Source organism: Papaver somniferum, chromosome 11 (genome assembly GCF_003573695.1).
Source record: "Papaver somniferum cultivar HN1 chromosome 11, ASM357369v1, whole genome shotgun sequence".
Classification (NCBI taxonomy): Eukaryota; Viridiplantae; Streptophyta; class Magnoliopsida; order Ranunculales; family Papaveraceae; genus Papaver; species Papaver somniferum.
The window spans coordinates 68,986,587-69,058,675 of NC_039368.1; the positions used below are offsets into that span (position 1 = coordinate 68,986,587).

Genomic DNA, 72,089 nt, shown 5'->3' on the forward strand with positions numbered 1-72,089 from the left:
GCATTCCTTAGTCTTTATAAGTTTAAGTTCAGATTTTACAAACTCCGGTAGAAAATCTCGGGTTTGAGAACTTCGGCAGTTCGCGGACTGAGTTCGCGGACTTGGCTCACGCCATTCTTCCGGTTCTCTTGATCAACAAAGTTCACAAACTTTGGTTCAAGGAATATGACTTATACATAAATGTGTTTCCACAACAATGCTTATGTCCACCATTGGTTATGTAATCTAAACTCTCATTTCAATCATTGAAACATTCTTAGAGGACGTTATATAGTTGTTACACCATTTCTCGTCAAAGCAATTTTCAAGATGATTGAAACATATCATGACTTTCGTTACATGGTAAAGATAAACTTGGTTAAAGCGAAAATCTTACCAACTTATATTTCGAGATATAGATAGGCGAGGTATACTCGGATCGAAATACCAAATGTGTATAGTCCAAGTCTATATATAGCATACGACTTCTTGTCTCAAAGAGTAGGAGATAGAATATATAGACTTTTGAGTGATAGATAAGTTCAAGTCTTCACATACCTTTTTGTCGAGAAGTTCCACCTGTTCCTTTAGTAGTTTTTATACGTGTATGATGAATCACCATGAAGTCTTTGAGCTCAACTACACTTTCTATCCTAGTCTGAGACTTAGCTGTAATAGACTAGAAATCAAGACTTATAGTTTTTATCACTAACATTGACAAACATGCTTGAGATAGCAACGCATGCGAGTTCGACTGAGAAATGCTCTAACAATCTCCCCCTTTGTCAATTTTAGTGACAAAACTATCAATAAATATGGAATACAAAAAAGATAAAGAAACTTTAGTAGATCTTATTCCACATGTCTAATCTTCAACATTCCTCGAAATATTCGTCACTTCCAAGTACTCCAATGATCCCAAAGGTTCTAAGTTTAGCATCACCGTTGTTGAAGATCCGTAGGTATAACAATGAGAAAGCATCGGTCTCGATCATTGTTATATAGTGTCATAGTATTATTACACAGTGTCAAAGTCCAATTGTATCACAACTTCAACAATAATACTATGGTGATATGTATCACTCCCTCTTAGTCAATACTCCATCTCACATGGAAACCACTCCCCCTTACACAATGATCCGAAAACCATATGTATTTGTAGTGTGAACTACATATTAATTCTCCTCCTTTTTGTCAATAAAATTGGCAAAGGTACAAGAACGGGATCATAATGGTATTTCCGAAAGAGACATTTCATGACTAAGAGAAAAAAATACATACCAACTAATTTAGATGCAATCATAAAGCCGAAGCTAAATTCATTCATCAAGGAGTTTAAAGATACAAGATAACCCCTCTAAAATTCCACAGCTGCACACCCCTTAAGATATGACCATTAAGCACAAGTTCAAAAGAACTCTCCCCCATTTGATGTCATTCCCGAAAGAACAACAAGAGCGAACTTAATTTCAAAAGAAAAGAAGGATTTTATTGGACACTAAAAACCATGAGAATTATTTTCTATATCCAAAAACTCAATCAAATTAATCACAAATAAACCCATTATTAATTTAATCGGAATACACAATCAAATTAAACACAAAAAGTGATCAACTTAATTGATTATGCTCGACATAAGAGAACTTACGGAGCATACGACTAACATAACCATTAGAAAATGAATAGGATAGTCGTTCATATACTCAACATATGGAAATCTTACGGAGTATGAAAATACTCAACTAGATTAATTACAAGAGAACCCATAATTAATCTAATTGGAATACACAACCAAACTAATTACAAAAGTAATCAATTTAATTTTCATTTATTTTGCTCGATATAAAAAGACTTATGGAGCAATAACTAAATAACCAAACAAGATGATTAATTTAGTTCAAAAATGCTCAACATAAAGTACCTTACGGAACAACCAACAAAGCTAATCAAAAGTTCATCAAATTGGTTGTATCGTGCTCAACATAAAACACATTACGGAGCCTCACAGTATTACATAAAATATGGATCAGTAAGAACAATACTGTGGAATACACAAGGATTCATTATATCTTCCATCACTATTTGCATAACGATATTTAATAGACATAATCCTTGAACACAAAATATTTTGAACTATCTTCCATCAAAGAATTGACAATATAGGCTTAACTTTTGTAAATGTCAAAAGTCTATTCATCCTTAAATCAATACATGAATACCGATCATGAACGACTTTACTTTTGACAAACTATGGGACAAACATAGTTCACGGACGTAAACACCAATCCCATAACCCATTGCAATATAACAAATCATAAAGATTAAATACTGCAAAACATCATCCTCCAAATAATTTTATAATTTAAACCAATAAACCTAAAAAAGAACAAGAAGATGAACAATAATAGCTATGTGTAATCACAATCATTGGTATTCCAAGCACTAGTTATTCTTCCAACTAAACCAAAAAGAAGACATACTAGGCAACAAAAGTAAAACCCAGTTTTTAATAACCAAAGAAACTAAGCCTTGTCAGCAACTAGAGATCGAAGATGGACGAGTTCATCAGTTTCCTTCTTTAGTTCATCTTTCATAAAAACAAGATTTCTTGTTGCAATCCCGAGATGTTCTCGTACTACTTCAAAGTCTTGAAGAAGATTTCCTACCAGTTGTGAAGACATCTGAACCGGTAGGTTGTTTTCGTGATCAACTACAGGAAAGCATGTTATGGAGACATCAATCAACTCACTGGTTTTTCCCTGCTCGACTTCAACAATTTTGTTGCTTCCATCCATTGTGCACAAAAAATTCAATAGAATCTTCAGACCTTATGAAACCCAATATTTATAAGGTATTCCAAAAAACCTAGGAACCATGGAGTTCATGTGGATCCGGTACGTGTGCTTGCGGTCAAAACACATGTGACACCAAGGACAAAAAAAGAAGCAAAGAAGTACAAGAGAGTGTTGTCAAGCGGCAGACACTTAGTGAAGGGATGAAGAAAAATCTAGAGAAAAAAAAACTTTAAGCAACAACTTGATACACTCCTGCTACCTTTCTTAAGATGAGCATCTTGAGAACAAAGAGCATCCTTCTTTGTTAAAAGAAGGATGCAACCTTTATGCAGTCATGGTGTACTAAGATGAGCATCTTGCTCATCAATATTCACTTCTTCTTTTCCTTTATCAAGGATATTTAGAGAGACATTACTTGTCATAGCTGAAGAAGTTTTATCAAGAAAAGGGTTAGAAGTACCTGAGTCAACTGTTTTCCATGTTTTCTTGATGCTCCGTTTGAGTCTGTTTGCACTGATTTTTGATCTGAAACTCGATTGTTGATATGTAAGAAGTCTGGAGCGGAAGTCTTGGATTTGCAGCTTTCTTCAGAGAGAGATGAGGAAATCAAATTTTCTTTCTTTCTCCTATGTATTTTTCTTCTTGCAGGGTCAATCACCCTTTCACCACTCTTCCTTCTTCCATTGTAGGCATTTTTTGTTTTGAACATACAATTAAGAAAGGACTTATCACAGTACATTCCTTGAGTGTTTGAAATGCCTTTTCCAATAATGTGTGAAACCGGTTTAATGATTTATTTAGACATCTAAGTAAGAATGTTATGAAGCTTTTCATTCCTCAACCGATAACGACGTCTTCGCTCATAATGTCCTTTATTCCCGCAGTAATAGCAGTTCAAGGAATTATTTTTAACCGTTCTCTTTTGAGAAAATTTAGAAGGAGCATTGTTTTTGGGACCATTGCAAGCTTCCAAAGTTTTTTCACATGGAGAATTATCACTAGCTTTAACAAAGTTGATCTTACTAGTTTTTGGAGCGTCTATTCCTTTATAGCCTAGACCACGTGTATCACGGTGTTCTTTACATGCTCCAAGCATAAAAGATAATTTTGTAGAGATAGAATTGAATCTACTCAGACTCTCTTCCAGTGATTTTACTTTGTTAAGAACAGTTGCAAGCTCAGTCTCCAAACGTTTTTCTTTGGCGAGAAGACTGCGCTCTTTGTCGCTAAAACGATTTTGTTGAGAGTCATATCTTGCTTCAGTTTCTGCAAGTCTTTCTTCAACACGAAGAGATTTCGAAAAAGATTATCACATTCAGATTTTTTTGTGCGTACATCTTCTTCACGATCTTTAACGATAGATTGTAAGAGTTCATATCCACCATCATATCCTTTGAAGAGTTTTCTCAACTTTCTGTTTTCTTGACGAAGAGGACTCATGTATTTACTCAAGCAGGTTGTTGACTTCTTTTCTTTCAAGGCACGATCAACTAACTTGATATATTGAGAAACTTCCTCATCAATACTTTGTCCTTCTTCTGAATCACTATCATCTGAAAGATCGTCCAACTGTTCCTCAAGAGATTTTTTCCAGTCGAAAGTAGATTCAGTCAGTGGACAAGTCTTTGAGTTTTTCTCAGAAGTTTCAACCCTTTATGACTCACGTGAGTAGCTCTGAACTGGTGTTGCGTTATAAGAGATGTACTTATCATCCATAGAGTCAGATCGCTACAAACATAGACTTGTAAGATCTTAAACATGTTTTCCTGCTCTATACCAATTGAAAAAGAGGGGGTCTAACAACACCACCCAATATTTATCTTAGCAATATGTATGGACAAACTCCAATATACTTTCTAGAGAATCAACTAGACAGTCAGACTCAATCTAGAGAAAAGTATATCAAAGAGTTTATATCTCTATCTCTCGATTTGATCTTTACTCAAGCAAATAGAAATCTGTGAGTATTTATCAAAGAGAGATAACTTGGATGGTACCAAAGACCAATATCCAACTGTCAATCAAAATCAATCAACAAACGTTAGGTTGGATTCTCCAATTGATTGATCTAACGCACAACCAGTATTATTTCAATTATATAAACAAATATAATGCGGAATAAAAATAACACAGACACCAGGTTTTTGTTAACGAGGAAACCGCAAATGCAGAAAAACCCCGCGACCTAGTCCAGATTGAATACACATTGTATTAAGCCGCTACAGACACTAGCCTACTCCAAGCTAACTTCGGACTGGACTGTACTTGAACCCCAATCAGTCTCCCACTGATCCAAGGTACAATTGTACTATATACGCCTCTGATCCCAGCAGGATACTGCGCACTTGATTCCCTTAGTTGATCTCACCCACAACTAAGAGTTGCTACGACCCAAAATCGCAGGCTTTGACAATGAACAAATCTGTCTCACACATACAAGTATATCAAAGGATCAATCTGTCTCCCACAGAAAAACCCTAAATTTTTTGTTCCATCTTTTGATAATAATCAAGGTGAACATGAACCAATTGATAATCCAGTCTTATATTCCCGAAGAACAGCCTAGATAAATCAATCACCTCACAACAATTTTAATCGTATGGTAGCGAAACAAGATGTTGCGGAATCACAAACAATGAGACGAAGATGTTTGTGATTACTTTTTATATATTGCCTATCAGAGATATCAACCTCTAGCCAATCAATATGATTGTACTCGTACGATAGAAGATGCAAGATCAGATCACACAACTACGATAAAAGTGGTATCGGTGTAGCTTCACAATCCCAATTAAGTCTTTAAGTCGTTAATCTGGTTTTAGAAGAAGAAAACCAAAGGTTAAAGGAGAACCGACTCTAGCACACAAATTAGTATCACACGTAAGGTTTGGGGATTAGTTTTGTAGAGTTGCTAGATGTCCCTATATATAGTCTTTCAAATCAGGGTTTCGCCTTGGTCACAAAGCAAACAATATCCACCGTTAGATGAAAACCTGATTTAGATTCAAGCTAATATTTCTCAACCGTTAGGTCGAAAACTTAGCTTGTTATACATAAATGAAATGCACGCTTTTAGGTTTGTTAACCGTACCCAAACATGTACATTGTTGGTTCAACAATAGTTAACCAAAAGGTTAGCCATATGAGCATTTCATACCAACCATATTATTCTTCACCATTACTATTTTAAATGACTCAAATGAACTAGTTAGAGAGTTGTTCAATTGAAAGGAAATCTTATGTACTACACAAGACAAAATTGAAGTAAAGATGATTTAATTCACTTGAATCGGTTCATGAACTTTTATAGCCACGGTTTGCAAACTGCATTCCTTAGTCTTTATAAGTTTAAGTTCAGAAATCATCTTCAGATATATAACCTTCTTAAGTTCGCAAACTAGGTTCGCGGACTTAAGCAACCGGACAGAGTTTACAAACTCCACCAGAAAATCTCGGCAAAGACTTTACGCCGGTTCGCATACTGGGTTCGCGGACTGGTACTCACGCAACTAGTTTGTCAACTCCAGCAGAATTTCTCGGGATGAGAAGTTTCACAGTTCGCGGACTTGGAAACAAGCCATTCTTCCGGTTTCTCTTGATCAACAAAGTTTGCAAACTTTGATTCAAGGGATAATACTTATGCACATATGTGTTTTCACAACAATACTTATGTCCATCATTGGTTATGTAATCTAAACTCTCATTCCAATCATTGAAACATTCTTAGAGCACGTTACGTAGTTGTTACACCATTTCTCGTCAAAGCAATTTTCAAAGTGATTGAAACATATCATGACTTTCGTCACTAGGTAAAGATAAACATGGTCGAAGCGAAACACTTACCAACACATATTTCGAGACATAGATAGTTGAGGTATACTCGGCTCGAAATACCAAATGTGTATAATCCAAGTATATATATATAGTATACGACTTCTTGTCTCAAAGAGTAGGAGATAGAGTAGATAGACTTTTGAGTGATAGATAAGTTCAAGTCTTCACATACCTTTTTGTCGAAAAGTTCCACCGATTCCTTGAGTAGTTCTTCTTCTTGTATGATGAATCGCCATGAAGTCCTTGAGCTCAACTACACTTTCTATCCTAGTCCGAGACTTAGCTATAATAGACTAGAAATCAAGACTTATAGTTTTGATCACTAACATTGACAAACATGCTTGAGATAGAAACACATGCGAGTTTGACCGAGCAATGCTCTAACACCAATGATTGGTAGAACCAATTAACCCATGATTGTGATTTGATAATTGATCAATCACATAGTTGTCTTGGAATACAGATGAACCAATTCTAAACTTGTTTGGAAGTGTGGTATAATCGATTCCAAGATTGTAAATATGAAAGAGGATTTACAAAGAAAAGATGTCAACATACTTTGAACACGAACTGTAACTCTTATCTTTTACTGTTCAAACATATTCCTAATTACTCAAGGAGATCCCGGTCCGAAATAAATTAAGAATCTTTTAATTAAGGTTGTTAGTTTTATATGCTTTAATTACCAGCAATTAAATGCATATCTCTAGAAAATAAAAATTAGTAATGTGCATTTACTGATTGGAGATTTTCTATTGAGAGATTTCGGAAAATATTGGATAGAGTATTTCCAGGAATTATGAAAAACCAATCTGGTAATTTGTTTTATATCTTGAGAATAATTCGGTTTTGGAAATTCCTTGGTGTCCAAACATCCTTGGTCTATAAATACCTAAGTTTACATTTGTATCAAACTATACTAAAATCCAGGCAAACTTCATCTTTTTGTTGTTTCCGGCGGAGTCGTCTATCCGGAGAGGAAAGTACCTTAATTAGGCGAAATCTCTTACGACCGCTCGTTTAAAGAATCTGTGGGATCAAGAAGCTCTACGAGTACCGTTGGTGGGAAACTAGATAATTGCAGTTTATTAGTTTTCGATTGATTTGATTGACTAACGGTTGTTGAACCTTGATTGCACCTAGTTTGTTTATTCTTGAGAATCTTTTCTTCTGATATAAGTGTTCTATACTGAACAAATTGAAACAACAGATGAATCGAAAATGGTAACTCTTTCGAAAATCAGCCTAAGAACTAAGTTCTTAATGAATTCAATAATTGATCATCCTTATAGCCGCCTCTTTTACACCATTAATAGGGAAAAACTAAACAAAAAAGTATTCAATCCTCACACAACACGTGTGTGAATCCTAGCGGCTAAAAACATAAAAGGTAAATAAAAGATAAGAATGGATGAAGGCGTCCCAGGTTCAGATAAGTATAACCCTTCTATTAGGTAACCACATGACATTGCATATCCTTCAGATTGTCCTTGTCCTCAAGGACAAAAGCTGGAAAATGAGATGTAATGTTTGGAAGGTCCTTCCATGTGGCTTCTTCTGCTGTGTGACCGGTTGTCAGCCGTGCAAATATAATTCACTTCCTCACTCAACTAGAAATAAATATAGTATGCGATAAGAAAGAGTTTGTTCCCACATAGAGGCTTTTGTTGTTATCAATTTTCAGTTTCTTAGTAACCAAGGGGGGGGGTTTGTTTTATCTAAATAAACAAAGCAATAAAAGTAAATTAAAAGCAATAAAATAATTGAATAATCAATAAGGAGAAGATATTGGTCACGGGATAGTATCATTCACAAACATGTATTTTCATCAATGATTAGAATTGAAATTTAATCTCTCATCTATTAGAAGTCCTAGGATATCTTGATCGCAAGAGTATCCCGTTTATTTCCCGATTTTATCACAAATAACATTAAAAGATGCTAATGTGAAATCTACCTAGAAAGCAACCTAAAGTGTAAAAGCACAATTAAGTTTAACTCCCTAAGAGCAATAAGTTCTATGAAATAAGACTAATCAATGCAAACAAAATGTGTAAAAACACTAATTCGTTTTAACAAAGGTTATGATTCATATGTGACTAGTAGGATGTATCACTACAAGCACTACCCACAATTATGCTACTTAAAATCAGGGACAAACAACTTTTTCGTATTGAAAACCCTAATCTAGCAATAAAGATGAAGACTAATCTAATTGATTCCGGACTCAAACAAACTAGCATTCAAATCATATGACAATATTAATAATGAAACATAAACAATAAAGTATTGAGACAAAACTAATTCATTGAATCAAATAACATGTTGGAAATCAACTTTTATCCCATAACCAATAATTGAGTTTAGTTACTCATAATAATGGAGTTCATCATAATCATAATCAATAAAATAAATAAAGAAGATGAAAGCAAAGCAAACCCTAGAAGTAGTTTCCTCCAAAGCTCCAAGAAGAATACGTGATATCAAAAGTTGTAGAAAACTTTTCTTTTTGTAGCTTTTCTCCCTTCCAAAATTAGGTCAAGTCTTCAAAAGCCCAAAGTCCAATAGCAAGATGTCCACCAAGCCCATATGTGAGAAAAACCCATGTAGAAAATATGTCCAAAATCGTCACTGGAAATTGGCCGGAAAAGTCGCCGGAAAATAGCTCAGGTGACCGGCAAAGTCTGCCCGGTCACCGGTCAACGGGTCAAATCGGTCGGGTCAACTGAGTCGTACTGGGGTCAACTCGGTCAAAGTCAGACCGAGTCAGCATCTTACTCAGCTGGATGGGCTGAGTGGCTTTGTCTAGGCCATTGCACTGGCCTGAACTGCTGATGCACAATGATTGTGCATCACTGCCAGCTTCAGTTTTCTTCTCAGTTCAACCACCACTTCTTTGCTGCTCAAACACCCATTGTAGTCCTTTCATTATCAGCACCACCTGAAACACCATGTTTTCTACCAACTTCAGATACAACTTCAGCTAAGCAGCATATCCATTGTTACACAACCCATCCATCCTAAATTTCATGTTCATCCTTGCAATCTTCCTTGGATTCCCTGTAATAATAACACAACTACCACCTGCAGTCTTGCATACATAACCAGCATCATCCCAAAGCCATTTCAGCTGCTCATCTGCCCAGCTCATACCCATTCTGCACTTACCAGAACAGCAATGCTCAGCTGCAACCTGAACGGACTGCCACAGCTGCAACCACCACCAACAATTGAGCTTCAATCTCCATTTTCAGCCTTGCAGTCTCCCTGACTTCATTGTAACCAACATGGCACCATTGAACCAAAAACAACACCAACACTTCAGTCCTGTAACCTGCAGTGCCTCAACCAATTCCCTCCATCAACTTTAGTTCATCCAGCACATTCATCTAATTCAGCTCAATTCCTGCCACAGAAATTCCATCCCTGACTGACAGCAACATCATAAACTTCATCCCCTTTGCCTGCAATTCAAATCCTTGAACCCATGAAGCAGTAACAGCACCACCTTGTCTTCGATTCTCCATCTCAGTTAGCCCTTGAAAATCATCTCTTCCACCTGCAATCTCCCAACACAATTGCATCCTTCACCATTCTCATTTTCACATGAACAACATCAATCCATTGAGCCATTTGCCTATTCATTTCAACTCCTGGCACATTTAAGCTTCAACTGCTTCACTTCATCATCTTTCAGTCACCGCCATCAATGGCAGAAACCATCTTAATCACTGCCAATCCCATCACCTGCAGCTCATGGCAACACAAAACTCTTCACTTCCATGCAACACACTTGAGCCATTCTCCATCTCGTTCTGCATTTACTCAGCACAACCTGCACTTCTGCAACACAGCCAAGCTACCAGCCCTGCCTTCTGCTCATACATTCAACACACAACCTGTAATACCAGTCCACCAAACCCACTGTACAACAATCATTCCCATCTCATTAATTTGAGCATAGATGCTTGAATTCCTTATCCAATTTGCAGATTCTTCCACTTTCAGATCCCTAATTTCACATCTACTAGCACCATCTGAATCTCTTCACAATCACAAACAACCCATGTCTTCTCGCAACTCAGATTCAAACCCATTCAAGAGCAACACACAACTTCACCACCATGAGAAATTGTATCTCACTGCCAAGTTCACTTCTCAACTAACCTGAACATAGCATACAAACCCATCTCTGATTCTTGACAATTTCTTCAAAATATCACCAGATTCATCAATTCGTAAACATCTTTGTTCTAGCCATCACCCTGTAACACAATCGACCAAACCCTAATTTCTTCTCAGTTCAGCCTCGAATTCTTCCACCAACATCACCAGATTCAATTTCTAAATCACTCCAGGATTCATCCTCGATCTGAATTCTTCTGGTTCTTCTCTTCAAGTCGAACCCCTAACTGTAAATAAGAACCTAGATACCATCACAGACCCATTCCCGAATCTCTAATTTCTTCATATGAACCTTCACAAATTCTTCCATTGATCCTAGTCGATCCCCACTGATTTTATTATCACCACCAACAGCAACCACTCCTCTCTCGATTTTCAGGTGGAAAAAGAAGAAATAATGAGAAATTGATTTCTCACTGAATTCTAGGGCTTGTGTAATGGCCAAAACTTCTATATGCACCCAACAAGTTAACATGGCCACCAAACTCATATATGACTTGTCAGTTTCGCAGAACTGGCAAGCTAATTCCTTTCTCTGCTCAACTGTCACCTTCGAAGAATTGACAGTTTATTCTTCACATCCTACTCGTGCACCTTAGCCCGCTCCAAATATCGCGTGTGAATTGACCTTTTTGCCTTTCTCACTCTAAATGGACGCTTTTCTCCTTCTTTTGCTCCCAAGGACTCCATTGCACCTAATAACTCAAAACTAAACATAAGAGATGCAATTCACAAGGATAATCGCAAAGAAAGCATAAATACTAGATATAAAATTAGGTGTTTTATAACACCTATCACTGTGGCATTAGACCAATGAATAAGAACTTGTGAGAAAGTTTGATCACCTTTGGTAGCTGTTCTGTAAGCAAGAGCTGAGATAGGAGTGACAATAATCTGGCCCTCATGATACACTAAGGGCAGAGTTGGGGAAGGTACATAAGTAGATCCAATCTTCTTCTTAAGCTGAGGAACATGTACTCTTGCCTCTGGAGGAAGTTGCAGCTTGTAAGCTAAGGAACCCACTTTGGCAATAATAGGGAAAAGGCCATAATACTTATCTAAAAGTTTAAAATTCTTTCTGAGAGAGACAAAGGCCTGTCTGTAAGGTTTCAACTTGAGGTAGACTAAATCACCCACTTCAAAAGATCTTTCAGTCCTATTTTGATCAGCAAAAAACTTCATTATGGCCTGAGAAACTGACAAAGAGTCCTTAAGAATATCCATCATGGAAGCTCTTTGTTGAAGATAGTCCTCAACTGTAGCTACAGAAGTAGTTAGAGTGGTTGGGAAAGCTAAATGAGGAGCATCATAACCATACAAAGCCTTAAAAGGAGTCATCTTGATACTAGTATGGTAGATAGTATTGTACCACCACTCTGCAAGTGCTATCCAGTTGAATCATTTCTTGGGTTGAAATCCTGTCATACATCTTAAGTAATTCTCGAAACATGCATTAACCCTCTCTGTTTGACCATCTGTCTGAGGGTGATAGGCAGTGCTGAGCTTGAGAGTAGTACCCAAATGATGAAAGAGGTCTTTCCAGAAATTACTGGTGAATATCTTGTCTCTGTCAGAGATGATGGAAGCAGACAATCCATGTAATATGAAGATGTGATGGAGGAATGCTTTAGCTACTGTGATTGCAGTGTAAGGATGCTTGAGTCCAGTGAAATGGATGTACTTGGTGAGTCTGTCAACCATTACTAGGATAACATCCTTGTGCTCACTCTGGGGAAGACCCTCAATGAAATCCATTGATATATGCTGCCATGCGTTCTCAGGAACGGGCTGTGGTTGTAACAGTCCAGCAGGAAGAGTGTGCTCATGCTTATTCCTTTGACAAACATCACAAGAAGTTACCATAGGAAAATATCTTGTTGCATTTTTGGCCAAAAAAAATGAAGTTTGGCTCTATTATAGGTGGCTTGAATACCAGAATGGCCACCAATGGATGATGAGTGTAAGGAAGATAGAATAGAAGATTTAATATTGTTGCCAGTACCTATTTACAATCTTGATTTATAGTTGAGAACCTCGTCATGATAGGTGTAGTTAGGGGTTGCAGAAGGTGAGAGCAGCAGTTGAGAAATCAATTTTTGGGCCTTTGGGTCATTGACATAGCTATTAATGACTTCCTGCATCCAAATAGGTTTGGACAGTGTGATGGCTCGGAGTGTAATTTATGGATGAGTTCTCCTGGACAAAGCATCAACAACTTTGTTTTCGGTCCCCTTCTTGTATTGGATGTCATAATCAAACCCTAATAGCTTCATAAGCCATTTTTGTTGTAGCCCAGTGGTGATATTCTATTCTAGAAAGAATCTAATTCTCTCATGATCAGTCTTGATGGTGAAGTGATGTCCTTGGAGATAATGCCTCCATTTAGTAACTGTTGACCCCACTGCCATAAGCTCCTTCTCATATGTTGATAATTCCATAGCTTTGGGACCCAATGGTTTACTATGAAAAGCTATGGGTCTGCCATCTTGCATCAATACAGCTCCAGTGCCAGTATCAAAAGCATCTGTTTCTAGGATAAACTTCTTTGAAAAATCTGAAAGTGCCAAAACAGGAGTAGTTGTCATTGCCACTTTAAGTTTGTTGAATGCCTCCTCAGCAGTTGGTAACCAATGAAAATCATTTTTCTTCAAAAGTTCAGTTAATGGTTTACTAATAGTGCCATACCCTCTGACAAAGTTTATGTAGTAGCCAGTTAGGCCCAAAAACCCTCTTAATGCCTTGATAGTGGTGGGAGTTGGCCAAGAAGTCATGTAGCTGATAATTGCCTGGTCAGCTACAACACCCTAAGCTGTGATGATGTGGCCCAAATACTCCAGTTCAGTTTGTGCAAAACAACATTTGGATAACTTGGCATGTAGTTGATGTTGTCTCAAAACAGAGAGTACTTGTTGGAGGTGAAGTAAATTGATTCCATATCTGGACTATAAACAAGGATATCATCAAAGAAAACCAAAACAATTTTTCTCAAGAAAGGTTTGAAGATGTCATTTATGAGTGCCTGAAATATGGCAGGAGCATCGGTGAGGCCAAAAGGAATGACAAGGAACTCATAGTGACCTTGATGAGATCTGAATGCTGTTTTGGGTATGTCAGGTGGGAACAATCTGATTTGGTGATACCCTGATCTGAGATCAATGTTGGCGAAAACTGCAGAACCATGTAACTCATCCAAAAGCTCATCAGTTATAGGAATTGGAAATTTATCCTTAATGGTGAGATCATTTAACCTCCTATAGTCAACACAAAACCTCCGGCTATTATCCTTCTTCTTGACCAATAAAATTGGAGAGGCAAATGGACTATGGCTTGGTTGTATGATGCATTGATGTAACATATCTTGAATCAAATCTTCAATGACACTATTATGGACATAAGGGCACTTGTAAGGTCTTTGATTGACTGGTGCGGAATTGGGCTTTAGAGGAATAGTGTGATCAAGATTTCTGTGAGGTGGTAAAGATGTAGGTTCTACAAAAACATCTTGAAAATCTTGCAATAAAGAAGAAAATTTTGGAGGATGTGATGTAGGGGTGGGTGTTTCTGAGAATGAAATTTATTTGAGCACAAATACCATGAATGTTGGTTTGAAAGAATTTATGGACACTCCTATTGCTTATTGGTCTCAAACTAGGTGTTGTAGAAGTACCAGTGAGAGTAATATGTACACCCTGATGCAGGAAAGAAACACTCAAGGTTTTGAAGTTAAAGTGTACATTACCAAACTGTCTTATACAGTCAGCACCCAGCACTATATCACAGCCACCTAAGGGAAGCAGCCTAAGATCACCAGAGAATGTATGATCTTGCATTGTCCATTGTAATGCCTTGCAGATGCCTGAACTGAAAGTTTTGGCACCATCTTCCACAGTGACAGCCAACTGAGTAGTAGGAGTAATAATGCAGTGTAGTTTCTCAGCTAAAGCTGAATCTATAAAAATGTTGGTACTGCCAGTATCAATAAGAATATAGATATTATGTTTCTGCAGAAGACCAAGAACTCTAGTAGTGTCCCCTATACTAGTACCAGTTAAATCATGAAGAGAAATTTCCATGTAAATGTCAATTGGAGAATCATTCTCTTCTTCATGTGGTATGTCCTCTTCAGTAATGGTATCAGCACTCTCCTCTTCTGCAACTATCCAAAATAGTTGTTGTGTTTTGCAAACATAACCTTGTCTATACACCTCATCACAATTGTAGCACAATCCTTGTGCCTTTCTGAGTTTGATTTGCTCAGAAGTGAATCTTTTAATGGGAGGGTGGGTAGGGTTTGACTTAGGAAGAAGTGGTGCTGGTGGTGGTTTAGGATTTGTTGGTGGAAAGGCTGGTGGGTGGGGTGACAAACTAGACTGGTAGGTTGGTTTTCCCATAGAAAAAGAATTGGAAAAAAAATTTGTGGTGGGTTTTGAAGGTTTTTGTTGATGAAGTAAGGATTGTTCCTGCAACCTTGCTAGAGTAAAATCTTTCATGAGGGTGGTGGGGTGAAACATTAGAACATTATGTTGGATTTCTTCCTTAAGAGCTCCAATGAAAATCATTACATAATAGCTCTATGGAAACTCAGGATGAATGCTCATCATTAAGGACCTAACAACCTCAAATTCATCAAAAAATTCATCTATTGTAGTTGTGTGAGCTAGCTTATTAAACATACCCACAATATTATCGTTTGATGGGTTTTCAAAACGAAAACAAGCTTGTTCAGCTAATTCAAACCATCATAAGATAGATCTATAAGTTTGTAATTTATAAATCCACATTTCTGCTTTTCCATCCATGTGTATCGCTGCCATCTGCACCTTTTGAGTTTCCTCTCTGATATTGTGAAGAAGAAAAAACGGTCACACTTCTGAATCCACCCTTTTGGATTAGTTCCATCGAATCTAGGAAAGTCTAGCTTGGGGAATCGATTGTAGCTATTGAAACTTCGATTCTCAGTGAGTTGATTAATAGCTGGCACAATACTTCCCACTCTTGGTATAGCATTTGATTCCACATGATCACCTTTTCTGTTGTTTAGATTCTGTAATTGTAGAAGCACTTGATTAAGTTGTTCTTTCATTTCCGACACATCTTGATTCACCTTATCCAACTGAGTTTGTTGTTTTCTCTGTGTATCATGTAAATCCTTAGTAGCTAGAACTCCCTGCCCTCCCATGGTGACATGATCGATCGACTCTGATGCCAATTGTTCTATACTGAACAAATTGAAACAACAAATGAATCGGAAATGGTAACTCTGATTCGAAAATCAGCCTGAGAACTAAGTTCTTAATAAATACAATAATTGATAATCCTTACAGCCGCCTCTCTTACACCATTAATAGGGCAATACTAAACAAAACAGTATTCAATCCTCACACGACACGTGTGTGAATCCTAGCGGATAAAAACATAAAAGGTAAATAAAAGATAAGAATGGATGAAGGCATCCCGAGTTCAGATAAGTACAACCCTTCTATTAGGTAACCACATGACAATAAGATTCACTCAAACTAGAAAGAACTGTCGACGGGATCTTTAGAATTGTTTGCAGATCTAAAGACATCTTGTGATAATCCATTGTTAACAGACTCCGTTCTGTGCGAGATTGATCACAAGAGATTCAAGTGATGTTGTGCAGGTTTAATTGAAAATTAAAGAAGATTTGAAGAAGAAGAAGATTTCTTATTGGTTTCTCATATCTTTGTATAGAACAAACCTTGATCAGCTGGGATATAAAGAATCGGATTTATTCGATTCATTAGTTGCATGAGATCGGCATCGCTTTATAGTTTCTTGTTAGATTCTATATTGATTGATTGCAAATCTAAACTCTGTTACTTCGGTAGTTGTTGGATAAATTGATCTAACCAGGCAAATGAGTTTATTAGTTTAAACGGAAGAGCCTTTGCATATGACTTGAGATATTTTTATATGGAAAGAATCAATAGAGTTGTTACCAAACATATTCGTTGTTCCTTTAATGTTCGGAATACGATCCAAAAGAATTGTTCCAATGCGTGCACTTATTGAATGTCGGAAACACATGGATACTGAAGAAACTAAGTGATCTAGGTTTAGTTGCTTTGTCTCAACTATATGAAGTTCGTTTAGATTTTGTGTAACGGCTTAATTCTGAGAGTATCCAATACTGGACTTGGTCCCGGGGTTTTTCTGCATTTGCGGTTTCCTCGTTAACAAAGTCTTATTGTGTATTTTACTTTTCTATTTCATCAATTATAATTGTTTATTATAATTAAAAGTAAAATACACAAATGTTAACTCTGTGTTACTTGATAGTGATCCAATGGAGTTTGGTTAAATCTGAACCTATTATCAAGTAACCACACTTTGATTGTTGTATTGTCTCGATCTCGTATCCATAGACGATCACACAAAGTGTGAATGCCGATTTGTTGTATTGTATCGACTTAGTTCATAAACAATCACTTTCGGTAAAAGGACTTATAGGTGGATAAATTAGAAATTGTGGTGTATTTGGGTATCCTCGTCTTTTCAGTTGTCTTTGTGTTTAATTTTATATCTCTACATTCTTCCAGGCCCTGAGAGCTGTAGAAAAATCAAGTGTATTAACGAGTGACTTATCGAATTTAAGAGATGTGGTAGTCAGAGCTGCTGATAGTGATGTTGTTGTGGATGAGGAATATAGGGATTTCTGGTTAAAGTAAATTCACAATCATGAGAATGGAAATAATGATTACGTGCTGGTAATATACTGAGTTTAGTTACTTTATATGTATGGGATATTAGTATTAAATTATTGTGTCAAACTCTTATTCTAATTAGTTTACTGTGAGGTGTACTTGCGCTGACCTTTACTTATGTTAAACGTTAAGTGGGGGTGGGAAACTTGTATCCTCCTTTCCCCTCACATTTGCATTATTCTGTTTATGTTCGTCAGGAACTTTATTTATTACGCATGATGCTTGTTTCTATTAATCTTCCTTCTAATTTTTTCGAATATTTCCACTGAAATTGTTGATGTGTCTCAGACGATGAGCGATCATCACCACATTTATTGTATGTTATGCTCCTATGTCGTTCATTTCTGGCTATGTGAATGGAGGGTTGTATTCTAAGAGTGGTGGTATGTTTATCTGACTCACTCTAAGAAATCTTTGGTTCACGCGTGATATGCAGAAGTAGGCCTGGTCTGGACCCTCATTTTCATTTCTAGGCCACTTTTTTTTATTTCTTGCAAAACTAGGCAAGTTAAACGGATTCCATCCACTTTAACCATCTCGGTCAATTTATCGCGTTGACTTGTCAATATCTCGCCAAAATATCATATAGGGAGATCTCATACATGTGGTAAGATTACTGAAATGTCCTTCACACGTGTGTGTCAGTCACACTAGATAAGATGTCCACGTGTTGCTATCTGAGAGCCTAATCTAACTAAGACGTCATCTCGAGGATTAATTGAACGGCCATGATAGTGACGACATGAGTATCTGAAACCAGTCGAGATAAACTCGATCTCATTCATTCTTCTTCTTCTTATCTTCTTCTTCTTTGTTTTCTTCTCCTTCCGTTTTCTTTCTTCTGCTCAAATTAGTGAAGAGAGGATTTGGAATTAAATTAGGGTTTCACTGAAAAGATTTGTAGGAAGAAATTGATGATGGTTCTGAAATTGATTGAACATGGGAATTAGAGAAAAAGGGTTTGATAGAAATTGAGAAGCAAAGTAGATTAAGGTTCAGTTTGTGAAGAAAGTATTGATGGTGTTTGGATCTAATCTGAGGAGAATCAGAGACGGGTTTCTTCTATAATTGAGTATTAGATCGATGCGATTGAAGAGAGAAACCAACATGAACTGATGGAGATGCCATTGGTCGGAGATGTGATTTGCTGTTGTGCTCGAATTATCAAGAAGAAGAGGTTTTGAAGATGGGTACTGGTAGAGATTATGAGATGGTAATGGTGGTGAATTGAGCAAGGTTGAATTGTGAACAAGAGATGCGAACAGAAATAGAAGAAATGATTAAGCTGTGGTGATTCAGAGTTAGGGTTTCCGTTGGTTTTGCTGCTGCTGGGTGAGAAATCGAAGCTTTATAATGAAGCAATCAGCAGTTGTGTTGATGAATAGAGATGGGTATGACTCATCTGGTGAATGGGTTTGAGCTCGATGGGAATTCAGGTGGGGTTCTTGTTGGATTAATTACAGCATCAGAAGAAGAAGATGGTGGTGCTACTAATTCACAGTTCGTGATGGCCTGGATGGAGAGATGGGTGCTGTGTATAATTTCACAGAAGATTGAAACCGAAAGTGCCGGAATTAAGAAGATTGGGTTGCTCCTAGATTTGATTTTGTTTTTGTGTGACTGAGTTCTGATGGTAATTGGTGCTGGTAGTTGCATTTGAGCAAGAACAACACAGGGTATGAGTTGCTGCTGTCGAGATATGCAGGGGTTGCACTGCAAGAATGGTTGCAGTCTCAGATGGTGCTGGTACTTAGAATTACAGGTGGTATTGAGCTATTGTTGGTGGTTGTAGCTCATGACAGTGAGGCATGAGGTGAGTAACAGAGAAAAATGTGCAATTGGTGTTGAATGAGAAGATGGGTTCTTGAGTTGGTAGGTGGTTTGCAGCGGAGTGATGCCGTGGTGAGATGAACTAACAAGAGCTGAGGGCAAGCTGTAATTGCAGGGTTGTAACTGAAGTTGAAGCTGCGGAAATGATGAGATTACAAGGCTGTAGAAGGTAGTGAAGGCTCTTGAAGGTAGTGAAATTTGATGTGGTGATAGTTGGTTGAGGTGTTGCAGCTGGTAGAGATTAAATAAATACTAAAACTGTGTTGATACTTTTTTTTTCAAAGTCTGTCTTCATGACCAGTCAACTAGTGAAAACAACGATTATATTTTGTTGTAGTTGAAATTTTGTTGTTTAGACTATATGGCTTGTGCAAGAATAGCAATATTGTTTTAGAGGAGATTTCTAAGTAAATGAGATATAATATTTCAGACACTAAGTGTGAATTGTTGTAAATTCACATTAGACATTTGATGCCAAACTGACTAGAATGGACACCTTTGTCTTGTGCTTGCTTAATTGGAATGTCTAGAGATCAGGCTGGTAGATTAATAAGATTTTGTTGGTGTCTTGGGCTTGCTAATGCTCGTCAGTGTTTGAGCGCATTTCTTTGTTTCATTGGGGACTGTTGATGGTTGGCTGTTGTTGAAGCAGGCTTAAAAGATGGTTGCAATGGAACTATGGGATTTGTATTTAGCAGAAAAGGGTGAAACTGGTGTTGATGAAGGAATATATGCTTGCAGTGGCTTTGTTGCACAAGTATGGCTGGAAGAAGATCTGTTGCCGTTTGAAACAAAGATGGTTGAAATGGTTTGGTTAGATTGCGGTTGTGGGCTGAGTTGTTGCCATGATTAGATGTATGTCTAGGATACAGGGCTGGTACAGCAGGTGTTTTTGTTGAAGCTGGTTTGCAGTGGAGATTATGTTATTGTTGAAGCTGGTTTGCAGGTGTTTTTGTGGCTGTGGCAGAGTGCAGTTGGCAATGGCTGTGAAAGAAGTACAGTTAAGAGCATGACAAGGAGTTGTTGCTGCTAAAGTTGGCAGCTTTGTGCGATTAGCTGGTGGTAATGAGAGGGCTCTCAACTGTAGAATCAGGTGGAGAGCAGGAGCAGTTGGTGGCAGCTGAGCTGCAAATGGTTTATGGAAATCTAAAATGGCAGCTCAGCTTAGTTGAATTTCTGGTGTAAATCTGAAATTGGGTTTTACATGGATTGATTTTGAATTGAAGGAGATTGGGCCAACTAATGGAACTGTGAATGGTGATATGTACAGATTTTTCCCGTGACATGATTCCCACGTAATCAGTCCACATGGCATATCCGAGCCCACGTAAGCAATCCACATGGCATATCCGAGCCCACGTGTACAGTTTTCATGTTGATTTAACTGAGTTAAATCAATGATATAACATTAAATCAGTGATACAAAGGACTTTTAGGTCTTTTTAGTTACACCTAACGGTGCTAACTTTCCATCCATCACTTTTGGTCAAAACTTGCCTAGTCTAGCAATAAAAAAAAAAAAAGTGGCCTAGATTTGAAAAGCACCAAAAAAACAGGTCTATTTTTGTAAAAAGCCCTTGCTTCATCTTTATGCTCCATCTTTGTTCAGTGTATCTTACTGGAGTCCTTCTAATCCTTTTCTCTCAGGTAAAAGCTGGATAAAGTCGATGATCCTTACGACCTCACTTTTTCCATTTATGTGCTTTGGGATTGGCTTTGCACTCAATACAATTTCCATATTCTACGGATCTCTAGCCATTAGTCCTTTTGGAACTATGGTAGTTGTTTTTGTCATCTGGGACTTCATCTCCTTCCCTCTAGCACTTCTTGGTACTGTTGTGTTGGAAGAAACTGGAGTGGTGGTCCAAACAATCCTTGTTGTGTCAAGACCATTCCTCGTCCAATCTCTGAGAAGAAATGGTATCTCACACCGTCGGTAGGCTCACTAATGGGGGGTCTTCTTCCCTTTGGCAGCATATTTGTTGAGATGTATTTTGTCTTCCCATCCTTCTGGGATTACAAGGTACATATCCTCTTTAATCAGTCTTAGGAGGCTTTTTTTGCAAGTTACATACATGTAACTGCTATGTTTTATTCCGTATCCTGCTAGCTACATTTTACTGTTCATTTGTTTTTTAAACCTGATCTAATATTACCATTTCTATCTCTTATTCTTGCTTGCAGGTCTATTATGTGTATGGATTTATGTTAATGGTTTTCCTAATTCTTGTTGTCGTTACTGTTTGTGTTACAATTGTTTGGACATATTTCTTGCTGAATGCTGAAAACTACCACTGGCAATGGACTTCATTCTTCTCTGCTACATCGACTGCCATCTACGTGTATCTCTACTCTATTTACTACTAAGATGTCAGCTTCTTCCAAACTAGCTTCTATTTTGGATACATTACGATGTTTTGTCTCGGTTTATGAATTCTATGCGGGGAGTTCTTGCGGTTTGCATTTTTCTTCATATATTTCGGTTCGTGTTTTTTTTTAAATAAATTATTATTGATCTGTTTTTTTGATTGTGTGGATATTGTTTCCCTACTTATTGGGCTCCGTTCTAGGGCCGGTTCTGAAGGGGTGCAAGGTGTGCTCCTGCATAAGGCGTCTCATTAATGAAGGCGTATTTTTACTATTTTTATGCAGTGTGCAGTAGGGAAAAAAACGGTCAGTCCAAAATCTCCCTCAAAATGCGGATTAGTTCATCCCGATCCGATTAGGAACAGATTAGTCCAAACTTAATTTGAAAATGTGTAAAGACGATGTTATCCTTCGCACGCGTCTCATAAAGCGCACGTGCAACGAATTGGAACTGTTTTGTAACTGACACAGTTAATGTGGAAGAGACACGTTGGTTCGAAAAAGAAACTGAAATTAAAAACTGAAAAAAAAACGGAAATGTTAGTAATTCATTTAGCAGAAGAGAGAAGATAAAAAAAACTCAGAGAAAAGAACACCAAGAGAGAACTTTAACCTAAAATCCAAAATCGAAAATCAAAACCTAAAGCTTCAAAATCAAACCTTAAATCTTCGCAGAATAGATGAATACAGTAGCAGTAACATAATGGTGACTGCTAAAAAACCAGTTCCAAAGCGAAAATCAACAGAAGAATCTTCTGATACACCAACAACAGTTGAAGAAGATACTTCAAAATCACAAGGACCGAAGACGAGATCAAAATCTACAGCAATTTCAACATCAACTGTACAAGAAGATACTTCAAAATCACCATCACCTAAGAAGAAATCAAAATCCACAGCAATTTCAACATCAACTGTACAAGAAGATACTTCAAAATCACCACCACCTAAGAAGAAATCAAAATCCACAGCAATTTCAACATCAACTGTACAAGAAGATACTTCAAAATCACCACCACCTAAGAAGAAATCAAAATCTACAGCAGTTTCAAAAAAGGGTAATGCTACTTCAAACTCTTGTCCATCTATTGTGTTTTACCAGTGTACAAATCTGTACACCGACATGCTATATCATGTTTATATGTTCTGATGTGTGTGTTTTCAGACTGTTGTCCATCTCTTGTTGTTGGTGTGTAGAGATGTGTACACTGCCATGCTGTTGCAGGCCTTCTTTTATAGTTCTATCTATTTTTTTGTGATTTCATGAGATTTGTTGTTGGTGTGTAGAGATGTGTACACTGCCATGCTGTTGCAGGCCTTCTTTTACAGTTCTATCTATTTTCTTGTGATTTTCATGAGATTTGTTGTTGGTGTGTAGAGATGTGTACACCGCCATGCTGTTGAAGGCCTTCTTTTACAGTTCTATCTATTTTTTTGTGATTTCAATGAGATTTGTTGTTGGTGTGTCCAAATGTTGCTTTAGTTAGTTTTCTGTAGGAGTGTACACAGCTATACACCTCTATGATATGGTCCTATTTATGCGTACAGTGATATGATTTGTACTTATATGAGTATAATGAATGTATTATTATTCTTGGTTCATTTTCGTAGATACCAACAAACCATATAGGTCAAGTTTCCATGCCTTCAGTGACTTTGTGAATAGAAACCTTGAGGAAGATGAAACAAAAAGAGGAGAAAAAGCATGGTTCATCAATTATCAACTAGAGAAGCAAAAAGAAGGACCATTCTGGCCTGTTGTAGATATCTTTGTCCACAAAAAAGCATACCGGAAAGATGAGAAAGATACAAGTAAAAAGAGAGATGATATATGGACTAAGAACCCAAACTCAATTCTGAAAATTGTGAGACAGTACCGCCATGAAATTTGTGACTCAAGGGGACATTATTTGATGTTTGATACTACCAAGAAGAACAAGCAAGTGGCTGTAAAGAGTGAACCTGAGGATTTTTTTCTATTTTATGGGATTAATATGGTGCCAATGGAAGTCGAAAAAGGGTAAGACGTAAAAACTGCAGCTGAAAAAAATACGGTCCGCTGATAAACAAATTGACTGTTAAGAAACGAACTGAGCTGGGAAAAAAATATGGAGGAGGAAATCGTACGTATCATGAAGCTAAAACCAAAGTCGAAAATGGAGATTGAAAGAAATGCTGAAGACTTAGTGGTATTGTTTACTATGTACTTGTGTATCACGGTCTTTTTTACCCAGGAAAACGGAAGTATGATTAGCAAGAACCAGTTTGCACACTTTTTTGAGTCTTTGGATAGGATGAAGAGAACTTGTTGTCCAGTTCATATACATGAATATCTCATGGCGAGCATTAAGAAACATCAGGATTCACCACTTAAAGTTAATGGTTGTGTGCTTTATCTGTTGGTGAGTTCACAGTTATACACCTGATATATCATTCACCATTTTAAATAATTCTGTTCATTGTGTTTGTTCCTTTCTCTTACATTTCTAACTATTCACCTATTTGTTAATGCAACATTGGTTTGCTGAATACAACAAAATCATGAAGCCAAGCAATGAGGAAGGTGTGTCAAGGCTTCTTAGGTGGATCATCAGCGACGTCAGTAATACAATCGAGAGAGACCTGAATGATGCCATGAAAAAGGTATATCAAAAAACTTTCTTAGAATAGTATATGTACATTGATATACACCTTTAATAAGGTGTAAATGATTGTACATTGTTGATAGATTTTAAGAAATTTGTCTTGTGTACAACATGTATAAAAAATTGTACACCTGTGATCAATGTTGATACTTTGGCAAGTTTTCAGATGCAACCAGGATGGGTGAAGGCTGATGAAGAGCGATTACTTTTGGATGAGTACCGGAGGCAGAAACAAGAAAATAGCATAGATGTTGTGAAGGAAAAGCTGCGCATTTCAGATATGCGAAGAAAGGAGTTGGATGAGGAGCTTACCGAAGTTCTGGATAGGCAAGAAAGGATTCTTAGTTTCATTGAAGAGAAAAGACTAAAAGTTAATGAAATTGGTCTAATGAGCTTGACAGAATTAATGATTTCCATAATTACACTTTGGATGAAATCTTTAAATGTGCAAAGGAAATACGGCTTGAAACTGAGGAGGAGGAGGAAATTGAGGAGGAGGAGGATGAGGACGATGAGGAGTATGGGGAGGAGCACAAGGAAGATGATGAGATTGAGGAGGAGGAGGAGGAAGAGGAGGATGACAAGGTTGAGGAGGAGCACAAGGAATATGATGATGATGGTGATGACAATGACAATGAGGAGCACAATGAAGATGGTGATATGCATGATCATAATGATGATGATAATGATGATGATGATGGTGATGACAATGACAAGAGGGTAGAAAGGGTGGTGATTTGCATGATCATGACAATGACAAAGAGGGTAGCAAAGGTGGTGATGACAAGCATGGAACTGAATCTGAAAGGAATGAAGTTCCGTCTGAAACTCCTGAAAAGCAAAGGTACGCCATCACTTTTTTTAAATTTTCAAGTCATTTCTTTTTTATGTGTGTACATAGTCGTACACCAGTGTGTGAAAGCTAATACCTTTTCTCAAAACTTGAATCTTTTTAGCACTCCTTCACCAAAGACCAATGAGGCAAATGAGAAGAGGATGGCAAGGATGGAACAAGCCAAGGAGTTGAGTCTGAAACTGGTAACAAGCCGAGGTATATGTGTAGCTCACATTTCTTCTCATTTTCTATATATGTGTGCCAATATGTACACCTTAGTGATTTCTTCTGTGGGTGTATCAAGATGTACACCTTAGTGATTTCTCATTTTCTAAAAAAATTGCATTTTTTTCAGTACTCTTCTTCCAAAGGAAGTTGAAATCCCTGAAGGTCAAGAAGAGCATATGAACCTTAATGACCAGGATACTGCTCAAACTGATGAAATTGACAAAGTAGCTGGGTGTGAAGCTGCTAACAAGCAAAGGTATAAAGAAAATGATCTCAGCTTATATTTTTTTTTTGTTGTTGTTTTTAGTATGTGTGTACAAGGATGTAAACCTTTATGACTTCTTCTGAATTTGTGTACATACCTGTACATTGGTGTAAAACTCTATACACCATTGAAAATTCTCATAAAAATTTCATTTTTCAGTACTTCTACGCCAAAGACAAGTGTAATCAATGAAGATAAACAAGACCAAGTGAACCTTGATGACCAGAATGTGATGGATGGCACTCGAACATCTGAAATTGATGAAGCTACTATAATTGCAGCTGAAGCCATATGTCAGTTGGATCTAAAGAAGTCCTTTTACTCACACAAGGAGAAGAATCACAGAATGAGACTTATACATCAATTGAGGACCTTCTAGATAACTTTTCTGAAACTGTATTCGTAAAGCTTGAAAAAGGTTGTTACAGAACGGCACCATCTGAAGTGAAGGAAAAGATGGCAACCCTGATCCGCCACGATTGTCCAAGCTTTGCATTATTGATCCAAGAAGATCCAAAAGAAGAGTCGTCGCAAAAATCATTATCCAATGAAGATGTACGAGAAAGGATCATTGAAGAAGCAGTGCAGTTCATTAAACAAAATCCTAGTGAATTTTTTAGCAGCCAAGAGGTAGAAGAAGAGAATACGACTCCAGTGAGGACGAGAGCAGGGAGGATGAATGAGGCAGAAATGTTGAAGACACAAGCCGCTGGCAAGTTGTCCAAGACACCACAAAAGAGAAATGCAAAAAGAAAGCTAGATCCTGAATTCACTGCCGAGGGTAAAACCAAACGAGTTGTGATAAAAGCAGATCCAAAAGGAAAGGGGATCAAAGAGGGACAAGAACCAGGCTATCCTGCCCCAATAAAGAGAAAGGGAGATGTATATCGTCCTCACAATCCATTGCCAGATGTTCGTCTATCACCACTATACGATGCTATGCAACCAGGACATGACAAAAAAAGGGTACAAAAATTCTTCGACTATGCAAGCATGGAGTAAGTTCACAAAACACCATGATTGAATCTTATAAAAAAAATTATGTGCACAACTTTGTACACCATGTTAACATTTCCTTTATGTTTCCGCAGCTCTGTAGCTTCGCAATTAACAAGACTGGATGATCCAACAGTCAAGGAAGATATTTTGATTGTTGGAAGAGTACTTCGTGAACTGATGTTCAAAAAATATCTGGACCAAGAGGTACTCCAGTTCTACATCCATCGACGTAGAAGAGTACTTGTCAGAGATAGCATTCGTCATCCAGATGACAAAAAGTACCTGAGCTGTGAAATTATGATTCCTACTGCATGTGTAAGTTTCTCAAAACAAATAAGAAATGTCATATATAGTTACTTTAATATTGTGTACATAGTTGTACACCTAATTGACATGGCGTGTTCGATGTGTTTTTAGATTTCTTTAGCTGTGTACGTTGATATACACCGATATGCATATATGATTGACACATGGTCTGTTAAGTGTTGATTGTTAGATTTATATAGGTGTGTACATAGGTGTACACATGTATATCCTAGTTAGCAATTTGGTATTCGGTAAACGTACGGAATGATAAACGTACGAGTATTATTCGGATTTGTAAAAGTCAGATTCGATCGATAGTCCGGTCAACGGTTCGTGATTCGGCTATGAATCGGAACGACATACGTACGTGTATAATTTTTTAGAGATATGAGTTCGGAACACAAAATTTGGCGTATGTTACATGATAAGAAAACACATTTTAGTAGAAAATTGTATGTGGGTGACGCGATTTTGCAATATTTTTGAATATATATGCTCTATTTTCTCTAATATACCTCAGCAAGGTCGTGGAACAGTGGTGTGTAAGTTGTCTAATGAGCTTGGAGGCTATGGTTCGAATCCTCTAAGAAGCAGTTTTTGGGAAAAAAATGGAATAAAGAGCGTTTGGGATGATTATAGTTGGGTAGCTTGTCGACGTTGCGAATATGGGCCTATCTATTTGGAGTTAAGCTACCTAACTGTATCCGAACCAATACGGCGAATTCTTATACGGACGGATAATCCGCGTATAATTCGTAAAGTTGATAAAATACACGTACAGGGTTCGGTGTTCCATTCGGACGGGAGTATTATACGGGAACGACCGATACGGAAAGATTTGCGTATAATTCGCGAATTATACGGCGAATTGCTAACTAGGCTGTATATCATACATGGATATACGGTCTGTTTTCAGGCCTACAATGTTTGATTTGTTAGTTTTCTGTAGTAGTATACATGCTTGTTAGTTTTCTGATTAAGGTGAGCCTAATTAATTTTGTTTTCTAACAAATTATTAATTGCAGTACTATGTCAAGTATAATGTCACCAGCGAGGTGCAAAAGCTTGTGGTTGATTTCATACGAGACATGCCTGAGAACCTGGAAGTTCTTGTAATCCCTTCAATCACTCTACAGATCAAACGAGGATGGGATTGCACTGGTCGCTTTTGAATTTTGATTTCGAAGCTAAGGAATGGAAATGGTATAACTCGTTACACTCAGAAAATGAGAAGTCATATCAAGACGATGCAAAGAAACTAGCAGATGTGGTACAAGTGGAACTCAATAAGAAGAGAGCATTGAAGGGTCACCCACCTATAGAAGAGCACGAATTAAACATCATGACATTCCCTTCACAAGGAATCAACCCGTACTGTCTAATATATACTTGTTACTTTATGAAACGAAGTATGAAGACAACAAAAGGTATGGAAAAAGGTCAGCAGAGGGCCGAAGACATTTTTCAGCAAATGAGATCAATCTTGGTGGCCAAGATGTTGACAAAAGTCGGATGGTATGAAAAGGTGTGGGATATAGCGAAGGACGAGGAGCATAATCAGTGGCGCAAGACTACAGGAAATCAACCACTGAAGAGGAAGAAGAGTTTTTGATCTTCATTCAAGATCACTTTCTGAATTTCTTCTAAACATTTTTAATCTTCAGACAAATTTAAGTTTTCAACTTTATGTTTAAGACTTATCACTATTATAAAGACCTTGAATTAATGTTTTTTATTACTTTCAATATTGATATTTTGAAAAATAGACTTGTGTCAGTACTAAGGTATGTATTACAGGTTAGGAAATATTAAGGTGTACATGATTGTGCACAGTTTCTGACAGAGTAGAAAATCTGACAGGCAATGGTACAGGAAGGTGTACAGAATGGTACACATGTACTAACAGAAACATAAAATAGAAAAAGTAATAATCTAGTATCAATCATTAAACAGCAAAAATAAAAACTAATTACTGGCACTAGAACTGAAAAGATAGAATATTACTAAACAAAATAAACTAGTAGCATCCATTGTACAACAAGGTTTACATAATGCTACACATGTAAAAAGACAGGTAAGAAAAGTGAAGTGCACAGGAAGGTGTACATAATGGTAAACAGATCCTGATACTAATTATCCATGAATAGAAAAATTAAAAGACATTACCAAAAGTAAAAACTAAAAATCATAGAATCTTTCAAACAAATCAAACATAATAAAAAGTATCAAGGCATGGGGCAGGTAGCTCTATTGTGGTGACCAAGAGTGAAGCACTTTGTGCACATCATAGGCCTCTTTTGCTTCTCCAAATCCTTCTTGAAACGTTGTTCTCTTCGTCTACCGGGTGGAGGCACAGGAATAGGAACAATAATCCTATCACTAGGATCATAAGACTGCGGCTTGTCATAATTGGGGATTAGCAAGATGATCTCTTGGTATGTCCTGTTGTACCATTCAGTGGTGAAGTATGGCTCAACAAATGAATAGATGTCCTCCCTTGTAGATTGAATGGCAGCACAAGCATGTGCGCAGGGAACTTACCACCTGTGACACGTACAAGTTCTCTCCAACAGATCTACAGAATGAGTGCGGGGAGACCTGAATTCATACAATCTTTCCATAGACTCAACAACAGTCCAAGTATAACCAATGTTGATGTTCTCATTTAGTAAATCCTCGTATACGGGAGTGAGCCTAGTGTTAAAATTTTCAAGAACTTCTACCCTTCTCTTAGAATTCATCTGCATAACCTTCAAACTAAGATGACAAAAACACAAAACATAAAATCAAAACATGATATAGAAGAAATACAGATAAAACATGTGTACAACAATATACACATTAAGGAAATCCATGTGTACAACAATGTACACATAGTTGCAGAATCACAGATATAACATGTGTACAAGTATGTACACATCAAGCAAATCCATGTGTGCGACGGTAAAAAATAAATGAATAAAACACTAAACATAAAACTCACCGTATCGCATCGAGAAGAGCAAAAGCAGGCAGCTTTTTGAACTCAAGAATCCAGTTATTGAATGACTCGGCAATAGATGAAGAGTGAGCAGCATATTGATGAATGCTAAAAAGTGCATATTTCTATATATTTTTCTTGGCATTTAACTCATCTTCTGTGCATTAATTCTACATTTTATCCCATATTCTGTATTTTCTTTGTTTTCAAGAATAAATATTTTTATTAACTAATTTTGCATTTTAGGTAATAAATAAAGTTTGGACGAATAGCGGAGCAAAAAGAGCAGAAAAGTGGTGGAAGCCAAGAGGAATCACACAAGGAAGCCGCGAAGAATGTTGTGCGCAAGACCAAAAGGCTAGAACTGGGCTTGAAGAGGAAGAATTGTTCTTAAAGAAGATATGGGCTTGGCATACCCAAGGCCCAAAACCCTCACCCAAACCCATTTCCAATATCCATACCCGCCTTCATATTCAGCCGTCGGATTGGATCATCTCAGCATCGTACGGTCGCTTCATCATAGTGCATCAAAATCTGAAGATCCTGAAAAACACTATAGCACCTAACTCCATCTTGGGCCGTCAGTTTCTTTGTACTTCCGCATCCAACGGTCGCTCCTCGCTTCCTTTCATCTCGTCGTTAAATCGATCCATCATCTCCACATCCCACGGCTCATCCTCGCTGTTCATCCAATTTGCTACAACCGCCCAACACCCGAGCACCCGATACCTATACCCTAACCCAAACACACCCTAACCCTAAAACTATCGACTTCACTTCCCTCACCTCCGTCTGCAACAGCCTCACCTTCACCACCTGCTCCGCCATCAACCATGTCCGCCTCTGCCACCACCACAACTCTCACCAAAGACATCATGGCTCCTACCAACTGAAACCCACTCTTCCCCTACTCCTCTAGCTTTCTATAACATCAATTCCTCGATCTTTTCCTCTCACAGGAACCCTAGGTTAGGGGTTGATGAAATAGATGAGCTAGAAAAGCAATTAGGGCATGGGAAGAACAAGAGAAGACGCAGGAAGAGGAATAGAGGCATGGGTGAAGAGTCATAATCATTTTCAGAGATTAGGTAAGATCTTTTTATAAACCCTAATTTCATAATTTAGGGATAATTGGGGGAACATGATTGTACGTCTAATTGAAGCATGGGTTGGTTGATTGGGTTGTTATCAGTAGGTTAGGTGAACCAATTTTGGGTTTAATTGTATTTTTTTTACAAACCCTAATTTTGCTGTTAATTGGGGCTTTTTTGGGATTTCCATTGTATGTATAAATAGGGGTCTTTGGGTGTTGTAATGGGCTATGCCTGGACTAGCCAGTGTGTCACCCAAGAGCACTGGAATAGCCAGTGTCTCAAGGGTTGTAGTTCAATGCTATGTTTATGTTCAATATTTGAATTCATGTTTCAATTATCTTGTATGATGTATGTTTGTGTTAGCATGTTAGTCATGAGCTAAGTCTCACTAGCTGAGGCTCAGATGAAGCTTTAGTGGACTGTTAGGTAGTGGAATGTTAGGTTAGAAGCCTTAGTTCACTGAATTGATTGAGCAATGGGAGAAATCAGTGCTCACTAGTGCTTGTGATTGATTGTACTGTCAAAAGACAGTCAATACTAGGAGCACATCAGTTGAGCAAGCTGATTATCTTGCTATTCCCTTTTTGTATGCTTAGGATCTTAAATTGGCCTTAACTGTCACTTAGTTCCATTAGGGATTCAACCTAGAACTACATTATTTGGCTCGGTCACAAGGGTGGATTCAAAGCCGTAGCTTAGCCCACAATTTGTTTTTACAGTCACTTGCAACTCTAATTCTGTTATTCTTATTGCTCAGTTGAGTTTTCCTTGCTGTTTTATTTAGCTTTTGCACTTCACAGCTTGTTGTGCACTGAAATCAGTGCACTGCCTTCCCTGCCCTTATCTCATAGCCTTGGTTAGATGTTTTACCATCTCTGTTTCACTGTCACTGCAGCCTTGTGACCTTGCATTTAGTTTTGCATCAATCATCAGCATAGTGTAACTTCATTGCACACTCCCAAGTCCCTGTGGAATGACCCTGTTCTTGCACACAAGCTACAACTGACCCTGTGCACTTGCAGGTATCACTGTAGGCATCCATTTATTGTCTTATTTTCACATCTTTAAGAGCCTACCACATATCTGTATACAGGGAAAAATACATTTGCCCATTTCTCCTTTGGAATGGTCCTGAGATAATTAGCAACATGTCCACAACCAATTACATACATTCCCCGCAAAGCTTCTTCAAAGTTCGCTGATGTGTAAGAGTAAGCAGCTTTGTAAAATAAATCAATAACAACATTGTAATTCGCATCACCTTTTCTAATAGGGAGATTGCACTTGATTTGGTAAAAGAAATAGCTGTGATATGAACCAGGAAATGCTCTTGGAATGCCCTGCAGAAGTCCTTCGTGACGATCACTAAAGAAAACAATCGGACGATCATCGACCACTTGTTGAAGATTATCCAGAAACCAAAACCAATTGTCTTTGTTTTCAGATAAAACAATAGCAAAGGCATATGGGTAAAAACCATCATTTCCATTGACACATGTTGCAGCCATCAAAGTACCCCTGAATCTACCAATGAGGAAAGTAGCGTCCAAGTAAATCATGGGCCTGAGATACCTATAGCTATGCTTGCAAGCACCGAAACAAATGAAAATCCGCTTAAATCTTCCAGTTTCATCATCAACTTCAAGTTTCACAAAGCTATCAGAATTAGTTTGCTCAATGGCTTTCACATACCAATTTAAATCGCTATACGACTTCTCGTCGTCACCATATTGATCTTCAAATACAGCTTCTTTCCCTCTACGGGCATGGTGATACTTAATATTGGACCCATAAGTCTTCTTAAAGAGTGACATGATTTGTTTGGGTTTTAAAGTGGGATCACCCTGTATACTATCAGCGATCAAATGCTTAACTATCTTGGTTGTCACCACAGGACTCTTCAACCTCAAACCAACACCACAGCTACAAAAAAAATTCTGGAATAAGTAATGTGCACCACATTGTACACCTAATAAAATCTCAAAAACAACAACACACATGCAAAAAAAAAAAGCACAGACCAAGCAAGAATATGAAATTTACACCACAAGTGCCACCTAAAAAGCCTACAACAAGTAATGTGCACCACAATGTACACCTAAAACAAGTCTACATATTAAAACCTAAAAATCATTAACATGGATCAAAAAAACAAGTGAACACCACTAACCTGTTAATAACGTTAGAATCTTTCAGCACAAACCGAGAAATGTCACCATTCACAGGCCCAAAGTGAATCCTCCAACCACAACCATCTTCTTCGCACTTCGCAGTAAAACGAGTCTTGTCGTTTTTAAGAATAAGAATCTTGTAACTATTACACATCTTGTACTGATCAACAACAATCCTTACATCTTTAACACCACCCGCAAATTCTCTACCAATATTGTCAAAAACATAACGTCATTCATCGATAATGAGAGGCTTGGCCTTGTCCGTGTCATGATCGACCACCCTTATAAGCTTAGGACTTTAACTTACACAAGAGTTTGAAGTACCAGCACCAGAACTACTGCTACAACCAGAATTAGAACGAGACAAAGACCTTGAACTAGTGCTACAACCAGTATGCTTCGGAATTACATCAACATTCAAATAGAAATCTTCATTGTTCATCTGAATAACAAGAGCAACTAAACCTTGAAGTTGTATATCACCTTGTATAAAAACTACTTGATTAGTATCCATATAGGAAAAACGTATACTCAAATGGGACAAAGACCTCCACTGCTTACAGGCAAAATGCTTCAATCATCAACGGTGATAGAAGTATTAACACGAAACGCAACAGAATGCTCACCATGATTCAAAACAGCATGAACAAACTTCTCAGACATATTTGATACACCTACATATAACAAAACATATAATAATAGTTTCAGATTCGCATAACCTAAAACTTGAAGAGTGTACAGGAAAGTACACATTTAATCGAAGGCAAAAGTCAAATAACAGTAAACTTAAAATCAAAACTACTTCATCCATCGAAGATATAAGCTTCAGAATCTTACTAGAACACATAATTGAATAAACCAAAAGCATATGATCTAATATCAAGTCGATTTCATATCATGCATCATAACACCAAACACCAAAAAACAGTAATCAAAATCATTTAACGAAAATCAAAAGCTAAAATATAACAAAAATCAAATCAATAACATACAAACAATAAGATATAACAGATTGAATTCATATCATCAACTGATAAAATCAAAAAAACTAAATATCAGAAAAGAGATTCAACGATGAAGCAAAAACAGAACTAACCTGAAGTTGAATTCCGTTAAATATCAGAAACGATGAAATCCAACCTAACCTCTATGAATCTGTCTGAAACTGGTTAAGTCGCTGAAACTGAAGTTGAATTATGGATCGATCTATCTCTGAAATCTGTCGTGAATTCAAATCTGAGATCAAAAATAATCCCGTAACTACACTTTACCAGTAACCTGAAGTTGAATCGCAACCAAATTTCTCTCTGAAACTGTTAAATCACCTACGAATTTCTTCTATGTTCGGCTCCCTGTTTTGAACTCATGTTTGAGATCTGAAATTTTCGATTTCAAATCCTCGTTTTATGTATGGAATCGTCTCAAGGGTAGTTACGGGATATTCGAAATACAGGAAAATCGGGATCGATCACAATTTTGGACTAACTCGTCCATATTTGGATTAAAATTGTTTGAGACGGGGCTTTTTTGGACTAGAGAGTACTAGGCCTGAGATGAGAGGACTAAAGCGTCCCAAGCTCAGTAACTTTGGGACTAAATGTCAATTTCTACTGTGCAGTACTGGGCAAACTGATTCACTGTCCTTTTTGGTTGGAATCGAACTTAGAAAAACCCATTGGATAATTTAACTTCTCTAGATCTCTTAAATCTGACGAAAACCCTCAAAGTAAATCGATAGGCATCTCAAAATAAAATTTAAGCCGGAGAGACGAGAAAATTATGTTCGTTAGTCGCTTCCCTTCGTTCCCTTCCCTTACTCGGTGAACATATAGAAAGGATATGCTACTCTCAACAACTGTTAACCCAACCAATGCATGATATGATTACTAGTGGCATGATTTAACTAAATTTACGGGAGCAGTTGGTTACCTGGGATCTACTTTATTTGTGAGAAGGATATACAGAAACATCAAGTGTGACTAAACTGAATAAAGTATCAAATACTTTCTCTAAAAGCTATACTAGGGTGTCAAGTTCTTCATACAAGGATCCTACTTTTCCTAATTGACGTGAATCAGCTCAGTAAGCGCAACATAGGAAGTGTTTGCACTTTTGCAAGGCGTGTGCAGTTCTTGTGATTTAATCATTTAAGAACCTCAATAGCACAATTTTCCTAAGTTACTTAGACCTTATGTTTTATAATCTCACCTTTTTTTTCTCTAATACTTGCAAGTTGTCTGCATCCTGTTAGCTTTGAAAATTCTTTGGTTGCTGAAAGGCTTGGGAAAATGCAAAAATACAAAGGAATTTGAGTGGTATAATCTTTGCTCACATGATACATTTGATGAGAAGTAGCAGGTATTCCGTTTCTTTAGTCTCAATTTTGTTTCCTCGATTGTGAAATCCCATTGCATTGTTCTGAGTCTTCCAAGGCTATGTGTCATAGCGGTTTCCAAGGAAAATAATACAAACTAGTTATTATCTGACCGTAGTTTCCAAATTCTGGTATTTATTACTAGTTTTTATGCTTTCAAGGACCTGAAAATGCAACATCAAGCTCAGCAACTCATGTTTGGTGCAGAACCATGGGAAGAAGCTTCCTCGAGTTCAACTGCTGTAGATGTTTCGCCTTGACATCAATGACAAGAACCAAAATTATAGTGTTCTAGTTGTTGATGCAGCTGAAGTTGCGCTTGAGGTTGGTGTCTCGTAGTTGTTGTAGCATATTTCTCCCAGATGTAATAATGTTCACAATTAGTACTCTTGGTTTGAGTGAACTTTACCCATCTCATTCTGATATATAGGATCTGAGTCTTGGTACTTCTGGTTTGGGTAAACTTGGCAGACCTTTGTATTTTTCTATTAGTTTGTGGTTTCGAAACGAATTTGATTCAGACATGGAATGAATTCAATTCAGACATTGTTTCCTTTTTATATCAGTTTCTGGTTGAGTTACAGGTGCAGAAATGGTATGGGTGTATTGTTTGTAAAGGGTAAATTTGGGTTGAAAACTTCAGAGGAAAGATCACTCTCTTTTAGAACCTTGTATTTTAAAACCTTGTTTTTAGATCCCAACTTTTCAAAACTTTGAGTTCTTTGCATAGGGTAGGATCACACATTTCATTGCAGAAAAGTTGTGATCTATAAATCACCCTTTAGATTATCTTTAGATTATACTGGCAAAGATCACAGACATCCAGTACTTAGATAACAGTTTTTAAAAATGATCCATGGTTGTTTTTGTTGTAGTGAATGTATCAAAGTAATGCAACCATGCATCTTTATTTTTTAGCAACAATGCTGATTTCTTAACATTTTCTTATATGTAAGCACGAAATCTTAAAAGAAAAATATAAATAAATAAATAATGCAGAGGAGAAAATTATGACATACCTAACAAAAATGATCGACCATATTGATGACCTCGAATGTCTTTCTCTGGATTGAAATTTGGATGAGTAGGGAGTAAGAATTTTTTGTTAGAATCAGCACATGAAATTGATGATCTAGATTTTGGTTGATTACCCAATGCTGCAGTTTCCTAAATCGAAGCTCTTAAAGAATTGAGGAAATCTGTCTTCAAACTTTGATCTTTGTTATACGTCTGGGTTTGATTCCATAAGAATAAAAACCGTCGGTGAGTGAATTCAAGTGTAACAGATGAGTTTACGAGCGGCGAGATAATGATGTTGTTAATACCGTTGAATGGGGATTATTAGAAGCGTAACCGATGAGTTTTTGAGCTTCACACACGTAGAGACATCAGAATAGGGCATAAAAAGGGAAGGATTTTCAGCCGCGATTTATCTCCCCAATTTTCTTGAGTTTTGAGAGCAACGGGATCCGTTGATGGCTTGCAAAGGCCCATTTAAAACTGTTTGATGAGGCAAAACACATTTGATTTTATAAAATAGATAAGATGGTTGACATTGGTGAGATCTCTACGACACTTAGCAGGCTTGATTTGGATTTCTTCTTTTTTTCAATCCATCTGTCTTCCAAAATTCTAATCAGCTTTCCATTTCCAATATTCCATCTGTAATATTTTTGGATGTTACCACTTCTTCCAGAATTCCTTCCTATAGCCAATAGTCAGCTCTTTTTGGTTTAGTATCCAACCTAATGATATGCTCATTGATCAAGTGACTGGCTTTCATAGTGGTAGACCAAATGGAATCAGGTTCCGAGATGAGTCTCCAAGCAATTTTAGTGATCATGGCACTTTTGAAAAATTCCATATTTATGAAGCCAAGACCACCTAGCTCCTTAGGTTTACAGCCACTATTCTAAGCAATGTAGAAAAGACCTTTTTATTTCTCGGGGTCTTTTTTCCATAGGAAGTTTCTTGAATTTTATCAATTTTCGAACAAGTCTTCTTGGAAATCTTGAATCAGTTCATATGATATATGCTTGGGGTGGAAGTAACATTGTTTATCATAGTTTCTCTGCCGTTTAGGGATAGATTTTCACTTTTCCAGCCAGCTAGTCTGAATTTTAGCTTGTCAATGCATGGTTTGACGGCTTGTATCTTGCTCTTATTAGTGAATAAAGGGGATCCTAGATATTTATCCTCGGGATCAATTTGTTGGACTTTCATGAAGTTGTTGATAGTGGTGACAATGTCAGGATCAGTGTGTTTGCTAAAGAAAATACCAGATTTGAAGAAGTAAATCATCTGACCAGAATAAGCACTGAAGTCATTGAAAATATTAACTAGATTGGTGCATTCATGCATTTAGCTTTGCAGAAGACCATGCAGTCATCAGCAAAAAGGAGGTGATTGATAAAGGGGGCATCATTGCAGACTTTCAGGAACGATTTGTCTAGTGATATTAAAATTTTACTGTGAAGATTTGCGTTGCACCACTTTCACCAACATTGCTAATGGGGGTACCGGATTACTGGGGAAGGTACCAAAATTCATATAAGACAGGGGAATTTCTAGTTTGTCTTATATGAATTTTGGTACCCTCCCAAGTAAACTGGTACCCCCTATTAGCAGCCATGCACTTTCACCAAACATTGTAAATTTGTAAGGGTAAATGTGATGTCTTTTAATAATGGGTTGTACGTTTTGGAATTTTCTTTGGGTTAATTGGTGTTTGGTACTTACATTTTGTCCAAAGTTAATGTTTGGTCTAACTTTTGTCGAACTTAGAGTTTGGTACTTGGAAATGACGTTGACTTTGGTTGAGTCATTAAGTCAAATTTTAATTGAGTTTATCATTTAAATATTTGTTGATTTACTATTTGACCCTTCATGCCGGTCAGTAAAAATCTCATTTGAAACTTTTTCTCAAACATTTTGAGTGTAGTTTCTGTGCGTGAGAGGGTCAATTTGAGGTTGATTTGGAGCTACATTTTATATATCATTCTTCACCCGCAAATCTCTGGTTCATAAGGAACCACATATTCTCATTACATTCAATCTCTAAGACATGCGAAATCTCAGCTAACCATCCATAAAATCAATGACTAAGCAGCTATTCAAAGATGTTTTCTCGGCAGCAAAAAAAAACGGTTATTTTTTTTGGTACTCAGGTTTTGTCCATATTTTGAGTTTGATCTAACATTTTTCCAGCTTGGTGTTTGGTACTTGGAATTCACGTTGACTTCCGTTGACCAGGTTAAATATTGATTTCTGTTTATAAGTTATATATATATATATATATATATATATATATATATATATAATTAAATTGTGAAATCAGATTACAATTATATCCATCACTTTATTAGCATTTTCATTACATCAAACTCACCTTCTCTTCTTTCTCTAAACACATCACCGCCGCAGCCACCGTCAAGCATCATCTTCAGTAGCAACACCTCTCCAACTCTAATGGCAGCAACATCACCAACTCACTTCGATCACTAGTAATCTTTTTTTTGTTTTATTAACAACATCAGTAAACTCTCCTAGTTTCAGAACAACTCCCATCTTTTCAATCAATTCAACGGTATTATCAGAGTCTCTCAATCTTCAAACTACACAGTGAAGTTTCTTTTCTTCTCATTCACGCATTTCTGATTCAAACTCATACCACTTCTCTTTATCTGTTTCTCGGCATCAAAATCAATAAAAAAAAACTTCATTTATCACTTCAATCGACAACAACAATAATTCTTCCATCACCTCAATCAAACCCCATCTCCAATTTCTTTTCTTCTATGCTTCAAATCTTCACAAATGATTAACAGTCACAAAACAGATCCCCTTTCTTCTTTCAATTGTGAATTTGGGTAAGAACTGATATCAAGGCTTCTCCAACTCGTCATGTCACTTCCATCAAATGCACAATATCATCACAAATCCTACCACCATTAATGGCATCAAATCACCGAGGTGCAAAATTTGTTCCTTCAGCTAATTTTTTTTCGTTGTAAATCATCAATCTCTTTAATAAATCTTGACTACACCCTTCTGAAACCAAAATTAGATTGGTGATCTGAAACAAGAACCCATAACTTCTTCTTGTCTCATAAAAATCGCAAATTGAAACCCTAATAAAATCGAAATTGAAAACCTAATAAAATCATATACCCATGTGAATTGATTCTGTCAAGAAATCAAATTGAAAGTAAAAGAACAATCGAAACCCTAATTTAAGTTTTTGTTTGAAACCTCAATTCTTCAAACAAAAAAAAACAACAACAAACAAACAAACAAACCCTAACTGAACACAAAATCTTAATCATCTCTGCGACGGAAGTAGCAAATCACATAAATATAGTTTTTTTCATTATCAAATCCAAGTCTGATACGTTTATATGATGATTTTAAATGAAAAAACAATACATCGCAGGTTCTACATAATAAAGACCACAATAGCAGTAGCTGGGACAAAAGAGAAAGTTCTGTCGCGGGCCAGCAACTGGTAGATAAAACGGGATGATAGATTTTTTTTCTATATACTTATTAACCGTTAGATCAAATCCAATTTAGGGGTATCATTGTACACTCGTATTTTTCAGTATTTTTATTTTTCATAAAATTAATTAAAGCCTAGTCATAAACGGTCAACAGGAGTCAATGTGAATTTCAAGTAACAAACACCAAGCTGGACATGTTAGAGCATTGCTCGATCGAACTCGCATGCGTTGCTATCTCAAGCATGTTTGTCAATGTTAGTGATCAAAATTATAAGTCTTTATTTCTAGTCTATTATAGCTAAGTCTCGGACTAGGATATAAAGTGTAGTTGAGCTCAAGGACTTCATGGCGATTCATCGTACAAGCAGAAGAACTACTCAAGGAACAGGTGGAACTTCTCGACAAAAAGGTATGTGAAGACTTGAACTTATCTAACACTCAAAAGTCTATCTACTCTACTCTTTGAGACAAGAAGTCGTATGTTGTATATATAGACTTGAATTATACACATTTGGTATTTCGAGCCGAGTATACCTCGCCTATCTATATCTCGAAATATTTGTTCGTAAGCGTTTCGCTTCGATCAAGTCTATCTTTACCTACTGACGAAAGTCATGATATGTTTCAATCACTTTAAAAATTGCTTTGACGAGAAATGGTATAACAACTACATAACGTCCTCTAAGAATGTTTCAATGATTGAAATGAGAGTTTAGATTACATAACCAATGATGGACATAAGCATTGTTGTGGAAACACATTTATGTATAAGTTTTATTCCTTGAACCAAAGTTTTCGAACTTTGCTGATCAAGAGAAACCGGAAGAATGGCTTTGCCAAGTCCGCGAACTGCCGAACTTCTCAACCCGAGAAATTCTGCTGGAGTTGACGAATTAGCTGCGTCCTCGAACCCAGTCCGCGAACTGGCGGAAGGTCTTTTGCCGAGATTTTCTGCTGGAGTTTGTAAACTCTGCCCGGTTGCTTAAGTCCGCGAACCTAGTCTGCGAACTTAAGAAGGTTATATATCTGAAGATGATTTCTGAACTTAAACTTAAAAAGACTAAGGAATGCAGTTTGCAAACCGTGGATATAAAAGTTCATGAACCGATTCAAGTGAATCAAATCATCTTTGCTTCAATTGTGTCTTGTGTAGTACATAAGATTTCCTTCCAATTGAAAAACTCTCTAACTAGTTCATTTGAAGTCATTTGAACTAGTTATCGTGAAGAAGAACATGGTTGATACGAAATGCTCATATGGCTAACCTTTTGGTTAACTATTATTGAACCAACAAGTTCATACGTTTGGGTACGGTTAACAAACCTAGAAGCGTGCAATTTCAAGTGTGTGTAACAAGCTAAGTTTTCGATCTAACGGTTGAGAAATATTAGCTTGAATCTAAATCAGGTTTTCATCTAACCGGTGGATATTGTTTGCTTTGTGACCAAGGAAAAACCCTGATTTGAAAGACTATATAAATGAAACATCTATTATTGTGAAAAACTAATCCCCACGCCTTACATGTAATACTAGTTTGCATACTAGAGTCGATTCTCCTTTAACCTTTGGTTTTCTTCTTCTAAAACCAGGTTAACGACTTAAAAACTTCATTGGGATTGTGAAGCCAGACCGATACTACTTTTATCGTAGTTGTGTGATCTGATCTTGCATCTTCTATCGTACGAGTACAATCAGATTGATTGGCTTGAGATTGATATCTCCGATAGGCAAGATATAAAAAGTAGTCACAAACATCTTCGTCTAATTGTTTATGATTCTGCAACATCTTGTTTCGTTACCATACGATTGAGATTGTTGTGAGGTGATTGATAAATCTAAGTTGTTCTTCGGGAATATAAGACCGGATTGTCAATTGGTTCCTGTTCACCTTGATTATTATCAAAATACGGAACAAAACCTTTAGGGTTTATCTATGGGAGACAGATTGATCCTTTGATAGACTTGTCTATGTGAGACAGATTTTTTTATTGTCAAAGCCTGTGATTTTGGATCGTAGCAACTCTTAGTTGTGGGTGAGATTATCTAAGGGAATCAAGTGCGCAATATCCTGCTGGGATCAGAGGCGTAGGAGCATAATTGTACCTTAGATCAGTGGGAGATTGATTGGGGTTCAACTACAGTCCAGTCCGAAGTTAGCTTGGTGTAGGCTAGTGTCTGTAGCGGCTTAATACAGTGTGTGTTCAATCTGGACTAGGTCCCGGAGTTTTTCTGCAATTGCAGTTTCCTCGTTAACAAAATTTCTGGTGTCTGTGTTATTTCAAATTCCGCATTATATTTTTTTATCTTTATAATTGAAATAATACAGGTTGTGCGTTCGATCATCAATTAGAGTAATCCAACCTTTGGTTGTTGATTTTCATTGATTGATCCTTGGATATTGGTCTTTAGTACCATCCAAGTTATTCCTTGTGTTTGATTAAAGACTCACTGATTTATATTAGCTCGAGTAAATCAAAACAAGAGAGAGATATTAACTCCTCGATATACTTTAGTCTGGATTGAGTCTGACTGTCTAGTTGATTCTCTAGCAAAGTATAATAGAGTTAGTTCATACAGATTTCTAAGCGAAATATTGGGTGGTGTTGTTAGACCCCTCACTTTTACAATTGGTATCAGAGCAGGCAAACACGTTTAAGACCTCAAAAGTCTGTGTTTGTAGCGATCTGACTCTATGGACAAGAGTACTATCTCTGATAAACGCGTCGCCAGAAATAAAAGTTCTGTCTCGACTAATTCTAATAAAGAGAAAGATGCTTCAATCTCGAAAATAGACGAACCTTGTGTTCTGACAAGACAGACAAACACTGACATGTGTGATTCCGATTACCCTTCTAAAGAGACTTTATCTATTAATTAATGGGATGCAGCTGAAGAGAGTAAATTGATTCTAAATCTTGCTAGAATCCAAGATGGTAGATTTAATCAATTAAAACACCATGTCAATGTTCTACTTTGCGTTATAAGAGATTGCAAACTCAAAGGTAATGCTGAAGATCAATCTTCGTGCACGACTCGATGCCTTGGAAATTAAACATCGCTTGAGTAAGTTCTCGATTCAAGAATGTTCAAAGCAATCTGACATGCCAAGTACTTCTGACACTGCTGGTACTGTGTACTCAGAAGTAAAAACAGATGTGCCTAAAGTCTCCATCAATCAAGGATGTTGCACATCTAATGAAGAAAAGAAATCTTCTAACGATAATATTAAGACAGTACTTTCAAATCATTTTGATGATCAGAAAGTATGTCTTGTCTGTGAGACAAAGAGTTTTGTTAAACGAAAGGGAACCTCTAGGTTGAAGAAAAACTCCTTGGTTCAACTTCAACACACCCTGGATTTAATTATCAAAGGTGTAACTGACATTCGTATGTCTAAACCAATTGGTTTTCGTACCTACCCTGTGTATGTTACCAGGAAAGTCAGTTCAATGAGTTCCTCAAATTCTCAAGAGCAGAACAGACATCTTAATAAACATCATCTAAAGGAAGACCGTGTCATGTTCTATTGAAGCAACATTACCCATAACGTGAACGAAATCCCAGGAGAAAGAAGGAAAATTGATGAGTTGAGAGATAATCTAAAAAACTTAATTGAAGGATATAAAGAAATTGTCAACAGGATGTCTTCCGCCTCATGTCAAAATCCTTCTGGTAAGAACTCCAACTATGTCTCGTATTTTGATGACAGTAAGTTTTATGATAATTTCTCACATCAAAAGGGATCTCGCCCTAGTTTTAGGAGGAAAAGAGACTTGATCATAAACACAAATCTCTTGTTGAGCTGGTTTCTCATACTTGTGCTAGTTAATCACAAGGTTCAAAGGACTTACTCATTTCCTCTTGAGTAAGATGTGTTAATAATTAGGTGTACTTTTGACTTTGTGTCTGTTAAGTTAAGCTATCTTCTTATCATCTATATCTAAACTATTGGTTGCAGACTTACTATGGTCAAAGTATTGTTTGTTGTCTGGACGTTGTCTCTTATTTTTTCTTCAGATTTTTTTTCTTTCTCGAAAGTTGTTTCTAGCTACTATAGTGCTCTAAATTGCTTATTTGAGTTATGAAGTTTATTGATCCTTTTCTGTGTAGCAAAATTTTTTACGGCTTATTGTTTTGGGTAATGTTGTACTCGAACGGATACCTGTTCTGGCCCGAGTCAACGGTTATAAGAAACCCTAGAATATCTTCCCCAAGAATAAATATCCGACCTCTTGGTTACAAGTCACGTACGTGTACTCCAGGTTGGATTTGTTTCAAGAATGTCTTCCTCCTCATCTTGCTACGGTGGTTTTGCAAAAGGATTCCTTGACAAAGAGATTGTTGTTGAATCTAAGAGGAAGAGAACAATTGTAGATGAAAATCATCCTAATGTTTCATGTTTCTTTGCCTATGATCATGAAGATGCTGAGAAGGATGATATGATTTCTGCTGAAGTTGTTCATGACTTTCTTAAGTACTTTGGGGAAGCAAAACAACATCTCGTTGATACTCTAAAAGGTCTTGATAAGTTGAAAAAGGTTGTCTCTGACCTTGGTCTCATAAAATATCAAATCAATGATCTTCGCAAAGAGAATCATCTCTTTGATGATGCAATGGCAGTTGTTGATCACAAGCTTGAAGACACTATGCCTCATGAGGTTCCCGAACAGTCCCTTTGATCTTAGTTCATGTTCAGGCTTAGCGCTGGAGTTTGTTTTCTTTAGCTTGTTTATTTGTTTTGTTGCCTAGTATGTCTTCTTTTTGATTTAGTTGGAAGAATAACTAGTGCTTGAATAACAATGATTCTGACTACACATAGCTATTATTTTTCATCTTGTTTTTTTAGGTTTATTGATTTAAATTCTAAAATTATTTGGAGGATGATGTTTTTGCGGTATTAATCCTTGTGATTTGATATTTGGTAATTTATTATGGGATGTGTATGTTTGCGTCCGTGAACTTGAAGGTCCCATATTATGTCAAAAGTAAAGTCGTTGGTGATCGGTATTCACGTACTGGTAAAAGAATGAATAGACTTTTGACAAATACAAAAGTTAAGCCTTTATTGTCAATTCATTGATGGAAGATAGGTTAAAATCTTTTTTTTCAAGGATTATGTCTATTAATATCGTTATGCAAATAGTGATTGAAGATAGAATGAATCCTTGAGTATTCCGCAGTATTGATCATCCCTGACCCATAGTTTATGTATTACTGTGAGGCTCCGTAATGTGTCTTATGTTGAGCACGATACAACCAAGTTGATTAATTCTTGATTAGCTTTTTTGGTTGTTCCATAAGGTACTTTATGTTGATCATTTTTGAACTAAATTAATCATCTTGTTTGGTTATTTAGTTATTGCTCCATAAGTCTTTTATGTCGAGCAAAACAGATGACAATTAAATTGATTACTTTTGTAATTTGTTTGGTTGTGTATTCCAATTAGATTAATTACGGGTTCTCTTGTAATTAATCTAGTTGAGTATTTTCATACTTCGTAGGATTCCTCTTATGTTGAGTATATGAACGACTATCCTATTCATTTTCTAATGGTTATGTTAGTCGTATGCTCCGTAAGTTCTCTTATGTCGAGCATAATCAATTAAGATGATCACTTTTTGTGTTTAATTTGATTGCGTATTCCGATTAAATTAATCATGGGTTTACTTGTGATTATTTTGATTGAGTTTTTGGATATAGAAAATCAATCTCATGGTTTTTGGTGTCCAATAAAAATCCTTATTTTCTTTTGAAATTAAGGTCGCTCTTGTTGTTCTTTCGGGAATGACATCAAATGGGGGAGAGTTCTTTTGAACTGTGCTTAATGGTAATATCTTAGGGGCGTGCGGCTGTGGAATATTAAAGGGGTTATGTTATATCTTTAAACTCCTTGATGAATGTTATTTGCTTCTGATATATGATTGCATCTAAATTAGATGGTATGTATTTTCTTTTAGTCATGAAATGTCTCTTACAGAAATTTCATTATGATCCCGTTCTTGTACCTTTGCCAATTTTATTGACAAAAAGGGGGAGAATTAATATGTAGTTCATACTACAAATACATATGCTTTTCGGATCATTGTGTAAGAGGGAGTGGTTTCCATGTGAGATGGAGTATTGACTAAGGGGGAGTGATACATATCACCATAGTATTATTGTTGAAGTTGTGATACAATTGGACTTTGACACTGTGTAATAATACTATGACACTGTATAACAATGATCGAGACCGATGCTTTCTTATTGTTATATCTACGGATCTTCAACAACGGTGATGCTAAACTTACAACCTTTGGGATCATTGGAGTCTTGGAAATGACGAAGATTTCGAAGAATGTTGAAGATTAGACATGTGGAATAGGAGCTACCAAAGTTTCTTTATCTTTTTTGTATTCCATATGTATTGATAGTTTTGTCACTAAAATTGACAAGGGGGAGATTCTTAGAGCATTGCTTGGTCGAACTCGCATGCGTTGCTATCTCAAGCATGTTTGTCAATGTTAGTGATCAAAACTATAAGTCTTGATTTCTGGTATATTATAGTTAAATCTCGGACTAGGATATAAAGTGTAGTTGAGCTCAATGACTTCATGGCGATTCATCGTACAAGCAGAAGAACTACTCAAGGAACCGGTGGAACTTCTCGACAAAAAGGTATGTGAAGACTTGAACTTATCTATCACTCAAAAGTCTATCTACTCTATCTCCTACTCTTTGAGACAAGAAGTCGTATGTTATATATATAGACTTGGATTATACATATTTGGTATTTCGAGCCGAGTATACCTCGCCTATATATATCTCGAAATATGTGTTGGTAAGTGTTTCTCTTCGATCAAGTTTATCTTTACCTAGTGACGAAAGTCATGATATGTTTCAATCACTTTGAAAATTTCCTTGACGAGAAATGGTATAAAAACTGTATAACGTCCTCTAAGAATGTTTCAATGATTGAAATGAGAGTTTAGATTACATAACCAATGATGGACATAAGCATTGTCGTGGAAACACATTTATGTATAAGTCTTATTCCTTGAACCAAAGTTTATGAACTTTGTTGATCAAGAGAAACCGGAAGAATGGCTTTGCCAAGTCCGCGAACTCAGTCAGCGAACTGCCGAACTTCTCATCCCGAGAAATTCTGCTGGAGTTGATGAACTAGCTGCGTCCACGAACCCAGTCTGCGAACTGGCGGAAGGTCTTTTGCCGAGATTTTCTGCTGGAGTTTGTAAACTCTGCCCGGTTGCTTAATTCCGCGAACCTAGTCTGCGAACTTAAGAAGGTTATATATATGAAGATGATTTCTGAACATAAACTTAAAAAGACTAAGGAATGCAGTTTGCAAACCGTGGCTATAAAAGTTCATGAACTGATTCAAGTGAATCAAATCATCTTTGCTTCAATTGTGTCTTGTGTAGTACATAAGATTTCCTTCCAATTGAACAACTCTCCAACTAGTTCATTTGAAGTCATTTGAACTAGTTATGGTGAAGATAAACATGGTTGATATGAAATGCTCATATGGCTAACCTTTTGGTTAACTATTATTGAACCAAAAAGTGCATAAATTTGGGTACGGTTAACAAACCTAGAAGCGTGCATTGTCAAGTTTGTGTAACAAGCTAAGTTTTCGATCTAACGGTTGAGAAATATTAGCTTGAATCTAAATCAGGTTTTCATCTAACGGTGGATATTGTTTGCTTTGTGACCAAGGCAAAAACCTGATTTGAAAGACTATATAAAGGAGACATCTATTATTGTGAAAAACTAATCCCCACGCCTTACATGTAATACTAGTTTGCATACTAGAGTCGATTCTCCTTTAACCTTTGGTTTTCTTCTTCTAAAACCAGGTTAACGACTTAAAAACTTCATTGGGATTGTGAAGCCAGACCGATACTACTTTTATCGTAGTTGTGTGATCTGATCTTGCATCTTCTATCGTACGAGTACAATCAGATTGATTGGCTTGAGATTGATATCTCCGATAGGCAAGATATAAAAAGTAGTCACAAACATCTTCGTCTAATTGTTTATGATTCTGCAACATCTTGTTTCGTTACCATACGATTGAGATTGTTGTGAGGTGATTGATAAATCTAAGTTGTTCTTCGGGAATATAAGACCGGATTGTCAATTGGTTCCTGTTCACCTTGATTATTATCAAAAGAAGAAACAAAACCTTTAGGGTTTATCTGTGGGAGACAGATTGATCCTTTGATATACTTGTCTGTGTGAGATAGATTTGTTTATTGTCAAAGCCTATGATTTTGGATCGTAGCAACTCTTAGTTGTAGGTGATATCATCTAAGGGAATCAAGTGCGCGGTATCCTGCTGGGATCAGAGGCGTAAGAGCATAATTGTACCTTGGATCAGTGGGAGATTAATTGGGGTTCAACTACAGTCCAGCCCGAAGTTAGCTTGGAGTAGGCTAGTGTCTGTAGCGGCTTAATACAATGTGTGTTCAATCTGGACTAGGTCCCGGGGTTTTTCTGCATTTGCGGTTTCCTCGTTAACAAAATTTCTGGTGTCTGTGTTATTTCAATTTCCGCATTATATTGTTTTATCTTTACAATTGAAATATTACATGTTGTGTGTTAGATCATCAATTAGAGTAATCCAACCTTTGGTTGTTGATTTTCATTGATTGATCCTTGGATATTGGTCTTTAGTACCATCCAAGTTATTCCTTGTGTTTGATTAAAGACTCGCTGATTTCTATTAGCTCGATCAAATCAAAACAAGAGAGAGATATTAACTCCTCGATATACTTTAGTCTGGATTGAGTCTGACTGTCTAGTTGATTCTCTAGCAAAGTATATTGGAGTTATTCCATACAGATTGCTAAGCAAAATATTGGGTGGTGTTGTTAGACCCCCGCTTTTTCAGGACAAATATTATACCAAACTCAAAAGTTGGACAAAACCTGAGTACCAAAAAAAAATAACCCAATCCAATTCTTGCTATTTTTCCGTTCAGTCTTTATCCAAAACCTCTTTATCCAATGAGAGTTTACACTCTAGAACCCATTGCTATCGTTGCTGAACAAATATAATCGGATGTGTACTTTTGTAGCAGTAACAATCTATAATTCCATGGGAGCTTGATTCATCTTCATTCACGTTTGAACTTTTTGTATCGATACCTTAATCATCACCAAGATTGGGTGAGAACCCATTACTGCACGCTATTACCGAGCTCTACCTGATGCTATCGAGATTTTTTTATTGTGGGAATTGAATAAATATCCCTTGTTTTAGTGGGCCTTCATAAATATCCCTATCAACAATATTTATATCCTTCCATATTTAAGAAGATTCTGATTTTATTAATAATCCCACAAATATCCTCTAGATATTATTAAAGTTTAAAGGATTCAACGTTACTTTTGAATTTCAGATCTGAAACTTTCTCTCTTCCCCTCGTCATCACCTCCGCCATCACCGTCTTCTCTACCTCCTTTTCTGCCGGACTGAATAGTGGTGATGGTGGTAGAAGAAATCAAATCGTAACCAAAACCAGCAACGCCACCACCATTTTAGACTCAGAGAAAAATATTGTATAGAGAAGATATTTAAGATCGGGAGGGAGAGATCTTCAATTGAAAATCAAACCAAACCCACCACCACCGCCATATTCATCATCACCACCTCTACAAATACTCCCACCTTCGCCGCCGACAACTGGTTCAAAATTCAATCGAGAGGTATCAGTAACAAGGAATGAATCCTCATCCTCCTTCTTCTTCTTCTACAATTGATTTTTAAAATCAGATCCAAATAAATCGAGATCTGATTTTTAGGTTTTGATTTTTGATTACTTTTGAGTTAAACTTCTTCGAATTATTGTTTATTTGTTTCATCCACTTTGTAAATCGAATTACGAAGAGAAGTAATGTTGATGATGGTGGCGGTGGTGGTGGTTGTGGTGGCAGCGACGGTGGAGGATGTATGTATATGATTAATTCTTATTTTTCTAAAACTGGTCTGGTCTGTTTACTGTTGATACGATTTTTGTGGGATCAACTATTGTTGTTGATTCAATAAATGGATCAACTCCTGTTGTTGACACAATTTTTTATGGGATCAACTACTGTTGTTGTTCCATTCACATGGATCAACTTCCATTGTTGACACAAAAAAGATGGAGTATTTTTTCAGTTACTCTTTGGATGTTGTAGTTGGTGGTTGTTGTGGTACTATGGTGGTGGTAGTTGTTGATATGGTGGTGGATGATTTTGTAGTGGAGATGATGGTGGTGGTGAGTTTTGAAGGTGCTGGTGGTGGCTTTTGTTGGGATGGTGGAATCAACAATGGGGATTGGCTTATTTTGCAACTATTAGCTTCGGGAGCAGATTTGGGGACTACTACATTGGGGATTATGTATGTATCAGGTACTGAAATCACCAACAATGCATGTTATCAACTATTTATGGGATCAACTCCTACTGTTGATACGATTTTTATGGGATCAACTATTGTTGTTGATCCAATAAATGGATCAACTCCTGTTGTTGACACCATTTTTTATGGAATCAACTACCGTTATTGATCCATTCACTGGGATCAACTTCCATTGTTGAAAAAAAAAACGTAGTGTTAAAGTTGTTTTTGAACTTTTAATTTTGGATCAACTTCGGTTGTTGACACCAAATTTTGGCGGCGGTGGTGGTGGCGGCGACGGCGGAATGGTGATGGTAGAATGATGGTACTGGTGGTGATGTATCAGTAGTGGCGGAATGTTAGTAGTGGTGGAATGGTGGTGGCGGTGGTTAGTAAGTCGTCGTGGTGGTGGCGAAGCTGCTGGTGGTGGAATGGTGGTGGTGTCAGTGATGTTATAGAGAAAGAAATTTGTGGTTTGAAATGAAGAAAAATATTGTAAATGAGGGTATTTAGGTAATCTGTTTTTTAATGGAAAAGGTTTTTAAATTATAAGGACATATTTATTGTTGTATAAGGATATATTTGTTGGTTGTTGAAACTGGGGATATATAATTAATATAGCCTTTCTTATTTACTCTTTCAATTACTGTAACCGAACTCCCTTTTTACATGTGAATTCAGCTAAAACCTAATAAACCCCATAGGAATCAAATTCTACCGATTTCCAAAGATATTGCTAGCCTTATGAATGTGATTTGACGCTCCATTAATCTACATGAGAATACAATGATTTTATGAAAAGTTAAGAAGTAAGATCATCCCACTATTTACCTAAAGTTAATCGCAAACGGCAATTGGCCTAGTGAATCTGCAACAAAAACTAACCACATTTTCACATTTGATCAAAATCCCCAATTGAAACACAACTGAAATCTCACCTGAAACCCTATTTAATCGGTTTTGTTATGAACTCAAATTGAAGCCCAAAGAAAAATCGAAACCATATTTAAGTTTTCATTTGAAACATCAATTCTTCAAACCCCTGTTTGACTTCTTCTTTCATCAAAATCATATCCTAGATTCCAAATCTCTGCAACAATAATTTTCTTCGTCATTTGATCCAAATAAATCAAATCCTGATACGTTTATATTATGGGTTTCTATGAAAAGAAAGAAATATAGTGGAGATTCTAGAGGATTAAGACGACAACAGAAATGAGATTACAAAGGAGCAGAATCTGTTATGGTTGATTGTGAATAATCTAGCAACCTGTAAATAAGAGAGAAAAGTTTTTATATTACAAAGGAGCGTACCTTAGACCCATTTGAGGGAGGGGTACACTCGTAAACTAAATGTTTTTATAATATTTTTATGTTATAAAAAGTTTGGTCATTAAAGTTTGGTCATTAACAGTCAACGCAGGTCAACGTCAATTCCAAATACCGAATTCTAGGTTGGCCAAAAGTTAGACCAAAAACTAATATTATACGAAATGTAAGTACCAAAAGCTATATAACCCATTTTCTTTCATCTGAAAAAGATTCATTTTTCAGTTCTCCCACCACACTTGAGAGTTCACACCGAGCTCTCGCTCTCTCTCTCTAATGGCGGCAGATAGAAACAAATTGAGATCTAAAGAGGTCTCAAACATGATAAAGCAAGGGTTCATTGAAACCCCATCTATTATTTTCTCTCCATCAAGATACATTTCTAGGGTTTCTTCTCCTCCGCAAACCCCTTCACCTCCACAGCCTCCTCATGTTATATACCCACCACACCAACTGCAATCACGAACTACCCTTTTCGAAATGATGTCCAATGAACATGAAAAAGAATCAATTCAATCTCCTGATCATGACGGGAATAGTGCTAAGTTACAACAAAGAATTAATGAGATCTTAACAAATGCCCCTTTCCAAAATCCTAATTGGGGTGAACCTAGTGATGTGAAGCTAGTTGTTGTTTCAAGGGATGAGTCTTTTAAGGTTGAAATGAGGTTGCATCTTAAGATTTTGGTTAATGGAAGTCGATTCTTTGCGGATAAGTTGAAATCTGGTGGGAAAATTGAACATTGTGTTGAGATTTCTGATATTGATGATGTTGAGATTTATGTGGAGACATTGGTGTTGATGTATTGTAATGATTTGAAGCAGAGATTAATGGGTGAGAATGTGCAGAAGGTTTTGAGCTTACTTAAGGTATATATATCTGTACAAATCATTTGTACTGTATTAATGCTTGCAACCCGTTTGATTTAATGCTTGAATGACTGATGTGTATTTTTTCAGTGTACTCATATGGGTACAATTTTCTGTACGTATGTTATGGATTCTTTCTTGAAACAATTATCTAACTTTCATTTCTGGGCGTATCATAGAAAATGTACCATTCAACTAGGAACAATGTTCTTTAACTGAACTAGGGGATTTGCCAATTTTCAACTGAAATTGCTCGTTGTCTACTTTATATTTTCACTCATTTTCTATGATATTTGCATTTGATGCAGGTGTGTTCTGACATTATGTTTGATGTGGGAGTAATATCTTGTTTAAAATATTTGGAAGCAATTCCATGGACTGAGGAGGAAGAGGACAAAGTGGTATCAGTTCTTTGTAAGCTTCAAACCAATGACTTGGTGATTGAAGTTCTTCAAAGACTTTATCCTTCAGAACCATCTACGTCGACAGAAGCCAATGGCGTTTTCTTGCAGGTTATGAGTGGTGTATTACAAGCTAAAGATGATAAAGCTTGTCGGGAAATGAAGAATCTAATTTTTAAATTGTTCACAGTAGAGCCAACATCTTCAAGCAAAGGAAACTATCACTTGGATGTTTCTAAAGATACTCTTGATAATATCTGCCACAGATGTATTAATGCCCTTGTTATTTGTGCAAATGAAGTTACAAACATTGATGAAGGCAAGAGGGACCGAGCTGATTTAATGAGTGAGATAAGTCGGGAAGCCAATAATCTTCGATGGGTTGTTGATATTTTGATTGATAAAGAAATGGGTGATGAGTTTGTGATACTCTGGGCAAATCTAGCGGAGCTTGCTACTCTTCATCCTAAAATTCCTCCAATGCGCCGTTATGAAATAAGCAGGATCACTGTACAGCTATGTAATGCTATAGGAAGAGGACTTATTTATGCATCAAGAGAGACGAGATTCTCACTACTGTGTACATGGTTGGAGGCTCTATATACCGACTTTGGACTGATGAAGAGATGTTGTAGAAATTTTGACAAGAAATTGGTGGAAGATGGATTGGGTCGGACAATACTAACATTGTCATTGCCACAGCAACAAGGGATCTTAATGAATTGGCTTCATCGGTTTGTGAGCAAAGGTGATGATTGTCCGAATCTAAGACAAGCATTCGAGATTTGGTGGAGAAGATCTTTCATCAGGCAATATGCGGCCGAGCAGCAGGATAGTTCAAAATTGCAGATTACCAGTGTCCCCTATTGTTCAACACCCTAGGGGAACCAAAGCCGTATTCTTTCTTTGGTGGCTTTACAAAAGCCTTCACCCCATTTATGTACATACGTAACATGTCATTCTTTGGTATAATATTTTGGGACTGTAGCATATCATGTACAGAAGTTTTGCAATGTCATTAATCCTTTCATTGGCTGCATTTCTCACATCTTGGTCTGGGGTATCATGTTGTTGAAACATTCTTTAGACCATAAATGGAAGTAGATATCTACTGTTTTTCAAACTCTATTTTTGATAAAACTAGTTTTTCACCAGTTTTTCACCCGTGCGATGCACCGGTCTGTTTTCGGTTATGGAATATTGAACCCCTGTTATAAAAATGGGTAACAAAGCAAGTACTTTGTTACAGATAAAAAAATCGATATTTTATTTAGTGTGCAAGAAAATAAAATGAACAAAAATTTGGCAAATAAGTTCCAACGGAGCCAATGCAAGAATAGAACTTTTTCGTAGCATTCTTGTTTCCTGTTTGTCTTGGTAAATCGCACCTCATATTATTTTTTTTATGTTAAGAATTTTATTATATGTACAATGGTTTAGTTGACGAAGGAAAAGATTTACATCCAACACAATGTGACTGATGATCCTTGCATACGATTTTATGTAATACCATATGATATTAGAACTCAATGCATGGATTTTAGAACTCAATACAACTCGATGGTTCTAAAATAAGTGAGATGCAAAAATAAATTACATTGATATTGACTGCAGATAGATGCTCTCATGTTGGAACCAATTAACAATAGCTTGGTATTCCTAAAATAAACAACTTCTTAGTCTACGTACCATGCAAAGTGATATTAATATTTATCACCTGGTTACTCTAGGACTACCCTGAACTTGGAATAAGAACAACATTCAACACAGTCATACATAAAATGTGCAAAACTTCAAATTTGACAACTAAATGAAGACCAAAAACTTCTAAATATCGGGTTTTAACTTCAAGATACCATTCACCTCCTCTAACACCTCCTTGTTTAAGTCTTTAACACGGTATCCCCATATGATGGAGGATACGTATTGGGACGACCAGTACGAACTGGATGGAGGAACCGTATCGGTTCCAAAAGTACGAAATTATGTTCATGACTAATAGGCCAAGGTGGATACCATCTTTTGAGTTGTCTGAAATCTTTGCATGCTTGCCTTACCAACCTATGCATATTTCCTTGGAAGTACAGTATAACTAAGTTGTGTATGCACATATCACCGCTAAAGGGTGAATTCAGTGGTAGACAACAACTTAGATATACTAAATCGAAGCCCAGCCGTAGTCAATTTTTCGTGTAAGATGTATAATAGTTTTAGAGAGATACCAACCTAAAATATCCGTATGCAAGATAATTTCACAATGTGTAATAAATTATCAAGAATTCAGACCCGAGACTTCAAATGATGAAGCCATTAACACTCATTGTTCTCATGTGGATCTTCGGTGCTGCTTAATTGTGCAAAAAAATTTAGTTTAGGAAGAAAATCAGTAAAACTATAATCAGGAATCAGAAAAATAAAATACAGCTCAAACATAGCTCATCAGATTAGAATCTCTCGTATATATTGCCACGAAGTTTCTGCTTACCCAATATGTTCCAATGCAAAAACCATTTAATTTTGTTCCAAATTTGGTGATATTACAAATGGACCTATTATTGCCAGTACCGATAGAGATGCCTACATTTTCCTGTTCCATTTGATTATATGTGCCTTGAGAAACCACCACGCGGTATATATAGTATTGCAAATGGTGTTTTGGAGAAGCTTTGAGTTATTGGCTTCAACTATTCCATCCAATATAGGTTATGATGAAAAAGATTTCAGGTAAGGCTAATTTCTAGTGGAAATGTTCTGGTTGTTCTTCTGTAAGCATCATGCTCCATAACTGGGAGGAATACTAAAATAGTATATGGGCCCATTCTGCATAAAAACATAGTTCTCTCATGTCAGTAAGTATATCCATCGTCCGTATCAAAAAATACCCATCAGAATAAAAAGAAAACAGTTCTCTTCAACAAACAAAATTACTATTACTAAGGTCATTATTGAGAAGTAGAAGTTTGTCACCAAAGTATTCCTATTAAAAAAAGGAAAACCAAACAAAACTTGAATGATTTTAAGAGGTTTTTTAACGTGGCGTTTTTAGGGGCCAACAATAAAACAAAAAAGGTCATCCAAAGGGAAAATGTAGCCAGCCCTTATCTCGCGTAATTCGTAATGGCGAAATTACCCTTATATATTCGGAGGATATAATAACATTGTTATCCTCCGATTTTAATCGGAAGCCAAAATATTACCCAGACTTCCGATTGTGGTCGGTGCAGTATTAGAATGATTTTTGTTTCATTTTTTCATTTCTTTTGCATTTGTGAGTTATTAGAGTTATAGAGAAGAGGTTGAAGGAAAAAAGGGAAAAACCATTTTTTTCACTACAAAAATGGATGGATATGAAGAAGAAGGTGAGAATCATGACGAAGAACAAAATGTTGAGGGTTCACGACCGTTTAGAGAAGACGATTTGGGGTATATGTTGAATGATCCAAACTTTTGTGGAGAGGAAAACCTAGACGACCCTTTCATGGAAGAAAATGGAGAATCGCATGATATTGAAGCTAACGATGCATGTAAAACACAGGTATTGTGTTAAGAAACTAAAATACTCGATTTGCATGGTTTGTGTGCTTTTGTAAACAAGAAAAACCGATTATTGCATGCATTGAATTCCATGAACTACCCAGATTCGGTAGATAATTTCTAGATTAAACTTACGAATATAACACACTGAGTACCAAATATGTATATTCGGTAGTTCCAAGATACTAGTTTACTGCCGAATATGAGAAAAACCCCAAACTGGTTTTCCAAAAATATCTACATTCGGTAGTTATGTAGAGTTATTTACCTCCGAATGGCCCCAAAAACGAATTCCTCAGAAAATTTCAAAACTCAGTATTCTTATCCTTTACAATCGGTAATAGTTTAACATTATTTGACTGCCGAATATAACAGTGGCCTCAAAATAAAATTTCCGAAAACTTGAAAATCGGATGTTTATCGATTAAAGTTATCTCCCGGTTATTTATATTCGGCTGGTTTACTATATATTTTAGCATCCGATTATATCGTTTTTTGCACTCAGTAAACTGTGTACATTCATTTGCATAAATCGGGTGTTTTGGGTAACCGATAGGATTCCGAATATAGTATATTCGGCAGTTTGACTTATTTAATAACCTCCGATTATTGTATAATAATTTTTTGCTTTCATATGCAGGCCGTTGAAGAGTTTGTTGATGATTTCTATTTGAGGCCCGACACTTCCCTATACTATGCTAACAATTTGGTATACTCATTACTACTTTTTTTTTTTCAAAATTTATATGTTAAATGGTTATGCTTATTAGATTTGTTTTGTTTTATGCACGTTTAGACATTTGGAAGTAAGAAGGAGGCAAAGGAATGACTTATGAACAAGGCAAAAGATAACATGTGCGTGGTAGTTCAAAATAATCATGTTAGTGACACTCGATTTGAAATGATTTGTGAGCGAGGTGGGACGCGAAAGAGTCACGAGGGAAAGAATAGTAAGTACATACGGAAGACGAATAGGAAATACCGAAGCAATACCAAGAAGATAGGATGCCCATTTAAGATTGTCTTCTATATGCCCGATGGTATTAAAGGTAAAGAGTATAAAATGTATAAAGTTGATAACGATTGTCACAACCATGATGATCCGTTGGATTTAATTGGACATGTAATGGTTGCCAAGTTAAAACCACATCAAATGCAGACGGTGAGGTCTATGCGGATCCAAAAAGCGAGTGCGATCTTAAGTAAAATAAAGGCGGACGATCCCGACAACTTGTCTTCTTTGTCTACAATTAAGTCGGCCCTAGCTACGATCAAAAGGACTGATTGGGATGGTAGAACGGTCATGCAACAATCGGAGTGGTTAGCGGAGTTACACGGCTACACCTTGAGAAGGGAAGAAAAGGATGGTATAGTGGTTCGTATTTTCTTGGCACATCCCGAAATGATCCAATTGGCTCAATGCTTTCATCAAATTTTGTTGATAGATGCTACTTATAAGACAAACAAGTATAACATGCCGTTGTTGAACATTGCTTGCCATACTTCGGACAAAAACACGTTTACGATTGCATGGGGTTTAATGGATCATGAGAACAATGTGAGTTTCATTTGGATGTTGGAGACGTTGAGGTCCATTTATAACGGTGATAATTTTCCAAGGTTATTGTAACGGATAACGATCAAGCCTTAATGCATGCAATAGCGGTAGTGTTTCCGGAAGCCCAAAACTTGCAATGTACGTGGCACATTCAATGCAATCTCAAAACCAATTGCCATCATCATTTCCAAGCTAAAAGACCAAGGAAGGGTACCAAGAGGTCAAAGGAAGAGGATGAGCGCATTAGTAAATTAACTGGAAGAACGTAAGGAAGAGGATAGGCTATTTGAAGAAAAGTGGAAGGAGGATGGAATAATTTGGAAAATGTTCATGAAAGCATGGGACAAAATCGTTTGGTCGATGACCGAGGAAATTTACGAATGTAACTTGAAGAAATTTGAGGATGAATACGGCACGGACTACCCAAAACCGGTTGAGTATTGTAAAAACACAATGGTTAACGATTAAGGAGAGGTTTGTGTTTGCATGGACATATGAATATCGTAACTTCAAGAACGAGGCGACAAGCATTGCGGAGGGGTCTCATGGTCGACTAAAGAAAATACTAATTGGTAGTCAAAATGGAGTTGTGTCGATCCAAGAAGCAATCCATGAATTCACCAATCGTGATCTCGTAAAGATTAGGAAATGTATGCAATTTAGTGTACACCAATTCCCGATGGAACATATTAAGGAAAAATTGCTTCTAAGGGGAGTTGTTCATAAAGTTTCAAGATGGGCAATAAATCGCATGATGAAACAATTGAAGTTATATAAACTTATGATGACGAGAATACGGTTTGTGTTTGCAAGGATATGATAGGTATTGGACTCCCATGTCGTCATAAGTTGGGTAGGTATGTTGAAGTGATTGACATCGATGATATTCACCCATTTTGGAAGCAATTAAATTTCACTCCGAACACCCCGGTAGTTGATGGTCCGTCTTTCTTCGAGTCGGAATTGTATGCACGAATAGCCGAGCGTTACGCTACATCAAACGGCACCAAAAACAAATATTGATGCATAATTTGGAGGAAGCCCTTCACCCTTGTTTAAGGGAGGTTGATGAACCTATTAAGCAAAAGAACACCGGTAGGCCGAACACCGAAGTGTCGAGGACCATCCAAAGAAAAGAGTTGAAGGAGTATTTGTCTAATAAAAGAATATTGTCTAGGCACGAGTGTTCGGAAGCCGAATTTGAAGATGAGCCGGAACCTAAGAAAAGAGGTCGTCCAAGAAATGATCAAAGTGGACCAACCACCCGACAAGTAAGGCCAAAGATCTCTACAGAGCCTTCTCAAGTAAGTCAACCCAATGTTGTCGAAGAAGTTGTTGAGCAAATGAACGCCTCGCAACAAACCCAACCAATGGAAATTCTTACTATAAAAAGGACAAAGGTACTCTTCGTTGCCCTAGAGATCTTAATGGAAGACCAAATCGATCCACATATACAATATACAAAGAGTATTTGGAACAACTCCCTCCACTTATCATTCCATTTGTTTTGTCGACCGACGAGGTTGATGGGGATGGAAATTGTGGGTTTCACGTTGCTACGGAACAAATGGGTTACTTTAGAGAGGCGGATATCGAAGATGTCACCCAATGCCAATATTTAAGAAATAAGATGGCGGTACAACTAGTGAAGGACAAGGGTTTTTATATGGAGATGATGAGGCGAGGAGATAGATACGACAAAGAACAAGAGTTCAAAGACTTAGTTGCGCGTGTGAAGTGTCGAAAGGGATTGAAGACAATCGGATCCAAGTATTGGATGACAATGCCTAAATTTGGATATCTCCTAGCGGACGTTTTGAATTGCGTGGTACATTTCTTTGTTCCTCCTATGTATGGACTTAGCATGACGTTTGCACCCACAAGAACGGCTTGCGACGAGTCGGTTAAAGATAGAAGAATCGTAATGGCATTTGTGAATGAAATGCATTTTATCGGTTTAAGAGTAAAGAAAGATTGTCCGTTACCTCCGTTGAGTAAGTGGCACGATTACTTCCCGATGAACCATTGCAAGGATTGGGTGAAACAATATGAGTCCAACATGGTTGATTGGGATCGTGTTATGGACAACAACTTTCCCGCTGAGTTACTCGAATTGATCCCCTCGGATGATGACGATGTTTGATCGTTTTTTTTCGAGGCACGATTATAATTTTTTTTGAAACTATGTAATCGGAACAACAGTATTATAACACTTCAATACGATTAATCATATTCGGGAATTCCATATTTTATCAAACCGCCGATTAATATTAAAAATTTGAATTTACAGCACACAAACATCACATGTTATTCTTTTTCCCAGTCCGAGATGCAACAATCAACGCGGCTTCGAAATGTAGAAACGACTCTCCTCTCCACTTGGAATAAGCATCTTGTGCCGCAAACCTGTCGTCTCTGTGCCTAGCAAGAATACGGTTGTACTCGGTGCACAATTTTATAACATGGTGCACCCTTGAAGAAACATGGGATGGTTCATAATTGTGGCGTGGCTTCTTGTACTTACCAACAAAAGGACCCAATGAAACGTTAATCCAAAATATACGATCGTCCTGCTGTTCTTTGGGTAGATATTTCACAATGTAATAATTTTTTATCCATTTGGTCTCTTCCTAAACTTGTTTTAATCTTTCTCTATGATGGAATTGTTCTTGACCTCGCTTCTTAGCCTTGATTTCCTCTTCCTCCTCCTCCGTTGCCACTAACGATGGTTTAATTTTTTTGGGTTGTTTGTTCCATTTTTGTATTTCTTCTTCCCTTGCTGCAATTGATGTAGTTGTTCGCTTGCATCTTCGAAGTATGTTGTCGATTGATGATGGACTTGCCATTGAAAAGGTTTTTCATTCAGATTTGTTACTCAATAATAACTGAGAGGGGTTACCCTCCTTATATAGATTAGAGTTCCAACGGATCTAATTTTTGAAAATATGGCCGTTGAGGTTTCTGAAAATATGACCGTTGAGGTTTCTGAAAATATGGCCGTTGAGGTTTCTGAAAATATGGCCGTTGAGGTTTTTGAACTTGCTATATTCGGAGGATAATTGTTTTGTAAAGTACCGAATGTACGATGGCCCAAAAATCAGAATTGGGGAAAAACTTATACTTTTCAAATTTTGAAATTGAAATAATCGGAAGCATAATTAGTTACCCAAACTTCCGAATATGGGCTGTCTAACATTCTATATTGGCCCTTGGAACCACCTAGAGCCAAGGCGTGGTTTGTTTTGAACTTGCTATATTCGGAGGATAATTGTTTTGTAAAGTCCCGAATGTACGATGACCCAAAAATCAGAATTTGGGAAAAACTTATACTTTTCAAATTTTGAAATTGAAATAATCGGAAGTATAATTAGTTACCCAAACTTCCGAATATGGGCTGTCTAACATTCTATATTGGCCCTTGGAACCACCTAGAGCCAAGGCGTGGTTTGTTTTGAACTTGCTATATTCGGAGGATAATTGTTTTGTAAAGTCCCGAATGTACGATGGCCCAAAAATCAGAATTTGGGAAAAACTTATACTTTTCAAATTTTGAAATTGAAATAATCGGAAGTATATAACATTATATTGTCTTCCGAATAAATACTGGCCCCAAAATGGGATTTTTCCTATATCAGAAATTTTGAGATTTTTTCAATATATATATATATATATATTCGGTAGTGAGTGTACTTCCGAATACTGTGTGTCTACTTAAATATATTCGGGAGCCAAAAAATTCATTAAACTACCGATTATTACCAGTTTGTATCCAGGAAGATATGACCAACAATATTCGGCCGATAACCATCAAATATTTCTCCCGAATACTGTCGATGTTCTTGAGAAATGAAGAACACGACTACATTCGGAAGTAAAGGAGCATGAATATCGCCCGAATCTGGATAAATAACCGAAAACCCTAGAATTATTTTTTCTCGATTCGTCGAATTAAAGCGAAATAAACCCCAAAAATGATAGATTCTTACCTAATTGGGGCCATTTGACTTTGGAGTGGAAAGTTTTTTTTTCTTTCACAATCGGAAGATAATAGGAAACTGGAAGAAGAAGAGTTGAAATGAGTAGAATTGTTTTTGATTTGGTTTTTATACAGTTTTACGATAAGGGCATTTATGTAACTTCAATATCATATAGGGTACCCCTTAACTAGAGTCTTTGGCTGGGTATAAATTGATGGCCCCTAAATCTTTTGGGGTGGCCCCTAAAAACGCCAGGTTTTTTAACCCAAAAATCAATCTTTTCATTTACAATCCAGACATTCTCACCAAGTAAATACAAAATATATTATTCTCAATTATGATAGAACTTGAGACCGCGCTGCACATATACCTGGTTAATTACCTCCTTAAACTTTGATATTTTTTGAGCTCCTAAATGTAATGCCACCTATAAGCTATCCATCTACATGGACAGTACATCCACAACCTAAGCTCATAGTAGCTTCACAAACAAGTAATGGTATTGGATTGCAGATCTCTCTGAATACGTAAAATGATTCCTATACATTAATAGATCTATCCACCTGTAACCGGATGCATATACATACTATCAACAAAATCAAACAAAAATCAAACCGAGTTTAACACCATTAGATGATGTGCGGACGGACTGTCTTGTATTTAGTTAAAAGGAAACACGTCTTTACATTGATGCTTGAACAGAAAATGATGAAGAAGAGAGGTTTGTTATCATGGTGAAATTTTAAAGGGGTGTTTTTGATTGGCATTTAAATACTTCTTAACGTAATTTTCCAATCAATTACACTTCTCATTAAACTGAATCATAGCAATAATATAAGATGTCTCATCATATAAGAGACCAAAAAATTACAAATTCCAACATGCTAGGAACTCTCTAAGATTCGCCGGTTACGCAAACCGGATCATGTGAAAATTCAAATCTCAAACTTCTGTTAAGAAAACGATCCAATAAGTAATTCAAACTTCAAACTGAAGAAAAACATACCATCTGCCCTTGCTTAGGACTTTTCTCTATCCCCACAATAAGATTCTTCTCTTGTGCTTATAACCCGTGTCTCTCCCTTTCAATTTCGCCCATGAACAAAATTACACCAAGTTACCTGATTTTCTCTGCATAAATCTTTCTCGATACATTTGCTCTTCTCTATTCACAATTTGAAGTAAGATATTCAAAAAAGAAGTGAGATAAAGAAAAAAAAATAGTAAGATTAAAACAACAAAAGCTTTTAAGAAGAAAAATATGCGAGTGGTGAGAAAAACACCTTTCTGCTTACAATATCTTGTTTCTTTCTCATGACTTCCCTTGTTATTCTTGTTTCATCATAGAATAAAGTAATTCTTTGGTGCGAGGTTACGACGAAAATATAAAATTAACGAAAAAATCAAAAGAATAAAACCTTTGTAAAGAGAAAAAACATGGTTTTCTAATAGAGTTTATATGATCTGATAGATCACATTATAACAACAGAAAACATATAGTTGGATTAAAATCATAGGAACCACGGGGAAAAAATAAGAAACAAAGTTGCAAAGATCACTACACAAAAAAAAAAAAAGTAAAAAGACCCTAAAAATGAACCACAAGATTCTTCACTGCCAAGATTATAACACCAACAATTGCAAAGCAAAATCAGTAAAAGAAAGAAACAAACTTTTATTGCGATGACATATCACCTGCAACTGTAAAAAAAAAAATCATAGAAAATGAATAAAACATTCGGTGGTTATTATGACGGCCACAAAGCCTAAGAATTTAAACAAAAATACAATCTCAAAACACAAATATTGTATAACAAAACATTAGATTTATCACCTTATAAATACACAACATCATCACATGCCTTGAGTTATCGTCAATACAATGAGAAGAGGTACCGCAACACTGCATATCAATATTGCTAAAAATACTGAGAAAAAAATACAAAATCCTAGAAGAAGAAAAGCAAAAACAACACGTAAACGATGAGACCTACATTTGTTCGAGTGATTTATATAGAAAGCATCCAATCCCAGAATTTTCAGGAAAAAAGATCAATATACGGAAGAAAAAAAATCTATGGTTTAGAAACATTACCCTAAAAGTTACGGAAATTTCTTAATTTTGGCTAGAAAATATATTAGTACATTATTCTTATATCACTGTTTTTAGATGCTCCAAGTATTTTTGTATAAAAATTATATTGCACATCAAGATATCACTAACTTAGAAATCGGTCATAATTAATTTATTTTCAATTTTTAGACGTATTTTATGGTATGAACAAAATTTAAGAAAAATATATGAAAATGAGGTTTACTTTTTTTTTTTTTTTTGTTGCTGCTTGAATTTTTGTATGCTTGTTTCTGTTGTGGTTTGTTTTTAGATTTCAATTCTTGCTTTAACAATTATTATTATTTTATTGTTGGACAGGATCACTACAAAATTTACTCGCAAGATAACCACAACGACCAATTCAAAGGTTAGTGCCTGCAACCATATTGATTATTTCTTTTTTCCAGCTGTTATCAGAAGTGTAATCTTCTTCATAGAATGTAATGTACTCAAGAAATTATTTTCTTAGTTCTAATTGATAGAATAGAATTGTAATTAGGAAAAAAATGATTATAAGAATTGTAAGCGGACATTGGACATTGGATATTGGATATTTTTCTTTCATTTTTCTTCATCTTGATTATGTGATTGATGCATGATTGATTTTTTTTCTCTGAAATGTGATTGTTTCTTGATTTAATGTATTTTTGGTAACATTTTATTTTTCGAGATGATTGCTTTAGGCAACAAAATATATATTTTCTATTAAAAAAATTATTATAGGACCAGAATATATTTTGGACTTTCTCCATTGGGCCACGTCAAATAAATTTCCTTTTAAAAAAATTGGTGGGGCCAGAATCAACCAGAAGCTCCGGTTAACCACGTCGCTCGAAAAAACTCTGTTTTTATATAGAGAATATACTCCCTCCTTTTGATAAAAAGATGACCTTTGCACAATTCCTAAGAAACTTGCCTTTCGTGCAAGATTTGGATGCTGTGAATTGACAGCGAATGTTGCTCTCCTAGCCAGGACGATGTTGGACGGAAAAACTGATTTGGAAGGAAATATCTTGGATTCGGATGCTTCTCCGGATATTAGAGGCTTGGGCCTTAAAGCTCAGAATGGTAGGTGTCTTATACCTACTCAGTCACCGACTCACCAATTAAGTTTGTATCTGGTAATTATGCTTCTGAGGATGGGGAATTTTGTGACAGTTACGAGGATATGGACATTATGATTACCATTTTTTCCAAGGGTAATCCGTATAAAATTAGTTATCAAAGAGGATGATTGCGAGGAATTGATACTAGACGTAGGTAGCTTTTTCTTTATCTTGTGTTTTATCTAATGTTTGTTAGTTAATAATTAAGAGCCTTTTGTGGCTCTTCTGATGTTATTTATTTTAACCCTTTGGTTTATAGGGTAGGGGCCTCGAACCCTCTTGTAATTGTGTTTGTTTGTTTTAATAAACTTTTGGACTTTGCAAAAAAAAATAAAAAATTACACTTAAATCCTTATACATAACAAATAGTAAAATTTAGTATTAATTTATCTCTCAAACTATGCCATGGGTATTTGTCGATATTATTTCGTTGGAAAGCATTTTAAAACCCTATTTAGAAATGATTTATCTCTCAGACTATGCCATAATTATTTGGCTAGTAACTCAAAACCATCCATGCCAGTGGGAGTGTAGGATACCAAGATAAAGGCTACAATTTGAAAGAATTGCTTACTGGATTCATGCGAAACTCTTTATAGTCCACCAATACAACCACTATTACAACCACCATTATTTCATTTACTTCATATCTTTCTGATTATTTTCACTTGGGTTATCTTGGGAAGAGTCTTAGTATGATTTAGTTATTAGCCTTTCAACCATGTTAACTAAATTTTCTTTAGCTATGCGTTCTTGCAAAATAAGAGTAAAATCCGCACTATATTTTAAACTTCAGGATTTGTAATGTTATCTAAAATCTATTTTTTGAGCTTCCAAGAAATATTAATAGCCGCGGTAAGCACATTGACCATAACTAAGGCTTAGAAGAACCATTTTTTTACGTGTTCATGTATATGTAGACAACCTAAGTGTTTTCGTTTTCTTCATTTCTAGATAGACCAATCTATGTTGGAGGTTTGGTAGTTGACTTGTGAATTTTGGTTTTGGAGTTAACATTATATTCAATCGTAGTTTATAAAAAGCATTTCTTACGTCATCTTCGTTGTTCCATTAGAATAAGGTAAGCTGGATCTGCACGGGAAATTATGTCTTCTAATGTGTAAGATTGATCAACTTTTGAAATGTTGTTTGATAAATGCTAATGTCATTATAATGTTATTGTTGGAGGTAGTTCAATTGCGCACCAATTGCAACATGTGTAGATGAATTAAATGTCATATCCACTGCCCAGGGCACCTCCACCCTGGGGATCCATATCTAATTATGTAGAGGCTCAACACTAAAAGTGTCTTACGTGTGCATGTTCCATCTGCAAACCAGTGATATATTAACAAATTCTAAACATTGTAAACATTGACAAGTAATATATGGATTGTTTCGTCTCAGAATTCCAAGAACCGTCAAACAATACAAGGAATAACTTAGATCTAAAGCATCAACGATGATATAATAATGTTGGGTTCAATAATCAAAAACAAGGAAAAATCAAATAAACAATTCTTTTTAATATTTACCTCCTTTATGATCAAAGTGATCGATTTAAAAACTGAGCCTCCATACTTCTGCAACAACAACAAGAAAAAACTTTGGAAAAACAGAGTGAGTCACGTGTTCAACACATTGTCCTTAAGACATCTCGGCTACACTCATGAGTGATGCTATAGCCCTCACAGGATGGATGTCTCCAGAATAAAACACCCTACTACACCTACTACTAGCATATGTAGTAGATAATCAATTTGAGCTCGCACCTCCGAAAAACCCTTAAGGAAAATCGCAAAAGCTTAAAAAAACAATGGAAAAATATTTTTTTTTATTTAGTTCTCTTTAAGAATATATAGAAACCCTTTTCATTGCTTTTCAAAAGTACGAGAAAAGCTTGTTTATATAATTGACTAATACAACTTAAAAAGCAGAAACTCCCGATGTGGGACTAAAAAGTTTACATAGTCTCTTAAAAAAACTTAAGATTAGGAACTCACCGATGTGGGAATAATATATTTTTATTCACAAAAGAAAACAAGAAATTATTTTATTTATGTAAAATCTTTAAAATAAAATTATATATATATAGTTTCTAACAATCTCCCACATGAATGAAAATCTCAGTAAAAGATGAAAAACACAGATAGGTCTTGGTAAATCAACACCCAATCCCATGTCCCGAACCGACCAAACAGATAAATGGACCGTGCGTGTTGAATTCGCACTATCCGTTCCAACGTTTTCTCCCTCACACAAATGATATTTCCAAGGTTGCTTCCAAGCTCGTGCAGTTGTGCTCATTTTGGCCCTGAAAAAATATCTCGTTTCTCAGAATGCTCTACAGAATCAGCTCATATTCTCATAGTAAGCGGCCCACTTCCTCATTCGGATAGGTGAATTCTATTAAAAGTGTTACTGCTACACCCCACTTCAATCTTAAATTTAAGTTATAAAACTTATTAAGGCTTATTAAAAGTCATCCTTCACATACAGTCACACTATCACAACCATGCACCATAGGGTAGGACAGAGAATGTTATTTTCTTGGTAGTGCATTCCTTAATTATTACAAATTAGTTGTCTCATTGGAACTTCGTCTTGGGATCTCAAGTCATTAGTTGTCTCATTGAACCTTCGTCTTGGGATCTCCAGTAATTAAGGTTGAGTCCTTCATGCTAATTTTATTTCATGAGATTAAGTCATATCCCCCTCGATGCAATAAAAAAACCATCTCTCTAGATTATCCTGTCATCAAAAGATCCACTGATTTTTCCCTTGTTCACTAAGTCTGCAAAGATCACTTTATTAGAGAGTAGTTGTCTCACCAAATTAGTTTTCTCCGAGTTTGTCTAGACTTTTCTGAAAATTCGGGGGTCTAACAACCACACCGAACAATTCGTTTGAAAATCTGAGAAGACTTACTCCAATATACTTTCAAGAGAATCAACTAGATAGTCAGACTCAATCTAGAGTAAAGTATATCAAAGAGTTTAATTAACTCTTAATTCAATCTGCAATCAGCAAATGGAAATCTGCGAGCCCGATTGAATGAGGGGAGTAACTTGAACGGTACCAAAGACCAACGTTCAAGTGTCAATCAATGTAAATCAACAACCCAAGGTTGGATATTCTAATTGATTGATCTTAACACACAACCTGTGATATTTCAATTATATAACAAAATATAATGCGGAAAAGAAATAACACAGACACCAGAATTTTGTTAACGAGGAAACCGCAAATTCAGAAAAACCCCGGGACCTACTCCAGATTGAACACCACACTGTATTAAGCCGCTACAGACACTATCCTACTACCAATTAACTTCGGACTGGACTGTAGTTGAACCCTAATCAATCTCACACTGATTCAAGGTACAGTTGTGCTCCTTACGTCTCTGATCCCAGCAGGATACTACGCACTTGATTCCCTTAGTTGATCTCACCCACAACCAAGAGTTGTTACGACCCAAAGTCGAAGACTTGATAGACAAATATGTCTCACACAGAAAAGTCCATAGGATTCAATAATCTGTCTCCCACAGAAATACCCAAGAGTTTTTGTTCCATCTTTTGATAAATCAAGGTGAACAGGAACCAATTGATAACCCGTAATTTTATTCCCGAAGAACAGCCTAGAATTATCAATCACCTCACAATAAACTTAATCGACTAGCGAAACAAGTTATTGTGGAATCACAAACGATGAGACGAAGTGTTTGTGTATACTTTTCTATCTTGCCTATCGGAGATATAAAATCTCGAGCCAATTATTTCAATTGTACTTAACACGATAGAAACAACAAGATCAGATCACGCAACTATAAAGATAATAGTTGGGTCTGGCTTCACAATCCTAATGAAGTCTTCAAGTCGTTAACCTACAGGGTCTCGAGAAGAAACCTAAGGTTAAAGGTGCGGGATTAGGTTTCCCAGTTGCTAGAGTTCTTCTTTATATAGTTTTCAAATCAGGGTTTGCAATCCAAGTTACCTTGGTAACAAAGCATTCAATATTAATTGTTAGATGAAAAACCTGATTCAACCAAGATAATATCTTTCAACCGTTAGATCTAACTTAGCTTGTTACACACAAATGAAATGTACCCTCATTTAGGTTTATGTAACCGTACCTAAACGTGTACACCATGTTGGTTTACAAATAGTTAACCGAGGTTAGACATATGATTACTCTCATATAAACCTTATTCATCTCAATCATAACTAGTTCAAATGACTCAAATGAAACTAGTTAAAGAGTTGTTCAATTGTTATATAAACACAATTGAAACCAAATCGGTTTGGTTCACTTGAATCAATCATGAACATTATAGCCACGGTTTGCAAAGATTGCATTCCTTATGATTTAAATGTTTAAGTCCATGAACTGACCGATTTGACAAAGTAACCATCTTAAGTATGCGTACGGGTATGCGTACTTAAGCAACCATATTTGAGTTTGTTTAGTTTCCAAACTCAGCAGAAATTTTCGGTTCGAAAACTTCCGCCAGTATGCGTAAGGTGACTAGTTAAGAGTTTATCAAAACCAAACTCATCAGAAATTTTCGGTTCGAAAACTTCCGCCAGTATACGTACGGGTACGCATACTTAACTTGTCTCCTGCACCAATTTCGTATACACACACACGCATACACTTGGCTCCCGGTTTATGGATTTATACACTAATGTGCGAACACACTATATATGCTTATATCCAAACATGGTTACATTATCAACTCTTTATTTCAATCATTGAAACATTCTTATATAATGACAATAGCCGTTTTCACACACTATTAGCATCAAAGCAATTTTCAAGATATTGAAATAATCATTATCGAAACGTTCCAAGCCTACATCAAATGATTGTATCACACAAACCATGTAAGATGTTACTCGGAAATTTTCTCATGATATAAGATGAACTTGGTCGAAGCGAAAGCTTACCAACACATATTTCGAGAAATATGTAAGCGGGATATACTCAGCTTGAAATCTCAAATGTGTATAGAAAAAACTATATCTTAACACGACTTATGTCTCAATATAAGAGATAGTAGAAATAGAATTTTCAAGTGATAGATGAGTTCAAGTCTCCATATACCTTTTGTCGAAGAAGTTCCACAAGCTCCCCTTAGTAGTTCTTCGTCTTCAAATGATGAACTCTGTGAAATCGAAGCTCAACTACACTATCTATGTCCTAGTCCGAGACATCTATAAATAGGCTATAAATGAAGACTTATAGTTTTGATCACTAACATTGACAAACATGCTTGAGATAGCAACGCATGTGACTTCGACCGAGCAGTGCTCAAATAATCTCCCCCTTTGTCAATTTTAGTGACAAAACTATCAATACATATGGATTACAAAATAGATAGAAATTGTAGCTTCTCATCCAAATGCTTGATCTCATTGGAATCGTCAACGCGACTCGAAATCTTCGTCACTTCCAAGTACTCCATGATCTTAAAGGTTGTAAGTTCAACATCGCAGTTGTTGAAGATCCGTAGCGATAACAATGAGAAAACAAAATGCTCTCAATCATTGTTATACAGTGTCATAGTATTATTACACAACATCAAAGTCCAATTGTATCACAACTTTTACAACAATACTATGGTGATATGTATCACTCCCCCTCAGTCAATTCTTCATCTCAACATGAAAATCACTCCCCCTTACATAATGATCCGTAAACCATATGTGTTTGTAGTATCATACTACTCATTAATTCTCCCCCTTTTTGTCAATATAAATTGGCAAAAGTACGAAAACTAGTGGGATCCTCATGAAATTTTCACAGAGATACTTCATGACCAAAAGAGAATACCATATCAACTTATTTAGATGCCATCATAAATCCGAAACTAAATGCATTCATCAAGGAGTTTATAAAGATACAAGATAGCCCCTAATATTCCACAACCGCACTCCCCACAAAGATTTGGCAATTAAGCACAAGTTCAAAATGAACTCTCCCCCATAAAATGTCATTCCCGAAAGAACAACAAAGGCGACCTTGTTTCTACAAGAAAAGAAGGATTTCTTTTGGATAACTCAAATCACATGAAAACATGAATTTGCATCCAAAATATTCAATTGAATTAACCACAAGAGAATTCATGATTAATCCGATCGAAAAAATACAACCAAATTAATCACAAGAAAACCCACGATTAATTTAATTGGAGTACACAACCAAATTAACCACAACATGATCAATTCAATTGGTCATGCTCGACATAAGAGAACTTACGGAGCAACAACTAAAATAACCAAAAGAGAATGATCAATTTAGTTAGTCATGATAAAACATAAGGAACCTTACGGAGCAACACGGTATATGCACAAAGATGTGGATCGGAGATCGACCAAAACTGCAGAATAAACAAGGATTCATTCTATTTTCCATCACTATTTGCACAATGACATATAATAGACTTAATCCTTGTAAACAAAAATTTTATCCTTTCTTCCATCAAAACAATGACATAAAAGGCTTTAACTTTTGTAATGTCAAAATTTCATTCTATCTTTTATCAATACTTTCATACCGACATAATAGAGATAACTTTTGAACAAGTATGAGACAATCACAGGTTCATGGACGTAAACAACATGTCTCATAACAATTTGCAATATATAAAATCATAAAGATTAAAATTGCAAAAATCATCTTCCAAAAACTTAGA

The 72,089-nt window shown here is 36.4% G+C and overlaps 2 protein-coding genes, 1 long non-coding RNA gene and 1 pseudogene across 3 annotated transcripts; 2 read left to right on the plus strand and 2 right to left on the minus strand.

Moving 5' to 3' along the window:
• Window positions 1-13,683: 13,683 nt before the first annotated feature.
• LOC113324524 lies at window positions 13,684-15,352 on the minus strand. The gene is made up of 2 exons (XM_026572846.1): window positions 14,461-15,352; window positions 13,684-14,354 (listed from the first exon to the last, which is right to left on the minus strand). Exons 1-2 carry the CDS (start codon window positions 15,350-15,352, stop codon window positions 13,684-13,686), a joined length of 1,563 nt encoding a protein of 520 aa, XP_026428631.1.
• Window positions 15,353-17,816: 2,464 nt separating this feature from the next.
• LOC113321253 lies at window positions 17,817-35,243 on the plus strand (annotated as a pseudogene).
• A 16,827-nt stretch (window positions 35,244-52,070) lies between these two features.
• LOC113320423 (BTB/POZ domain-containing protein At5g60050-like) lies at window positions 52,071-54,141 on the plus strand. The gene is made up of 2 exons (XM_026568337.1): window positions 52,071-52,703; window positions 53,012-54,141. Exons 1-2 carry the CDS (start codon window positions 52,110-52,112, stop codon window positions 53,984-53,986), a joined length of 1,569 nt encoding a protein of 522 aa, XP_026424122.1. The 5' UTR covers window positions 52,071-52,109; the 3' UTR covers window positions 53,987-54,141.
• An 8,766-nt stretch (window positions 54,142-62,907) lies between these two features.
• LOC113320910 lies at window positions 62,908-64,168 on the minus strand. Its single transcript, XR_003346354.1, has 3 exons — window positions 64,008-64,168; window positions 63,457-63,874; window positions 62,908-63,338 (listed from the first exon to the last, which is right to left on the minus strand). It is a non-coding gene; the product is annotated as an uncharacterized LOC113320910 (long non-coding RNA).
• Window positions 64,169-72,089: the final 7,921 nt, after the last annotated feature.

Excerpts from the sequence above, each read along its gene's own strand:
- LOC113324524 (XM_026572846.1), bottom strand. The coding sequence starts at position 15,352 with ATGATTTTCATTGGAGCTCTTAAGGAAGAAATCCAACATAATGTTCTA. Across the intron at positions 14,355-14,460 it reads TGTACATATTACTCTCACTG|AAACACCCACCCCTACATCA; the intron begins GTACTTCTACAA and ends TTTCATTCTCAG.
- LOC113320423 (XM_026568337.1), top strand. The coding sequence starts at position 52,110 with ATGGCGGCAGATAGAAACAAATTGAGATCTAAAGAGGTCTCAAACATG. Across the intron at positions 52,704-53,011 it reads AGGTTTTGAGCTTACTTAAG|GTGTGTTCTGACATTATGTT; the intron begins GTATATATATCT and ends CATTTGATGCAG.